Source organism: Schistocerca serialis, chromosome 12 (genome assembly GCF_023864345.2).
Source record: "Schistocerca serialis cubense isolate TAMUIC-IGC-003099 chromosome 12, iqSchSeri2.2, whole genome shotgun sequence".
Lineage (NCBI taxonomy): Eukaryota > Metazoa > Arthropoda > Insecta > Orthoptera > Acrididae > Schistocerca > Schistocerca serialis.
In genome coordinates, this window is record NC_064649.1 from 6,758,923 (window position 1) to 6,831,011 (window position 72,089).

The 72,089-nt window shown below is 46.3% G+C and overlaps 1 protein-coding gene and 1 non-coding gene across 2 annotated transcripts; both read right to left on the minus strand.

Annotated features, from left to right (window-relative positions):
- Positions 1–7,160: 7,160 nt before the first annotated feature.
- Positions 7,161–7,235, minus strand: Trnat-ugu (transfer RNA threonine (anticodon UGU)). The gene has a single exon. It is a non-coding gene; the product is annotated as a tRNA-Thr (tRNA).
- Positions 7,236–12,035: 4,800 nt separating this feature from the next.
- On the minus strand, positions 12,036–50,040 carry LOC126428473 (uncharacterized). The gene is made up of 2 exons (XM_050090411.1): positions 49,911–50,040; positions 12,036–14,572 (listed from the first exon to the last, which is right to left on the minus strand). The coding sequence occupies exons 1-2, from the start codon at positions 49,923–49,925 to the stop codon at positions 12,722–12,724; spliced, it is 1,866 nt and encodes a 621-aa protein (XP_049946368.1). The 5' UTR covers positions 49,926–50,040; the 3' UTR covers positions 12,036–12,721.
- Positions 50,041–72,089: the final 22,049 nt, after the last annotated feature.

A 72,089-nucleotide genomic window follows, 5' to 3' on the forward strand; every position in this document is an offset into this window, starting at 1 on the left:
CTATGGACTTTTAGCTCTGCAAACTCTTCAAAATTTCGTGCAATGGTTTACTATATTTAATGCTGCATAATAACTGCGTTGAACATCAAAAAATGGTTCAAATGGCTCTGAGTGCTATGGGACTCAACTTCTGAGGTCATTAGTCCCCTAGAACTTAGAACTAGTTAAACCTAACTAACCTAAGGACATCACAAACATCCATGCCCGAGGCAGGATTCGAACCTGCGACCATAGCGGTCTTGCGGTTCCAGACTGCAGCGCCTTTAACCGCACGGCTACTTCTGCCGGCCGTTGAACATCGAAACAAAATTAAATCATTCATGGGGGCAAGGTATCAGTCAAGAAGACGTGTAAAAATCAAATTTTTGGGCCAAATAGTTTTTGTGAAATCGAATGATAAGTGTGTCAAAGCAGTGGGAACACCATGTGTCTGCACAGGCGAGCAGTGCAGTGATGACAAAATCGCGCACAGCGCGGAATGCGGGGAGCACGTGTCTGCAGCAGCGAAAGGGTTAATGAAGAGACAAAGCACTAGAAATTTCAAAAAATTGCATTCAAACGAATATAATTGGTGAAGTAAGGCACTTCGATATTGTTTTTAAATAATGAAAATATTAAGCACCACCCAAGGTTTTAACTCATAACCTTCCATGTAGCAGCCCAACACCTTCACCGTTACGCTAACGCACCTCGTCTGACTACATAACGCCATGAGGACTATAACACGTCAAGCAAAATACTGACAAACACTGTTGGTATGACTATGAATTACTCATGCTTCGTCGAAGTGCAATAGGAAATAAACAATTACCGCTGTTCTTTATTGCGAAAAAGCGGTTCGTGAGATTGAAACAAACACCTTTCCTTGCTATCGCCTGAATTAGGAGTCTTATTGCTTGTTTGGTTTAATTAATTAATAGAATATGAAGCAATTGGTATAAAGAATGCTTTTTCCAAACTTTCTATAAAAGAATGTCTGCTATCAAGACATTGCTTTTGTTCTATTACTTTATTTATGACTGAACGTTTCTAAAACTGAACACACTCGTCCATGCTCTGCACTGCAGTCGAGATGTGGCAACGTCGTTCTCTGTTCATTGGCTGACTGTGTTTTGTGACGTCAGATGCGCAGAACGAAGCTAAACTCGGCCGCCAACCTAAATGACGCGCACTTTAGGTCACTGTCACGCACGTCCCGTAGATTGTATCGAGCATCCGTGAAACGCACAGACACCTGTTTCTGTAAGAAGTGCGTCCCTTCTATGTCCGTAGTTTTTCTTATTCACAGCACGGTCATACTGCTGCGGGCGTGTTATAAATTTGTTTTTTTACTATGCTGCCGATGCTCTTCCATGTACGTAATTGTGTTTAGTGCCCACCCCTTGGACAACGATTGTCCTCTACTACGTTTCAATGGAGACGAGATTTGTGGCTCCCTGTCCGACAACGATGGTGAACTACATGATTCGACACCTGTTGCAGTATCAGTTTCGCTTGTTAATAACGTATCGTCGTCATTGTAGTCCTCATGTACATTATACACAGAGTCGAGCGTATACGACACCTCACATTCCATTGACTCATCTTGCGGAAACGCTAATATTTCATCTGCCACTTCTTTCTCATTCTGCAAAATTTCTCGGGTTCCTTTCTGACGAAGTGTTAACTTCGGCAACTGTTATCGTACATATATGGCAGCATTTGCTTTGTTTGTCGTTGCCATTGCTCTGATTCTATCCGTACTTCTTTCTGCGTGGTGGGTTACTCTTCGACTGAGCAGCTCAACATTCCTCCGTAAGGCTGTGCTCACCACTGGATACCTACAGTCCCGCCCCTGTTGCTATTAGCAGCGAGTATTATGGTTGCGTTGTAGATAATACGTGGGGGCGTCGAGTGCCGTAAATATCGTTAGCCTTTCGCGACCTCGCACTGAAGGGATTCCTTGTGAGAATGCTGAATGATTAAGTTAAACCGAGTCAAGTACTTCAGATTCAGCCGTTATCCTACGCCTTTGTTCTACGCGTACCACACTGTCTCCCTTATCTTGCTGATCCATTTGCTTTTGTTGTGACTTGGCAAGACAGCCAAGCCACTACGAGGTGAAGCCGAAAGGCACGCGTTTAAGCTCACGCAGGCTGGCGTGAGGTCTGGAACAGTTAAGGGAATTTATAGTAGCAAAGAACGTAAGTAACTACGGGAATACTTAACTTTAATTCATAATTGGTGAACATCGGTCTGACGGTACATGCATCACAAGATAAATAACAAATGATAACGGCGCCTTGCTAGGTCGTAGCAAATGACGTAGCTGAAGGCTATGCTAACTATCGTCTCGGCAAATGAGAGCGTAATTTGTCAGTGAACCTTTCCTAGCAAAGTCGGCTGTACAACTGGGGCGAGTGCTAGGAAGTCTCTCTAGACCTGCCGTGTGACGGCGCTCGGTCTGCAATCACTGATAGTGGCGACACGCGGGTCCGACGTATACTAACGGACCGCGGCCGATTTAAAGGCTACCACCTAGCAAGTGTGGTGTCTGGCGGTGACACCACAGCTTTCGTATTATTTATTGTACACGAATTTCAGTAGGTTCTAAACTGCGACTCCATAATCCGAGCTTGTCATCTCCTTTTCCGCCACATGCCCATCTTCTACATTGTGTGTATCATGATCCATATTTATTTGAATGAACTGATGTAGTGTTTGAAACTGTGTGGGGAATTCCGCAGTCACAAATTTCGATTTTGTTGTAAGATAATTTTAAACAATAATTTAATGTGGCTTGTCGCTTCTACCACACCTCCTTGTTCCGTGTTCATTTATTCGCCACTAACTGTTTATTTTGCGTCCCTGTTACTTACTTATCTCAAACTTGTATTACGAAGTACCAAATTTCGTGGCAGTTGCTCCTGGACTTCTCTTGTTGTCGCTCTGTCTATTCCGACCCTCATCCCCACCCTTTCGTGGTCCTTGGGACACATATGTGACACTAAAGTAATGCACAGTTTTGAGTGTTGGGGTGTCTATATCTCGTATCTGTCTAGTGCTACCATGTTGCGAGAATCTTTCCAAATTTGGAGAAAAATGCTACGAATCATGGGGCGGATGTGTAGAAGGCTGTGAGCGAGCAAATGAGGCGGCATGTATTTATATGTGGCACTGTGCTTGGTTTCATGAAAATCAGAGCTAATCACCATATTCTCAGTTCCAAGAATGTCTGAAGTAACTAACTGTGTTTTCTTACACATCATAGACATTTGAAACATGACTACACACCTCAGCGGGTCTACTGGTTTGTACATATTTTGTATATAGTGGCACATATAAGTCCCTGAGAACTTCATACGACGAAGAAAACGTTGGTTTATGATAAGTCAAAGCCATCATCAAGCGTTATGTTAAGAACTTGTGTAAGATATTTTATGTTTTTCATTGTCTGCAGGATTAATAATTTGATACTGGCTCTGTCAAACATTTTTCCATATTTTCCATGCTGATGAAATCATTCTAAAATTAAAAATTAATTCTGAAAATCCAAGGAACATTGATCTAGTTTCGTTCTGGGATACATGGGTCCCACTTCACCTATTTTCAAAATCAGTCAGCTTAAGATTTTCTTGACAGTAAAAGTGTATTATTTATCACAAAGGAAAAAAGTTTTGACCTATTATTTTTCAAATATATGCAAAATAAATTTTTACCATGATAGGATTAAGTGTCATAACTGCTATCACTAGCTCGCTATCGTGTTCTAAAACTGTTAAGATCTTAATGTACTTTGTTCACTATCATTTCTGAATGACATCCCGTTCACAACCAAACTCTATCCCTAAAGGTGGTAGGGCTCCTTTACCACAACAGTATAATTTTCCTTATAGTAAGCCGTATATAGTATGGTGAGAAACGGTCTGAAATGATTGAAAGGGTGTTGCAGCGTAAGTTGTACTAAGAAACAATTGTTACGAAGAAATTCTATATGTCGCACCTTTAGCGAATTAATTATCGTTGAATTAGCCATTTGAGGTGGCGCGACAGACACAATTAGCATCTGTTGGTTCTCGTAACGTAGGTGATGGCGCACGAGGTTGCTCAGCCTTTGGCTCGGGTTCGATCCTTACTACTGTCCCGTGTACAATTTTCGTATCACAGACTTGTTCAGTTTTGGGAAACCAAATCCAGGACACTTATGGCGATACCGTTTCTGGCGGGCTGCTTGAAATTGGTTGCACAACGGACTGACTGGCTAACTTCACTGCTAATTAACTCGGAAACAGCGAAAGTATCGAACTTTTTTCTTAACAATTATTTCTCAACACAACCTCCTTTGCAAAACCTTTAGAACCTTTTTAGACTGTTTGCCGGTTGAAATTGTTGCAGACTTTCCGAAGCGTAGTCTCTCTCTCTCTCTCTCTCTCTCTCTCTCTCTCTCTCTCTCTCTCTCTCTCTCTCTCTCTCTCTCACACACACACACACACACACAAACACACACACACACACACACACACAGTTTAGTTTAAAGTTGCGTGCTTTGTTTCCATTTCAGTCCAAGACAGCTTAGCTAGAAACTTTTCTGGCTTCAAGGGTTCGAAATCTCCACGATCTGCTCTTCTGCCGGAAGTCCAGCTCAGGACGGTATTGTTGCCGCTGGTGGACAAGTGTTGCGCACGTGCGACTTATGTTGCACATTTGGCTTGGAAAAAATGTCGATGTACGTTGCAAGTTAGAAAACCATTAATATACATTATATTTTTTGCGCCAGTCCTGCCCTGGCGTGGCTGTCGAATGTGAGGGTCAGATGTCTTGATGACTGCTCACTCGTTAGGCTTCTCACCAGGAGGGGGCCGGCCATTTTGCCACTGCAGTGGAGAATGTCCCACGCTACAGGCAAACTCTTGTACTGGATGACCTGAACGAAGTGTCTGCTTCTCACTTACTCCGAACAGAGCATTTTCCACGACGGTCTAAATAGATTTTAGGCAACGTGGTCTAGTACCATTGTATTGTATTGTATTGTATTGTATTGTATTGTATGTTAACCGGGGGGCTAGAAACGACGGAGAGGCTCCGTCCCCGCCGCAGCCGCAGTGTTCCACAACCCCACGACGACTACCGCAGTCCACTTCACCCCTCCGCCGCCCCACACCGAACCCAGGGTTATTGTGCGGTTCGGCCCCCGGTGGACCCCCAGGGAACGTCTCACGCCAGACGACTGTAACCCCTATGTTTACGTGGTAGAGTAATGGTGGTGTACGCGTACGTGGAGAACTTGTTTGCGCAGCAATCACCGGCATAGTGTAGCTGAGGCAGAATAAGGGGAACCAGCCCGCATTTGCCGAGGCAGATGGAAAACCGCCTAAAAACCATCCACAGACTGGCCGGCTCACCGGACCTCGACACAAATCCGCCGGGCGGATTCGTGCCGGGGACCAGGCGCTCCTTCCTGCCCGGAAGGTCTATTACCATATAGTGTGTATTCACGTACGAACCGTAATGAAGACGTACAAAGACAAGAAGCCCGTAGTGTCTACACTTTCTCACTTTGGTGAAGCGTAGCACCAGTTGAGAAAGTCTACTGTTTTTAAGTGCGAACACTTTACTTAAGTCTTGACCCCGACCGCCGTGGTTCCCAGTAGAAACAAGAAATTACTATCACAAAGAAATTTTCGCTCTGCAGCGGTGTGTGCGCTGATATGAAACTTCCTGGCAGATTAAAACTGTGTACCGGACTGGGACTCGAACTCGGGACCTTTGCCTTTCGCGGGCAAGTGCTTTTACCGACTTAGCTGCCCCGGCACCACTCTCGACCCGTCTCCGCCGTTTTACTTCCGCCGGTACCTCGTCTGTTACCCTCCAAACTTCGCAGAAGCTCTCCTACGAAACTTACAAGACAAGCCCTTCTGAATGAAAGAACATTCCGGTGGGTATAGGAGACGAGGTAACGGCAGAAGTAAAGCTCTGAGGAGGGTTCGTGAGTCGTGGTTCGGTAGCTCAGTCGGTAGAGGACTTGCCCACGAAAGGCAAAGATCCCGAGTTTGAGTCTCGGTCCAGCATTCAGTTTTAATCTGCCACAAAGTTTCAAGAAATTACTATAACCAACCTTGATTCTAGTCCCAACAACGCGTTTTGGAAGTTCATACCACAGTCCTCAGATGGATGTACATCAGCTGAGGGAGGATGTTCAATGAAAAATGAACATAATTTAAAAGATGCAGCAAATCCACTATTTTGAAGATACAGCAATGAAATTTTGTGTAGTTCTTTAAGTGCAATTAACACATTTATTTTTAAATTCCTTGGATTGCATATATTTAACTCTTATATGGACCTTAAAAATTTTATCTTCAAAAAATATGTGTATCTTTTTCCCGGATACTGTTAAAGAGATTTCTACAAAATTTTCACTCATTAGTCTCTTTGCATGTCGTAAACTTCTCGCATACGTTTTTTTTTCAATATATCGAATAGGACAGTTTTAACAATTTTTAATTGTAATTCAGTATGTATAATATAAAAATCACGCAAAATATCAAGCACTTTGCTCCATATTTCAGATTACACTCATCATTTCAAAACGTTCTCTTTAGACGACATTTATTGGGTTTATAGAATTAAGTATTCAAAATTTCATAATTCTAGCCTTCATAAATCCTGAGAAAGAGGTACATAAACTTTAAAAAATATAGTTCTGAGGAAATGCAATTTAAAATTCAACTCAACCTTTCTCCTTATGTCGTCTCATAAGAAGGTCCCAGGTTTGTAGTCATGGTCCTCTTTCCTTTCAGGGCTTCTCTTCTGGTCTCTGGTTTTTCGCCTTCTTTCCTTTATCATGTGTTCAACTGACTTTTAAGCTGCAGAGAGGCACTGTAAATACATTTTGCTCAAGATGTCTTGAGTGAAATTTACCATCTCAAAGCCAGTTCAGCCCCTATCCTCCATAGGTTCCCACCATTAAATACAAGAACTACAATCGGTTGCACGTGTGAAAACTGCAGTAAATGAAACTGTAGTTTTAGGACATCCTTTCCATAAGAGTGAATTCAGACTGCTCTGGATCCTGAGTTTTACCGTGGAGTTACGTTTTTAGTGTAAATGATAGTTAATTGAAACCCTCAGCTGCCGAGAGGTGGTGTTGATATACCTCGATGGGAACAGCGGACAATGTGTGCCCCGACCGGGATTCGAACCTGGGATCTCCTGCTTACATGGCAGACGCTCTATCCATCTGAGCCACCGAGGGCACAGATGAATAGTGCGACTACAGGGACTCATCAATGGTATCTGTTCATTCGAGAACAGTTACTATCTTCATATATACTTTTTTAGTTGTTCAGGATGTGCCAGAAGCCTGTAACTGGGTCCAACAGTATCCACGATATAATTTGGAAGCCTATCTTTATGAGTGTTGGGACTGTCATCCCTCCGATCCTATCGATATGAAGCTCAGCAACTGTGGCACAAATGATGAATGGGATCTTCATCTGTTGACACCATGTGGAAATATGTAGCTCATACTGCACTTCCTATAACTCTTTCTGACAGTGGCATTCTTGTGTGATGAAAGAAGCGAACATTTGCGTAAACCTCCGCCGGCAGCACAAGGCAAAACAAGAATTACTACTTCACAAACAAATCAGCTGGTTTGTTATTGTTTCTAAAATCAAAAATGGCTCTGAGCACTATGGGACTTAACTTCCGAGGTCATCAGTTCCCTAGAACTTAGAGCTACTTAAACCTAACTAAGTTAAGGACATCACACACATCCATGCCCGAGGCAGGATTCGAACCTGCGACCGTAGCGGTCGCGCAGTTCCAGACTATAGCGCCTAGAACCGCTCGGCCACTCCGGCCGTCATTGTTTCTAAGATACGAAACACTCATTTGATCTGTAATACCAAAGAGTAGATATTGCAGCTTCTGATGTATCCCGTAAAAGTTTAGGTCGTGGGATCGTCGTTCATCAAGTTAGTATTGAAGTGTTGCTTCAAAAAGTGTGGTGGGAAGGTCGCGTCACGAACTTAATTATTTTGCAGGCACTTAGGATGCGATTACATCACTGAAACTTTGGCAACTTATTATGCGTGAGTTGTACTAATAAATTAAAAAATTGGCATTGTCAGTCAATTTGATGAACGTCCTCCCTTAATAAGGAATGGACGTGTTGTTTGTACGACTTCTGGTACCATGTGTCCCTATCACCCAGTAGTCACGGACAACTTTTCCAGCCATACTTACATCAGATGAACTTCCTACACTTTGATTCGCAGTTCAGGTCGTAAAGTGCGTGTACTGCACTCAGGGCTGGAAAAGCAGTCTCTGCCCACAGAAAGACAGAGTCTGACCTAGTAGATAGTGTCGGAAGTTCCATGCGGCTTTTCGCGGATGATGCTGTAGTATACAGAGAATCTGCAGCATTAGAAAATTGCAGCGAAATGCAGGAAGATCTGCAGCGGATAGGCACTTGGTGCAGGGAGTAGCAACTGACCCTTCACATAGACAAATGTAATGCATTGCGAATACACAGAAAGAGGGATCCTTTATTATATGATAGCGGAAAAAAGACTGGTAGCAGTTACTTCTGTAAAACATCTGGGAGTATGCGTGCGGAACGATTTGAAGTGGAATGATCATATAAAATTAATTGTTGGCAAGGCGGGTGCCAGGCTGAGATTCATTGGGAAAGTTCTTAGAAAATGTAGTCCATCAACAAAGGAGGTGTCTTACAAAACACTCGTTGAACCTACACTTGAGTGTTGCTCATCAGTGTGGGATCCGTACCAGGTCGGGTGGACGGAGTAGATAGAGAAGATCCAACGAAGAGCGGCGCGTTTCGTCACAGGGTTATTTGGTAAGCGTGATAGCGTTACGGAGATGTTTAGCAAACTCAAGTGGCAGACTCTGCAAGAGAGGCGCTCTGCATCGCGGTGTAGCTTGCTGGCCAGGTTTCGAGAGGGTGCGTAATGTAGATGTAGATGTAGAACTCATACTGGCTGACGGTAATGCTAGCCGTCAAGACTCAGACGCCGCACTGCTGTGTTCCTCAGAAATCCGTTTTTAGACAACTCTTACTTCAAAAACGCGTGAACGATCTGAGCTTCGGGGGCCACATTTTACCGTTTCTACAAGGGTTGCCCAGAAAGTAATGCATCGCATTTTTTCCTTCAACAAATTTTTATTTAACATAGTGGGGTTCACATACGGAAGAATGGTGTTTCATCTACACACCCTATTTTCCACGTAATCTCCATCCCGTTCCATGGCCTTCCTCCAGCGCGAAACAAGGGCGTGTATTCCCTGTCAGTACCAATCCTTGTCCTGGTGGCAGAGCAAGTGCTTCACTGTGTGAATCACTTCCACATCGTCCTCAAAATATTTTCCACGAGTGACATCCTTTAGTGGCCCAAATAAATGGAAGTCTGAGGGGGCTGGGTCACGCCTCTAGGGTGTGACAGCCGTGGATGGTCTCCCCGACCGCTGCAAATCGTGGAGCTCCGCCGAACCGCCTACTGATGACCTCACCCTTCGTGCCCGGCGACAACTCAACTGCTGTCGACATCATATGCTCCAGAGACTTCGCACAAGCGTTTGTGTATATTCCCCACAGTTTCTTTCTCTGCAGCGAGAAATTCAGTGACGGCACATTGCTTGTAACGTACATCACCTACAAAACGCCATTTTGAAACTGTCCTGCAGCTACTCTACTGTCGGAAGTGACGGAAACCTGGCGCGCTCACTCGGGAGACTTCAGATAATACATGCGTAACGTTTCGCATTCCTAGAATTGATTTCGCCTAAGAAGAAAAATGCGGTGCATTACTTTCTGGGTAACCCTCGCTCATTATTATCAAGTCGTTCTGTTCGTATTTGATCAATACGGGAAGCACACCCGCTAATCAACGTGGTCGACATTGGTTCACCGTAAAAAGGATTAATATAAATACAAATGAAACACTCAGCAACTACTGTGGTGGTAGGCGTAGGGCAATGTCTAGATTTCATGACTGACAAAGAGCTCACCTAGCGGAAACGCAATCGTGGAAAACTTTCGTGTACCACATAGTAGCTCAGAAAATAAAAATCCATAACAAGAAAACAGGGATGTGACCTACCAGGTAGTCTCAGACCAGCGTACACTCTTGTGCACTGTGAAAGCTTAATTCTGGAGACAATCCCTCAGGTTGTGGCTGAGTCTGTTCTCCGCAGTAACTGTTCTTCCAGGAGTCCTACTCCCGCAAGGCATACAGGGGAACTTCTCTGAAGTCTGGATGGCGGTAGATGAGGTACTGGCGGAAGTAAGACTGTGAGGGCGGGTCGTCGGGACAGTTTATTGCTCACTCTTTCACAGCTAAATGCTGGGTATGATGTGCAAGCTGCAGGCTCGTCGTGCTAGTCCAAGACAGTGCAAGAGCAGTTACGAAATCAAGTAAGAATCTGGTCCACTGCATACCCTGTCTTCGTCCAGCAGTAAAAATTAGCTTAAGACAAAAATCCCACAGTTTGAAGTTCTCAAAAAAAAAAAAAAAAAAAAAAAAAAAAAAAAGGCAGAGAGGACATTACGAGCTGTCGATTGTCCAAAATATGGAACCATTTTCCAATTTTCCAGTAGCTCCACTGAATATGTGCATTATGATGTCAACCAGTACTATGCTACAAATCCTGCAGCAGTAAATATTCAGAGGAAAAATTTGGGATAAACCTAAGACGGCAGTTTCGCTGTTCAGCAAGCTACTATCCTTTTTGATGCTGCAGAATGGGTGTGCTTAGCTGACAAGACATATAAGTCAGATAGCTAATGAACATCTAGTTATTACTGTTGTAACCATTTTCAAGTACCTACAGCTTTCACATGGCCAGGAATCTTAAGCTTATGCCATACATTATTATTGTTGTATTTCCATTCTATTCTCTGTATATTTGTAGTCGTGTATGTTCATAATAGTGTAAGGTTGACACAGCTGTTGCATTTTTGACCGGCGCAGTTCGTCTCTTTATGCATCAGGGTATAGTTGATGTCTGACGCTCAGCTATTACAATTTACGAGATGCTTGTAGAGTCCAGCATAGCCTACCGATTTCGGTGCTGATTAGGAAATGGCGTTTCTGTTTTACGGGCGCGGTTCCTGCTAGCTTTTCTCTGACATTTTAAGTATCGTAAAAAAACCTGAGTTTATGAACTACCTGGTCATTGTCACTAGAGCGCCCAATACGTGTTGGAAGTTATATTAACTAGATCCTTTTTTTTCTGCAATGTTAATGTTAATGTTACTGCTAGAGACTCATGACTCCCAAAGCACGATTTGTATTTCGAATTCCGCAGTGTGTTTAAGCATATACAAGTTAGAGCATCTAAGGTTTCCACATCAGACTCCTTTTTATATATTGATGATCCACTGTAGCCCAAGCGAATAGCAAAGTGACGGCCACGATATCTTGATTGTTTTTGAACTAAGGCGTTTTTGTTTCGACAATTCCGTGAGACCAAGCTGTGGTATTAATGTTTGCAGTAGTAGGTCTAGCAAGAAGCAAGACAAAGTAGAAATGGATTTAATATTTAGATTTTCTGCCGCTATAACCTTGAACTGACCTATGGCCCATGTAAAATTTCATACCTATACCAACAGCAAAATGCTTCGCCAAGATGGCAGATGAGTATGACACAAAGAGAATTTATGGTTTCATGGTACCTTCCTTGAAGTTCATGATTGTGGTGATTGTGGTGATGGTGGGGGTGGTGGTGGTGGTGGTGGTGGTGGTGGTGGTGGTGGTGGTGGTGGTAGTGGTAAAGACATAGAACATTATGATGCTGACATACCACAATGCTTAACTCCCCTGACATTTATGTTGGATTAACTGTGCATGGTAACAACGACATCAGCTCCAGCTTTATCACAGTACCATACTTCTTAAGAGGTATTTGATAAACAGCAAATGATTCTGCATACTCTGTTGAATACATGTGCTATGCACTTCTCTGCTCTTGGAGAGGATTATAAAGGAATGTTGGGAAGTGTAGCAACTGGTAGAATGAATTTAACACCAGAGTTTACTTTTACAAAAATGACTTCACTATATTTCAGTATAAAAAAGGAAAAATGAGACATGACGCGAAAGACACGTATAAAACACACACATATGGAAGTGATGGCTGTTACGATGCAATGGCTATACATACTTACAAATAAACAGAAAACAGAAGTAAAAAAAGGAGAAGAAGGCGCATCTATGAGGCGTGTCGTCGGCGACGAGGAGGACGTGATGGGTGAGATGTGCTGTACAACGTTTCGGCGCGCCGGAGCGCCGCAGTCTTCAGGGCGAAGAAGACTACCGCGCGACGCTGAAGCTGCGCCCGTCCACACTGGAGGACGGGAAGGGACGGGGTCCCGAGCGGCCGGCACCGCTCTGCCGCCTCCTGGAAGACGCGGAAGAACCTGTGTTGTCCAGGCACTTCCATGTCAGACAGCAACACTCGAGGGTGTGGTGGGCAACACTAGAAGCGTCAGCCAGAGGGTGGTGTGTCTCCGGCCGTGGAGCTCTTCCGTGCTTCTTTCCTAGGCGAACGCTGCATTGTGCCGTCGTCTTCCAGGACTGCAGAGAGCGGAGTGGCAGCTCTTCTGGTCGGCGTGTCCCCGGTGGTCTTCGGACGTCCCTCCGTGCGAAGGTGGCGCTCCAGTGTCGCACTGTTTATGTCCAGATACCTGCCCCGGTTAGCTGCGCCTAGCCGCCGATGTTTACTTCTTCCAGCCGGCGTTCACCCCGTATCCGTAGCTAGGGTGAGGCTGGTGTACCGGCACGGGGAAGGGCACTTTGACGGGATAGGGGCGGTCGACGGGCACCTTCACGGGGTACGGGTGGGGCACGGGGACGGGACGGTCCACGGGGACTTTGACGTGGACGGGGTAGGGCTGCGGCACCGGCACCTGCACGGGGACCTTCACTTCGACTGGGTACGGCTGGGGCACGGGGACCTTCACCGGAACTTCGACCCTCTTCTCGACTGGGTACGGCTGTGGGACCGGCACTTGAACTGGCACCTCGACGCGCTTCTCTACTGGGTAGGGCACCTTGACTTCTACGGGATAAGGCCTGTCGACAGGTACTTTGACCTCCACTGGGTACGGCTGAGGCACCGGCACCTTAACCGGAACTTCGACGCGCTTCTCGACGGGGTACGGTTGTGGGACGGGCACCTTGACGGGCACCGGGTAGGGCCTGTCGACGGGAACCTTGACGTGAACCGGGTAGGGCTGAGGCACCGGGTAGGGCCTGTCGACGGGAACCTTGACGTGGACCGGGTAGGGCTGAGGCACGGGGACCGGCCTGTCGACGGGGACTTGGACGGGGACGGGGTGCGGTACGGGAACCTCGACACGCTTCTCCACTGGGTAGGGCTGCGGTACCGGCACCTTCACTTCGACAGGGTACGGCTGAGGCACGGGCACCTTCACGTGGACGGGGTACGGCCTGTCGACAGGTACTTCGACACGCTTCTCCACTGGGTACGGCTGAGGAACCGGTACTTTGACGTGGACGGGGTAGGGTTGAGGTACTGGGACGGGTACTGGCTTCTCGACGGGGTATGGCTGAGGTACTGGTACTTTGACGTGAACTGGGTAGGGTCTGTCTACGGGTACCTTGACTTCGACTGGGTAGGGCTGTGGGACCGGGACCTTGATGTGAACGGGAACGGGCACCTCGACACGCTTCTCCACCGGAACGTGAACTGGGTAAGGACGGTCGACGGGCACCTTGACTTCTACAGGGTAGGGCTGCGGCACCGGGACTTCGACTCTCTTCTCCACTGGGTACGGCTGCGGCACTGGGACCTTGACGTGGACGGGGTAGGGCTGAGGTACGGGGACTTTCACGTGGACAGGGTAAGGTCTGTCGACCGGAACGTGTACGGGAACCTTGACTTCAACTGGAACTGGCACCTCTACGCGCTTCTCCACGGGGTAGGGCTGCGGGACGGGGACCTTGACCTCGACGGGGTAGGGCTGCGGCACTGGGACTTTGACGTGGACGGGGTAGGGCCTGTCGACGGGCACCTGGACCGGGTAGGGCACTCGCACCTCGACCCGCTTCTCCACCGGGTAGGGCACCTTGACGTGCACGGGCACCGGGTGCGGCACGGCCACTTCGACGCGCTTCTCCACGGGGTAGGGCTGCGGCACGGGCACTTTCACGTGGACCGGGTACGGCCGGTCGACGGGCACCGGCACCTTCACCACGGTCTTGACGTGCTCGCCGTAGCGGGCGTAGCCGCCGCCACCACCGCCGCCGCCGTAGCCGCCGCCGTAGCCGCCGCCGTAGCCGCCCCCGATCAGACCGCCGCCGATGGCGCCGCCCCCGAAGCCGCCGCCGAGGCCGCCCCCGAAGGCGGGCAGCGACTGTCCGCCCAGGACGAGGGCGTCGGCCACCTGCGAGCCGTAGCCGCCGAGGCCGTAGCCCAGCCCCAGGAGGCCGCGCTTCACCGGCTGCGCCTTGGCGTCCTTCTGCTCCTCCGACGACGACGACGCCGCCTTCTTCTCCTCTGCGGCTGCCACCAGCACCGCTAGTGACACCGCGAGGACGTATAGCACCTGCAACAGCCGGAACGGTGCGGTGGTTAAAGAAGAGCAGCAAGGTTACCGCGCTGTTTACGAGAATTGGGAAGGAAACAAAAAAGGACAGGAAGTCGGGAAAGGTTATAAGAACTAATACCGATATGAATATGTTGCTAACACGTTAGTGCGGCCCAAAAACCCGCACACACCAACAAGTGACATCTTAACCGACTTTCGACATCTGTACGTGGCACACAGTAGCATGTCTGAGAAAACGGTAGAGAGAGAGAGAGAGAGAGAGAGAGAGAGAGAGAGAGAGAGAGAGAGAGATATATATATAAGAGATCTGCCACTGACATGTCACCCACCATCTGTTGACGACGAATGTTAAGGTGAAGTGCCATTTCTAGGATCGAGGCACGCCAAACTGCTGTCACTCCTTCAGTATTTTCTCCTGTATTGTTCACTAGCTGCCTGCGGAACGCAATAGTGCGGCGTCTGATCCCTTGCCGTCTAACATTACCTTCAGCCAGTATGAGTTACGGTTACACGTGGGTCTGTCTTTCGGTGGGCAGAGACTGCTTTTCCACCCATATTCATGGACATCAATTTAAGAGCTGAACTGCGAACGAAGTTTGGCTTATTTCAGTACGTAGAAAGTTCGTCTGAGGTAAGTTTGCCTGGAAACGTTGCCCGTGACTACTGGATGACGGACGCACATGTTACCAGAAGTCGTACATACAACACATCCAGTGCCTGGCATGTTAATATCTGCCGCACAAAGTGGTTGGCCCTGTGCCTTGTTGGTACTCATAGCGAATGCAAGGCGTATGGGAAACTGCAGTCTCTTGTCGAAGGGCTTATTTGAATGACTGGGTTTCAACAGAACGCGACGAACGAATACGTCTTCACCTTGCGGCATACCCCGTGCTGATGGTTGTTTTTACTGCGTTCAGCAGTAGGTTTTTTAACGGCCAGCCTCTTTCCGCTGCAAGTGTAACAACGGCAACTGATCAATAAGCACCAGTTAGCAATCATGTTCCTGTCAAATTCAGGAGTTTTCGCACTATGTAGTGACGTCTGGTTGTACTATCTCCAAGACGGATATTGGCCCTGTAACTTAGTCTTGCAATAGGAATAACAGTTTATCACAATATATTTTGTTTTTTAGCCATATAATTTTCCATTTATTTTTTCATTGTTTCATCTGAATGTAGAAGTTTGGAGTAAACCGTCCAGGAACTTTGAAGTAGGCCTAAATTGGCAAGTACTTTTCGACATGTTTGGTAACTGCTCATCCTTAATATATTAAGTACATATTTCAAGTCAGATTACGAAACTTTACGTAGACAGTGATCTTCCTCTTGTCTTGAAAGTAAAGTGTGCAAAATTTCATCAATTTCGGAGTAAAACTGTACATTTTTATGAAAAGACAAACGAACAGTCTATAGATGTGCTACGACTATAATTTCAAGTGCAGCTTTTAAACCCTCATCCGGAAGACACGGTCGAGGATGTTACAACGGAAGACGCATGTGGATGAAACTTATCTGCTGTTTCGCACTCAGACATTAGGTGAACATCCCGCCGTAACTATAATAGTCCGCTGATTCATCCACCAGGTGATACCGAGGGGTACCTTGCCAAGAGCAACTGATGGTGGCGTCAGTGTGAAGCAACTACCTGGGAGGGGGGAGAGTCCTTAACATTGGCCGGATGGTCTGCAGCGTTCCAATCACTTCGCGAATGGTAAGCAGTTTGGCTCGGGAAGTGGCGGCAAGTATTGTTCGACTGGGCAAGACTCCAGATCCTGCCACCATCTACGGAATATCTGTTAGTGAGATGCTTTGGCGCCAGGCGGCCCGTTGTGTAGGCTGGTACATCTTCGTATGGCCTTACAGAGCTGAGTTTGCTTTCCCGTGGGATTGCCTATGCTAAGCTGCACGTCTATGATGCTTATGTTCGTCCTTGCGCCGTTGCATTGAGTGACCGTTTCACCCTGCACGACAAAAGCGCTTCGTTCAGCAAGCACGAGAGCGTTCCGCACTTGCTCAGCAATCTCCAGTGGCAGGCGCTACACGAGAGGGGGGTGTGCATCACGGATAGGTTCACCACCCAACCACCCAACTTCCGAATGAGTACTTCCCATGAAGTCGAACAAGGTATCTCTCTCTCCCATCGCCGTCCCCCACCACGTTAGACGAGAAAATCAGAGTAGCAGGAAGCCACGCGTAGTCTCACCGACACTCGTTCTTCCCACGGATCGTTCTGTGATAGCAGTGTCAGAAGTACCCTCCACCACACAGTGCAAGGCGGCCTGCGGAACAGAGCACAGAGGGCGCGTCTCCTCATCCGCCGGCGATTCAGAGTATGCAGTGAAGAGCGCGACCTCTCATGTTGAACCTCACACAAAACATAAACAGTAACAATTGTTTGGCTGGTGGACATCTATCCAGGCTTAGCTCAGACACGAAAGTCGTCCTTAAGTTTGTATTTCGTTCACTAGACGATGGTGTAGAACGGTAGGAAATGTGGTTCCCAGACAAAAATTAGATCGAGTGACTAATTAGGAGGTACTGGATGGAACTGGAAAGAAAGAGCTTTACGGTGAAACCCGACTGAAAGAAGGAATCGGTTGGTTGGTTTGGATAGAAAGGGATCAAACTACAGGGTCATCAGTCCCATAATCGGTTCGTAGGACACAGCCTGAGACAGCAATAAGCAGTACGTTTCGTAATAGAGAGAAATGTGGGGGGGAGTTAGAAATTGTAGATGGATATTGAGGACGAAGAGCCTTCCACTGGCTAGAGCAGCGTGGAGAGGCGCATGAAAACATTCTTTGGACTGAAGACCACAGGAAGAAAGCGAAACTGATTGTTTGCAACTGAGTTACATTCGTAAGGTGTGTAGCGAAGACAACCAGGGAAGCTAACTAAATACCGTGGACAGAAAATGACAATTCTATTGCAAAACCGAAAAATCTGCAAACGGCACGGAACTTGTCCCGGCGGTCGAGGAACTGGGCGTCAATCTGGGCGGTGCTATCCAGTCTTCTGCGTCTCAAGTACGAACAGTTCAGTGCCACACGGTATTCACTTCTTTCAGTCTCCGGAAAGCTCCCTAGTCGATGTAGTGAGCCTCCGCCCTAGGGAGGAAGCCCTTTGATTCACGCATCAACTTCCGGGCTGCCTCCGGGCCGCCAAAACCGATCGCGTGCCGCAGCAATTGGCCCCGCCTACGACGCGAGAGGAATACGAGTGAGTGTAACGGCTTGTAAAGCACCCGTGACGGCCAACGTTTGTGAGGACTAATGGCGTTAACGAACTTCGGCGCGGGCTATTCTTTTCGATTACGCGCGGTTCCAGTTAGGATTTGCATAAAGATGGAGTGAGGTGTCCGAGATGCAAAGCGCAGGGGGCCGGCGACGGTACGTCAGCGGCTAAGTGGCCATTAGCGTCCCCGCCGGAGCGGTCCTTAACTCCCCAGTCCGGCGCGGTCGTTAATTCCGTTCGGTGCTCGTTCACTCTGCGGCCGATAACGGAATGAAGCCAATTACAGCGTGGGTGGGGACACGGATACATCAACATTTTCGAAATATTTTCAGTTGCTGCTACCTCACAGCTTGCAGGTATTTATCGAGAATCGTGTTGTGCCACCGACAGCTGCTAAGAAAATCTCTGTTATTGCTACCAGTTTTGAATATTATTAATGACTATGATGCACAAGTTTTTCCATTACGATGCCTGTGTAAAAGTCGTGAATGGTTGGAACGCCATATATGTATCCACGCGGATACTGTCATTGAAAAACTACATGTTCCTGATGATGACTGGTGACATTCGAAACTGGCACCAAAAGTCAAAAGTGTTGTTAGCGGCTGTCGCTGGTATAATATGATCTTTGCAACTACATTCTTGTAACTGCACAGACGGATTTAAAATGCCTTCAATAATTATAAAGCAACTACGGAAAATATGGGCACAGAAATGAGGGGAAATATGATTTTCTATTAGTATTGTAATTAGCGTTTCAAGCGATCGGTTCCTATATTTGTTACGTCATCAGGAACGTCAAGCGTTTCCCGGATGATACATTTGTCTGTAGTGATGTATTTTCCAGACAAAACTGTATAAATATCAAGTCGAAGTTTGGAGAGTTTGCAAAGTGGTTTCAAAGACTGGGAACTTAGTTTAAACGAGCAGAAATGTAAAACCGTGCAGTTGACGATGGGATGAGCGGCAACAGCTGAGGAGCGGACACTGTAGATATAGAAAGTGATTGTGATATGCTAGACAGACTTCCGTGGTCCAGAATCTATTTGGTTGCCAGTGCTGACGTCGCGTGCGAATTGCCTGTTTACCACTACGTTTACATGGGATTCGCGATTCTGGATTTCTTAAACAGATTCTCTGTTATAGCTTGTGGTTGGTCATAGTAGTATTGATCCTCGAAATGGGGTTCTAGCTGTCACATTTCCTGTGACACACAAACTTTGAAACGTGCTTAGGTTGTCAGGTTCCTATTTAATTTTAATAATGTCTGTTGTCCTGGACGGAGTTACTTTTTGAACGGCATAGAAGAAGAAGAAGAAGAAGAAGAAGAAGAGAAGTTATGAGCGTCCTGTGTTTAACTGAAGAGAATCAGACACCGTGATGACTAAATCCGAAACGGAACCACTCCTTAGCAAATTACGAGAGTAAAAAGAAGTAAGATCTTGGGAAACCAATACTAGCACGGGTCCGCAAAATCATTCAGGCCTTAGCACGTGAACTTGTATGCGAAAATCGGTTTGCGACATGCAGTTTTCGTAAACCTGTGTCCCATGGAAATGCAGCAGCTGGGAAGGCGCGCGCTTGTGTGTGTGTGTGTGTGTGTGTGTGTGTGTGTGTGTGTGTGTGTGTGCTGATGCAAGAGGTGTGGCCAGTCTAGCCGGCCAGGCGAGCGGAGAGCTGCCAACCGGTCTGGTCTAGGAGCTTCAGCCGCGAGTGTGTGTGTGTGTGTGTGTGTGTGTGTGTGTGTGTGTGTGTGTGTGTGGTTGTCCGCAGGGAGAAAGTGAGACGTCGTGTCGCGTCGCGCAGGACGAGTTACGGCCGGGGTCACTCGCTGGCTGCTCTGTATGGCTGTGGGCGCCTCCATCCACATCTCATCGCCGCATTCCTTGTGTGACAGCCTCACTTGTTTTCCCTTTAGGGTTTAACGTGCTGGGGACGCGGACCTGAGTCACCTCACTTCCGCAGTGGTCTTCGTTAAGACCAATCAACGTACTCCCTTTTTGTTATATTATTTCATAAACATGTAACCTCCGTAGTTAGGTTAAGTAACCTTTCACTACTCACTCAATATATGCATGTAATCTGCAGAATTCTTCTATAACATCTCATTACAAAAAGGAGCACTAGTTTCTTGTCTGCAGTCTATCGTCCCCGTTTCACTTGCATGTAAGGTTGCACTCCAAACAAATACTTTCACAAAAGACTTCATAAAATATCATAATATTTTTCCCCTTTACATCAACGCATTACTTGCTACTGTCGGTCTAAATTGTGTCTTCCTTACGTCTGCTCTCGCCAGTTCTTTTGCTGCCCACATGGCGAACCTACTTGTCCACCTTTTGCATCTCATTTCTTAATCTGAATGCGCCGTCATTGCCTGATTTAAAATTCAATTACACTCCATTACTCTTGTTTTACCTTTCTTGATATTCTGCTACGGTCGCAGGTTCGAATTCTGCCTCGGGTATGGATGTGTGTGATGTCCCTAGGTTACTTAGGTTTATGTAGTTCTGTTCTAGGGGACTGATGACCACAGATGTTAAGTCCCATAGAGCTCAGAGCCATTTGAACCATTTTAGCTCTTTTCAAGACACAATTCATTCCATTTAACTGCTCTTTTAACTGCTTTGTTCACTGCGACAGACTTTCAACGTCTTCGGCAAAATTCAGAGTTCTTGTTTCTTGCCCCTGAATTTGCAAATCTGTTTTTGGTTTGATTACTGCTTGCTGGATGTACAGATTCAATAACATGCGGGATAGGCTCTGTCCACGTCTAACTCCATTCTCAACCACAGCTTGCCTGGCATGTCCTTCGACACTTAGAATTGAAGTTTAGTTTCTGTTCAAGTTGTTACTAAGCTTTCGTTCACTGTATTTTACACTTGCTGTCTTCAAAACTTCAAGCACTATAGTTCGGTGGATATTGTCAAAGTTTTCTCCAAATCTGCAAATGGTACAAGTGCGGGTTCGTTTGCGTGGTCTTACTTTTGTACAGGAGACAAACATATCTTCCCCGAGTTGGGCTTCTACTTGTCGTTCCCTCAATCTGTAGAAATTTCGAGTTTGAAATTTCCGACTTCCGAAAGCCGTATTTTGGCGGTGCTCACACCTCACAGGTCCTGCCTTTTTTGGTACTGAGGTTATTACAAGCATCTCCCTCATGTATCCATCATGCCAGGTGGAACTGTTCTGTCACGGTTGGTTCTCCCAGGGGCCTTAATCAAAACGTATTTGAGGTGACTAACCCTGCTGAGTGCAGTCAGTGTCAGCACACACAACTGCCGCAGCCACGTCCCGTGCGAGAATCGACCTCGCGAAACCTGCTGTGTAGCCCTGCAGTGTCACGTGAGGACCGTAATATTAGGATGGGACGGACTCTGCATCGGGAGATGCCTGCCGCGCGCACTTGGCACGGGTGCCACGCCCTCGCGGTTCGGTGAGCGGTCCTTGGCAAGTGGCGCGTCAGCCGGCACTGCTGCGACCTGCCCGCGTCACGTCGGCTGCCTGCCGGACTTCAGAGGCGCCGCCGCCGCCGCCGCCGCCGCCGCCAGCAGCATCCGCGAGGCCCCTCACGTCGCTGCGACCCGCTCTCGCGCATCACTCACGCAAATCGCCGGCAGCGCGTTTGCTCCGGAATGCAACGCGAGGGAAAGCCGGCACCGACCCGGCCGTCTGCATGACGGTCAGACGGACGGAAACAGCGGCCACGATTTACGGCGGAGAAAGTGGCCGTCCGGTCAGATTCGCTCCCACCTCTCCTACCCGACACGCCACGTGTAAAGATCGGCTATTACATCGGTGCTCCGGAAGACGAGGAAAGTGCAGCCCACAGCGACGTTCTCCTGCGTCTCCAGACTGAGTAGCGGACGAAGGGTATCGTCAGGAGTGTCTCATGGATGCATGACTGGACCACTGTTACCTTCTACGTACTGAATAATGTGGTGGACAAGTGGGCAGCAGCCTTTACAGATGATGCTGTGGTGTACAGGCAGGTGTCGAAGTTGAGTGAGTGTAGGATGATACAAGATAAGCTAAACAAACTTTGTAGTTGGTGTGGTGTATGGTAGGTAGCTATGAATATAGCGTCTGAGTAGGAAAAACAATACCGTAATGTCCGCTTACAGCATTAGTAGTGTCCTCTTTGACACAGTCACGTTGATTAAATATCGGAGTTTAACGTTGCAAAGCGATATTAAATGGAAGGAGAATGTGAGGTGTGTGGTAGGAATGGCGAATGTTCGACTTCGGTTTATAGGAAGAGTTTGGGAAAGTGTGATTCATTTGTAAAGGAGGCTGAAAAAGAAAACTAGAGGGACCCATTCTTGAGTACCGTTCGTGTGTTTGGGACCTGTACCGGGTCGGAATAAAGGAAGATATCGAAGCAATTCAGAGGTGGGCTGCCCGCGTTACCGGCAGGTTCCAACAAAACGCAAGTGTTAGCGGGCTTTGCTTCGAGGACTCAAATTGCAATCCTTGGAGGGAACGCGACTTCCTTTTCGAGGAACAAAACTGAGAAAATTTAGAGAACCGGCATTTGAAGCAGCCTGCAGAACGACCGTACTGCTGCCAACAAATGTTGCGCGTGAGGACTTTGTTACTGATATAACTGCAGCGTACCACATCTCAACGAGTACTGTGAGAGCGCGGGACAGTTGTTTTGTAAACATGCTGTGTATCTTTTGTAGACAATTACGGTTCTCCAGTAAGGGTCTCTACATCTCCCTGGAGAGCTGTAGAGGGTAAGGTCTGCAGCGGGAGGCATTGCAATACATCCAACAAATAAATAACGGCGTAGGCTGCTAGTGCTACTGTGCAATGTAGAGATGGGCTCACAGAGGAGTCGTCATAGGCCGCATCAGACAAGTGAGAACGCTGATGACTCGAAAAAGATTGAGTCTTATTAGATGTTGACTTACAGCTTGTTGCGTTGGAGCCAACGGCCAAGAATTGTTTGTGGGTTAGCGATAGTAACTAGACAGCGGAAACAGGTATATACATTATCGATGTAGCATGAGCATTTGAGTAAAATAAACATTATTGTTAGGCGGGCTACGCTTCACTCCGTTCAATAAAAACACACACACACACACACACACACACACACACACACACACAAACACATTCATTTTAATTCTTGCCTGAGTGGACATTTTTATCGAAGGACGTTTTCCCAGGAATAAATTAATACGGTTCCAATCCCCCAATTCTTCGGGAGGTTTCCAGTGGTTGTAAGCTGTATACCGCAAATGGTAACAGCCTAATATTTGTTCGCACTTGGGATCCCCCATCTACGCCGCTGTCAGCTCGTTTTATACTCAAATATCTTCAACATTTCGCGGCCCTGCCAGCAACTGTGTAAATATTAATTTTAATAATTAACAGCCTCAGTTGCACCGTTTACCTAGAATTTACTTAGGTTTCAGTCGGGATAACCCAACCTTATTCAGAATAACAGTAACTACCGTCTTTCCATAGGGTACATCGTCAAGCTAAAACTAAAAATTCATAAATTATCGTCAGACTACAAAACTTATCTGGAACTGCCTCGGCCCCACTTCGCTACCGCGATGCGGCAGCCACGAGTGCTGTACTGGAACTCAACTCTGAAGAAGCTTGGGTTATCCCGACTGAAACCTAGGTAAATTCTAGGCAAACAGTGCAACTGAGGCTGTTAATTATAAAAATTAAAATTAACGTGTGATACTTGGCTGAACAGAAGAGCAACTCTCCATTGGGCCGGATCTCGAACATTCCACACCACTCCTAGCTGTGGAGAATGGAAAGAGTAAGAAGTAAAACAAAGCAGAGGCAGGATACCACCCCCAAGTAAACTGCAGCGATATAATTCGATAACTGCTGAACGTGGTCAGGTTTTTTACTCGTTTTCACGGAGAGGAATATTCCTGCCCCCTCCAAAAGCAATGGCATTTTCAGCAGCCATGCCAAACGGGCGTTCACTTTGCGAACTCTGCAGCTACTTCTCACCCGACAGGGGAGGGAGGACAGTGGTGGACTCGCCGACGTGATCTGCCCGCCGTCCGCGAACCGGCGGCGGCAGAGTGAAAGTGCGGGTTCCTGAAGAGGTGCCCGGCAGGACGGAACGAGTTCGCACCCCGCAGGAATCACGGCGCGCCGCATCCTGGTCCCGCTTCCTGGCCCGGCGAAAGCTGGCGGGCCGCCCTGGCGGACCGGTCGCTCTGCTAGCGCGCCACACCTCGCGGGTCCGGGCGCCCCACACAAAGAGGCGAGCCGAGGCGAGCCGCTTTCCCTGCCGCGACATCTGCCGACTCGCACTCCGTAATTAACGAGCCGGCCGTCTCTGACACGGTTCCCGCACTCTCTCGCTCCTTACTGCCCCGCCGCTCCTTTTGGTCAGCCCGAGCTGCGACGGGTCTGAGGTCTCCAGTAACCAAAGCCTATCTTATGTCGAAACCTACTCGTACATTTACATACTGGAATCCACAGTCTCAAGTCCCCCGCAAGATAACATCCCGTACTGTTTACAAGTTCAGGCTTCCGACGTCGTGCTACGACATTTGCAGGCATATTGCCGTATGTGAAGCTTTCACGCGCCCAATTTTCTGTTACCCCAGGCCTTTGTGTATTCATGAAACTTGACATTCTCACTTAGATCACGCGATCCAACTTATTCAAACAACTTTTTATTAAAACTATCTTGATAGCACTAAATACAGGTGTAACACCAAAGTTCACGATTTCGGCATCCAAACAGTCAGGATCAAAACTAAGAAAAGAACTAAAGTGAAAATTTTGTTAAATATGTAATTAAAAAAAGGCATAAATGCGAAAATATACTCATCCGATTTGTTAGAAAATAACCTGTCATTACATTTAATAGTTCTCTTTTTTCAGTTCTGATGATGACTGTTTAGTATTCGAAACTTCTCAAATGCGTCATTATTTTAGTACGACCAATACAGTTCTAATGGAAACACGTTTCCTTGTGTGTTATTCTGTGCTTTACCTGAGGTATTCATTTCAGGCACATATATCCTTCATTCTCAAAAAAATTTAAGTGCGCACGCAGCTGTAGATTTATCCTTACAACGGGCTGTCCTGTTTGCATCTACATACCTAGCTGGCAACCCACTGTGCGGGGAACCAGTCTCGTTTTGATAGTATTCGCACAGGTGTCTCGAAATCTTCCACAGTGCGATGTGTTTTCCCCAGTCAGCACTGTACTTGTTCACTGTAATGTCATAGCGTGTTTCCGATAACGGCCTTAAGACGCCAAGTCCAGTGATATCGTGGTCGAGTAGTAATATGTACTGATGAGCGAAAACATTATGACCACCTGCTTGATAGCTTGTTTGTCCGTCTCTGGAAGGAAATACATCACTAATTCTGCCTATCAGAGTCCGAAAGTTTGTTGGTAGCTCTGGCATGTAATTCGCGTAAATACAGGGCCGCTGATTTGAGTACGCGGTGATGGCACCTCTAGCGACCCAGATGGGTTCCATAGGATTTACATGATGCGAATTTTGTCGCCGAGACATCAACGTGAGATCATGATAATGCTGCTCAAATCACTGTGGCAAGGTTCTGGCTCCGAGACACGGACAATTATACTGCCGCAAGATGACATCGCCGTCGGGAAAGAAATCGAGCATGAAAGGATGTAGGTGGTTCGCAGCTGTCAGAATATCTTCCATTAGCACACAGATCCCATGCAAACGCAGGAGAACCTCTCCCATAGTATTATACTGCTCCAACCAGCCTGCGTCCGTGGTGTTCTGCACGTTTCGAGCCGCCGATCACCTCGATGACGGCATTTGTAGAGACGACCACCGACCTGGTGTAGCGAAACTGTGATTCACCCGAACAGCCGACACGTTTCCATTGATGGACGGTAGAATCCAGATAGTTCCGTGCCCTCTGCAATCGTAATTGACGATGCCGTCGGGTCAACATGTAAACAAGTGTCCGTGGTCTACTGCGGAGCTCCGTGTTCAGCGATGCACGCTGTGGTCCGGAACACTGGTCCGTGTGCCAGCACTGTGCTCTTTCCGGTAGATCACCATCTATCCCACTTTACAGAGCAGCCAAGGCGCCGAACCCCACGTTCTGTGAAGAGTCGAGGACGTCCTGTCATTTAGCACCTACTGGTAGTTTCACTGTCCTACCTCTTTCTGTAGGTGCTCACGACAGTAGTTGGTGACCATTCGACCACCTTCGCCGTTTCCGAGATCCTCTTTCAGAGGCTCTGCATAATAGTAATCCGGCCTTTGTCAGGGTCGTTTGTCTCACTAGATTTCCCCGCTTGCAGCCCATATCTTCGTTAGGGTAATTCCCCTCCGTGTTTTGTTTTAACACGTCACGTGACCGCAGTGCCACCAGGCGGTATTCAACGTCGCGGTGGACAGTGGACAGTGGTCAGCAGTGGTCATAATGGCACAAATGGCTCTGAGCACTATGGGACTCAACTGCCGTGGTCATCAGTCCCCTAGAACTTAGAACTACTTAAACCTAACTAGCCTAAGGACATCACACACATCCATGCCCCAGGCAGGATTCGAACCTGCGGCCGTAGCGGTCGGGCGGTTCCAGACTGAAGCGCCTAGAACCGCTTTGCCACCCCGGCCGGCAGTTGTCATAATGCTCTGGCTCATCAGTGTAAGTTACGTACCGTGTTTTGCGACTGTAATGACTCCGGCACAAAGGAAGATACAATGTTCATGGAATGCGCTCTAAGATGTCAAGAAACACTACGTCAACCCAAGCTCCGTTTTCTGCTGCCATCTGGATCTTTGCAACGAATAGATCAAGCTCTGTTTGACTTGACTAGTGCTTTCGGACACCGTACCGATTCCTCTTTAGGAGTTGCTCAATGCTCCATAAAGTGTCTGTAACGAGCGCAGGACATGTTCCGTAATCTGCGCCGTATGTCAGAGAGAGAGAGAGAGAGAGAGGTGCGTCCGCTTTCCCCCGGCAGCGGTTTCCGCCGCCACCTACGTGCAGCTGGGCAACTAAACTGGCTGCCAAACCAGCCCTGCAGCCGGCGGGGAAAGCTGCGGTGGGCGGCGGCCACGCCCTCTGTATTAAGCCCTGCTCTGATCTGCACGCCGCGCGCACACGCCCACAGCGCCGGAGTTTTCTCCCGGGATCTCGCTACGTCACTGCCGCGCTCCGGGCTGGAAAACAGTGCTGCCCCCCACACGAGCCCTTCCACGCAGTCCAGCCTTTACGCGTATGTTTGACGACAGCACACGGGAGCGATCCGCGGGATAAATGTGTCAGTTTTCGTAATTGCAAGACGTGCGTCAAAGCCCCATACCTTCCTGTGGTTGGCGGTAACGTGTTAATAATATTTGTGTATATTTGCTGTATTCCACTCAGCTGTGTTTTTTTTATGACATTCATCTTTACATGATGCTACTGAGTTGACAGTTATGTAACTCCTCTCACGGACTCCCGTACGGCTGTCCAAATCAATCGACCATAGAGTACACCGAGCAACTGAAACAGCGCATTGTTAGAAATCCACTGTGCATACGAACTTTATAAACAGTTGACTGAACGAGACATTAGCAACTATTGCACTCACGTTGAGACACAACTTACTTTTTCGTTTGGCTGAGGGAAGGGAACCCCGCGACAGGATAGTCTGTTCTTGCTACGGAGGAGCAAACTCGAGAGGCGTAAATTTTCTGGTTCAAAAAATGGCTGAGAGCGCTATGGGACTTAACATCTTAGATCATCAGCCCCCTAGAACTTAGAACTACTTAAATCTAACTAACCTAATGACACCACACACATCGATGCCCGAGGCAGGATTCGAACCTGCGACCGTAGCAGTCCCGCGGTTCTGGACTGTAGCGCCTAGAACCGCACGGCCACCGCGGCCGGCTAAATTTTCTAAATCATATGTTCGAAAGTAGTCTTGTCATTATCTGACCCTTACTAAGTGCCCGTATTATGTTTTACGGCTGCGACGCGGGGGAAACCGAGAGACTTCGACGCCGGGTAAAGAAAGGAACTCACGTACCCAGAGAGCAAGGTTATCTAAGCCGACGGCGGACAATAGGGCTGCGGCTACCGTTAGCTGCAAATACCAGCCCCGGGGAAGTCCTTGCACTCTGTGCTAAAGGTCGCGGGGCTTTTTGTCGCAGCACTCCGGCCAGCACGCCGCACGACAGCGTAACTAGCAGCTGTGTGTGCGCCCCGGTGCGGCCCACTCCCGCGTCTTGTCCCCACAGTAATTGCAGTCATCAGCACGAAGGCTGCCTCGTACAATTATCCCTGCAACTCTGTCACGTGCACATCTCGTCATCTGAGTGTAAATGCTCAATTTTATATCCATTGTAACCTACGTTTCCTGGATGTGTCACATCAATCGATACTTTCACTTAGTCAGGTAGTGCTATAAATATCCTTTGTTATTCAATTCCTTTCAGTCCCACTCCATTAATTACTCGATCTACGTGTCTAATCTTGTGCGTTGTCTTGTATCACTGCATTCATAAAGCTGCTATTCTCTTCTTGTCTTTACTGTTCATTGTATATGTTTCACTTCCATATGAAACTATACAACGAATACGTCCAGAAAATACTTTCTAACACTTAAGTCGACAATCGATGTTAACACATTACTCTCCCCTCTTGGGGAAACATTTCCATGCTATTGTCTGTCTACGTTTTTTATAATCCTTTCTTCCCTTATTGTAGTGCCCGAACAGCAAAACTCGTCTATTCACAAATGGAGACTGACGTAATGCGGTAGTAGCTGCTCTGATAGCGTCTCTGGGAGTGTGTATGCAGGTTTGGATTGCTTCCACGATTTGACTTAGGGGGCGTGCCACAGCTGGGCAGTTCTCGGAGCGTGCATTGGAGGTTGCGAAAAGCGTAGCGGCGACGCAGAGTGCCGGAAGCTAAGCGCGACGAGAAAAGCCCGCTAGCGTCGCACACTGGTTGAGTGCACAGGCGGCTGGCTACCGGAGAGCGCTACCCCTATCGGGTCGTTGCGTAAGGTCAGCGCCGTGTTTACACGCGCGCGGGTACTCTGCACAGCAGTGAGGTCGGGCGAAACTTACTTTACATTCCGCCTCTGACGACGCGTATCAGCATTCACTTCGAGAAACAAAACATGTTAAACGTGATAAGTGATAGGCCGACACTGTGGGATGGCAGAGCAGGCAAAGTCAGGCATACATATTCAGTGCATTTTCCATCTCTCTACCGTGAAAAGTGTTATTGAAAACCACCGCAAATGTCACTAGTATTCTGATTTTGGCAGTACACGAATGGCGGTAAAATTAAGGAGAAACTGAAAACTTGTGCATATCCGAGAACAACTCTTGCCGACCTAGTCTCGAGTGCTGCCACGCGAGCCGGTCTGCAGCGTGAAACAAGAGGTCTGTCTTCTCGGATTTGGTATTCAAAGTTCTCGAAAATGCCGAAGAATACACGTTCCAATCGAAGGCGGCGTTTCTTGGTTCGCCAGACAATGGTTCGAACGCCAAAAGTTTTGCCTGGGTTGTGCGCAGCAAGAATCAGATACGTAGATGACTCCGGCAAAGCTGCATTTTCTTTCCCTCGCTATTCAATATTTACTCGGAACTGATTTTTGAGGATGCCCTAGGAGACACTGAAAGAGGTGTCAACAAAATCGATCGTAATAACAATAGGCACTGAAACATAGTTTTGTCCATTGTAGACAGTGTTGTCGACGTGACTGTATTACTTCCGTAAAAAATTATGAGATAACAAACCGCCTTGAGACACTAATCACGATTTTTTAATTTCAATGCACGATGCGTTTCGAACTCTCGGAGCCCATCTTCAGGAGCTTGGCATCAGTTCTACATCTGTGTTTGAGACATATTAGCATTTTTACTTTCAACAACGCCACGTTGCGCTTTAACAGTCTGCTAGCCGAACGAGTAAGGAAGTTTAAATACCTTGCCATATCGCTTTCTGAAGATCCGAAATGTCGAATAAATTATGCTCGCGATACTCTCATCAAATTTCAACAAGTTTTTAATAACGTAAACTGCAACCTAAATCGCACAGGTCTGTTCATAAAATTCCACGTTTGCGCTGTGGTGCTGTACGGCATGGAATGTTGGACGTTAAAACAACGAATAATATAAAGGCATTTTAAATAGGGGAAGAGCAGTAGTCGCGTCATGGTTCCATGGACAGTAGGAGGGGCGCATGAGGAAGTTCTACAGTGTATAAGCAAAAATCGTGATTTGTTAACTTACTTGTTTCATCTAAAGCGAAATTCAGTGTCTAGCTTATTGAAGGGAGAACAGAAGGCAGACGTGGAAGAGGTCGCAAGATGATTTCGCGGCTGCGAAATGTCTGTCAGTGGGCAGGCTTGCCAACAGTTGCACACATAATCCACACGGCAGTGGACAGGCTGAAGACGAGTCATCGGGTCAGACACCCAGCGGTGGATACGCGTCTAAAGCGGAACTGTTGTGACCCTAAACGTCGCGACGCCGTCTGTTTGACGTTCCGGAACTCGGTCGTGGCCAGTCAGTGGAGTGTTACTCAACGTGGCCCGGAGGGCCATGGTAACCGCGGCGCCGGTGAGAGGCTCGGCGCCGCCCCTTCACGCCCTCTTCCTGCGCTCCACTTCCTCTCGCTCCGGACTCGGAGGGTCAGAGGGGCGGCCGCCGCGATAAAGGATCGGGCGGCCGCTCAGCTTGCGCAACGTCTTGTCTGTTCCCTTCTGCGTCCCTGACACCTGTTAGACGTGCCGCGCTCAATGCGCCGCCTTGTACTCCTAGCTCGCTGTGCTGTACACTACTGCCTGCCCCGTACTCGCAAGTATCTGCGCGCGATCTTCGGGCCCCTAAAAGTCCGCCGACCCGCACTACATGCGCCCAACGACTGCTGTGTAGCAAGTCTGCCATTGCAGTCTGCGAATCCCATCTTGGAGCATGACGTGTTGGTTATAAATGCGTACTCAGTATGGGTCAGAAGGCGTCCCTACACGATCAGAATGTAAATGACACAAATGATAATGCTGATTAATTTGATTCTTTTCGACCCTTCACGATAATGAGTGATTTGTTCAGCACGCGTCCACCGTTCTACGACGGCTAGTCAGAGAGTAAGATCCGATCGGTCGCGAAACGGAAACTACAGTGACAATCAAAAATTTTTTATTTGCAACAGTTAGCTGCACTTACTGTACAGAGTCGCCGCTCTGAACTAGACATTTGTCGTTGCGTTGTACCGACTTTCCAATACCCTCATCGTAGAAGCCAGCCGGCTATGCTTTCCACCATTTCTATGCACTCGTCGGCAGTTCGTTGTCTGTACCAAAATGATGTCTTCATAGCGAGTGGTTCATGTGAGCAGAGATGAACGTCAGAGGCAGCCAATTACGTGCTGTATGGTGGTTACTGAAACAGTTCTCATCGAAGACGCTGCAGGACCGTCCACATTGACCCTGGAGTGTGCGGCCGAGAATTGTCGTGAGGAAGGAAATGCATGACAGGCACGTGATGTGGGGTTGCATGAAAACAGGCGAAACGTCGAATGGACACCCATACTTGGCAGGAGACATTACTGTTATAGGTATCTCGATGCCCTCACTGTGCGCTCACAGCTGAAAAGAGCGACGCGACACGATCGACAGGCATACTACAGATACTGCCCTGTCGTTTCCATTTCGCGACGTGTCAGTACTTACTTACCGGACAGCCCTCGTACGTCCACATACACACTGCGCAGGACGTTGTCCAGTATGTGGCGAAAAACACTACGATTTTCTGTTCCATTAAAGCCGTGGAACTGGGTCGTTTTGACGTTTTTTTTGGGGGGAGGGGGAGGGGGGAGGGAGCGGGGACCGTGACGAAGAAAGGTAAATAAACTTTAGAATTAGAAAATTATGTCACGTCTTATTTCATTCTATCAGATAAGTGGCTTCGGCATTACGGCCATTATCAGATCTACAACAGAGAATTAAAAATGAAAGTATTTTCAAAATTTCTCAACCATGAACATCAACGAATGAAATGTAAATGGAGAACAAGTAAGCTGGGTACATCATGAAGACAGACCACACACGGGTCGCTTAGTCCTTCACTGAACTGATTACCAGTATTAGGTAGCTAGCTAGCTCACTTGTTCTTCACCTGTATTTAACATGTAAGTCTGCTGATGGCCATAAAGCTGGAACTGCGAGTTCTAGGGTTTATTCTGTTCGCATATACAGTGAGGGAACAATGGCTGTGTAAACGTTTGCAAACAAATTCCAATCTCTGACATTATTCTTATGAGCCTTACGCGAGATATACAATGGTGGTTGCAGTACGGAATGACAGCCATGTTCGCATGTCGTTTTTTGACATTTACCCAACGTGTTTTCGCGAGGGCACCACGGCCTTTCCTCCTGAGGTTCCCATTTAAGTTACCAGAGGTTCTCAGCTACTCGTTTGGTATGGACTACGCCGTCCTGTTATGACGTTAGCAGCGTTTCCCTTCACTATTCGACATCTGCTGCCACGCATACTTGATACGGATTCCAAGCACTGCAGCAATAATCTAGAGTTGCTCGCACTATACGACTTCCTGGTGAAATGCACTAAACTTTACCAGAACCCTCCCAACAAATATATGTATTCCATTCGCCTTTCCTAATACGAATTTTACATGCGGGTCCCGTTTAGTATTTCCCCTAAATATTTATATGACGCAACGCGTCATATAACCTTGTAACCCAACACTATCCGATTATTTCTCTTTCGTACAGGTGCAATCTCGTTTTCATTTCCTCGCAGTAGCTCTTTAATGTCTCTGTCTTCCTGCGTGTTTCCGCTTTTAAGATATCAATTTTGCCTCTCGTTTGCGTGGGGTTTCTTAACCTTCGTCTCGACTACTATTTCAATCCTACCTGACGTATACCACCCAGTTCCCCCTCGTTTAGCGTTGCGTATATGCTTGCTCCACATACTGCCGTCCAACCTCATATTTAAATCTTCTGCTACGAATTATACTTGAAACTGGTTCCACACATCCATACAACTCTCGTATTGATCTACGTGTGTACCTTGTTCTTCCATTCCATATTCGTGATGGATATCAACCAAAAGCCGGTTAAATGAAAGACAGAAGTTCTGTCCAAACAATCCTAAACCCCCAACAACCAGTCGCTGTCTCGTAGACAAATGCGTCGTCAACAAAGCAGCGGCAAATGGCTATCTACCCTGTGTATCTGAGGAATAGGGGCGGTCCTGTCACTTCGCTCTCATTGGATACATTTGCCTCTGATCAAGACCCGCCGTTCAGGTCCTGTCGCGGGGAGGTCTTCGAACCGGTCACACGCTTTTAGAACATATTCCGTATGCTCGCAGTAAGAGCTATCGGCTACTTCGAGAGCAACTCCTCCTCGCTTGAAATCTGCCTCCCTTGCAATGGTACTGAGACTGGCGAGCTGTGGGCGATTGCGTCGCCCTCGTAGCAACGTTGTCAATATCAAGGCGCTTGACGGCGACGCTTTTGTTTCGTAATGACGGCCGCGTGTGGGTAGGTACACTGTCACCGCACGAGGCGGGCGTGTCTCCAGATAACATCACGCGCTCTCGCCGATCTGCGAGAAGATACGCAGACCTGGGCTCGCCCACATTTCTCAAGCTCTGCCCCGGGTACCCATCCGTGCTGACAACGGGGCGAAACGACCCCCGGACGCAATCATAAACCATTGTGTTCCCTGTCGCCGAACCGTTTCAGTGGCCTTAATGACGCAGCTGTGAAAGACCGGAAAAGCAATTGCCAACACCAGTTTTAATGCGGTGCACAAAATTTTGACTTGAGATATAATTGAATGCAGTATACGTGTTTAACAGATTACGAAAAAAAGAAAAACCGAAGTCCCTTTTCAATTTTATCATGTGTTATGGTTAAAAATACGTATTTTTAGTTGGAAACACACACAACTTCAAACGAAAAGCGTTGTAGCCACATGAGAACAAATTGTATATTAAGTCTGAGCTACGCGATATGCGCTTATGAAACCAGCGAACTGAGTATAGACAATTCTGTGTCAGCAAAACGCCAGGCGGTGGTGCGTCGCACTTCTACTGACGACATTTACAGGCAGTGCTGTAAAATAGCACTGCAGTGTCGCTGTGTCATATCTGCATAACCAGTTTAAGCTGCCCCACTACAGACAAGAGCAGCAACGGCAAACGCACCCAGACAGTAGGCTAAGTCACGATGGGCATTATTTCCTTTTGTGGCGTATCCGAGTGTTTTCAGTCCCACTTAGGCACATCAGCGAACCAGATGAAGGGCTACAGTCCGAAATGCGAAGTGCTATACCAGAATGAGCAGTGGAAACGCGCGAATTAATAATGTAATGCGACTCGTTGCGACGTAAAGAAATGTATCGAGTCATGAGCAGAGTAATACCTATTTTTACATACTCCATACTCTGCGAACCACAGCAATTGCGCGACAGAGGATACTTCCATTGTATCGCTAAATGGGGCTTTCGGTTCCATTCTGATATGCAACGTCGGAAGAATGACTGTCTTACATGTCTCCGTGTTTGCTGTATTAGTATGTTCATTTCTTCATAGTCACTTTGCGATCGATTTGTTGAGGGTTGTGGCAGATTGCTAGATTCTTCACTGATTCTTGAAACTTTCTAAGTATGCTTTCCAAGGATACTTTACGTCTATCCTGAAGTGTCTGGTATTTCAGGTTCCTTTTTTCTTTTTATTTCCCCGACGGTCGCTTGTGGTTCAAACAAATCTATGATCTAAGTTTGTAAACTTCCGGTGCCAGGATCATTGTAAGTAAAATAATGTTGAGTATTAGACCGCATCATTATAAAACACTAAAGCAACTGCATTGCCGACTTTTCGACCGACTTTGCAGCAGTGCTATTCAGGAGGGTTGACTATCCTGAAGAGGATCACTGCAAGGTCTGTCGAAACGTTGGCAATTTAGCTGTTTTTATAACGGCACAATCTAACACCCAATATTATTTTAATCGAAATCTGTGACCAGTCGGTCTGCCTTTCTCTGCATAGGTTCAATATCCCCTGTTACTACTCTTTGTCGTGTGGGTCCCACCTTCTTGAGCAACATTCTACAAAAAGACCCGGGACGATGTTTTTTAATTTTATTTTTTTAAACAATCTCGTTCGTAGACTGCATTTTCTGTTTATCCTACGAGTGAATTGAGGCCTGCCGCCTGCTTCACGCACGGCCGAATCTGGGTGACCATTCAGATTTCAAATAACTGCGGGACAAGACCCGCCGGGCGATTGCGACAATCGGTTTGCCGAGGTTGTCGTGTCCAGTCGAGTTTCCAGAACCAGTCGCACCGCCGCGCTGGAGACAACCAGTTTGTCTGCGTCCCCGGAGAAATGTCCCGAGTTCGCCGGTTCAGCTGACCCAGTGCCTGGAGCGGTTACGAATATCACCAAAAAACAGCTGGGAGCGGAGGGCAGAATGTGAACGGCGAGGCGATTCCGCAACGCAGTGTCCTGGGCTGACGGTTTCGCGCGGCGTGACCCAGATCCGTGAAAGGGGATCGTTTTACGACCGCCTGCGGGCGCTGCGCCTGAAATTACCAGCGCGACGCACGGTGGAGGGCAAAGAGTTTTTGCGACTCCTCCACATCCGTCCCGTTCACCGCGCCGCTACCGTAAAAGAAACGCCGAAGGTCCGGCTGCCGACACTGTGCGCTATTACGTCGCCACGCAATACGCGGCAGAGAGTGGAGCAGCAGCCTTTCCTCCGGGCGGTACTTAGAACGTCCAATGACGGTGACGCGAGAGTTGCGTAGAACAGTCAGTAGCGTACTCTCACTGACCGTATCTGCAGGAAGATTAAAGCTTCACTTAAGACCGTACTGTGACCCAGGGAATAGTTCAGGCAGGTGAGGTTGGTGAACACTTTGAGTGGCGACATACCTCTAGAAATTCGCCTGAAGTAATTTGCATCTAGATATGCTCTCCTGAGTCCGTCGTACAGTGCTTGGCGGAGAGTACTTTGTGCCATTAATAGTTATTCTCTTTCCTGTTCCACTCGCAAACGGAGCGAAGGAAAACAATACTTCCTTTATGCCTCTCCACGAGCCCTAACCTCCATTATCTTATTCGTATGATCGTTACGCGAGATGAACGTCGGTTGCGGTACAGTCGTTCTGCAGTCCGTCACAAGTGCTGCTTCTTTAAAATACGTGAGCAGATTGTGGAGCCGGCCGAAGTGGCCGTGCGGTTAAAGGCGCTGCAGTCTGGAACCGCAAGACCGCTAAGGTCGCAGGTTCGAATCCTGCCTCGGGCATGGATGTTTGTGATGTCCTTAGGTTAGTTAGGTTTAACTGGTTCTAAGTTATAGGGGACTAATGACCTCAGCAGTTGAGTCCCATAGTGCTTAGAGCCAACCAGATTGTGGCAGAGGGAACTACGTCTTACCTCCGAGGATTCCCATCGAAGCACATTCTGCTACTGATTAGACCGACCGGTGGCAAATCCATCATCGCGCCTCAGAACTGCTTCTATGTTTGCCTTTGATCCAACTTGGTGTGGATCCCAAGTACTGAAGAATTGGTCAGACAAGTATTCTGTAACAGTCTGTCATTCATCGCACCAGACAGATATTCTGTCCAACTGACATTGAATCTCTCTATACTCAGTGGTCTCTCTCGCACACAACAGCTTCATCCGCAAAGTTTCAGACTGGTGTCCAACCTGTTCCACACACATGATAGCCGCATACACGGTATTTGGCCAGCCGTTAGCGCCACTCTCAAGGCTACTTCAGTATGTACCAGGATTTTAGTCGAGTGACGAACCATTTAGTAGCATAACTAAACGTGATAACGGGATGCGTGCGTTCGCACGTGGTTTAACCGGCGGTCAGTTGCCGATCATCTGGAGGGCGAGGGCGAATCAGACAATAAGTCTTGCGTCAGAGCTTATCCTGCGAGATGTGGAAGAGATTAAAAACATGAAGAGGAGAAAATACGTTCAAAAATGAACGAAGAGTTTTGTTTGGAGCATCCAAAGTACTCCTTCGAGAACTCGCGGTTGCAGATCCAAAAGATTTATTTCCACACTCAATTTCCTATTGCAAAACGTAGGACGTAAAGTGCAACGTACATCTATCACGTAAGAGAAGGAAAACCTGCAGCAATAAAACCAGTTCTGTGGTCCCTCCCCCTCTGGCTACAGACGAAAGATGACAACGTGCTTGTTTCTACTTGGCAAGTCGACCACTTCCGTATGCCTAGCCAGATGCTTTCACTTTTCCGAATAATATCCGTCTCTGTAAAGCTCCGTATCCTGATCGCCTTTTCCACTCACAGCGATGACGAGTGTTTCTGTTGCTCTATGTAGCTGTGCGACACATTCGACTTTTCAGTTTTCTTTTTATATGCAAATCTGACTTCTTCTGATGCACTTACAGTTCGCCTCTAATTTGAATGATAACCGAAGCTATATAACCGGCAGGATCATAAACATTGCACTACACTCCTGTAAGTACAGACTGAAAAGTAGAAAGAAAAGAGACCTCCACTTCTGCTTAACCTTCATGGACGTATCATTCCTACAACAAACTATGTTGCCGAATTGCAAGGAGGAGACGACCGTAAAAATAGAAAAAAGATGGCGTAACGAAGACGGACTTGTAGTGTCTTTTACAAAAAAAGACACTTGCCCGGTGACGAGTGATCAGTAGAGGCGAAGCCATTTCACAGGTCGCTGTCTAACTTGCTGGAACGGGTTCTCTAAGGCATTCTGTTAAGCCACTTGCGTAAACGGTGCTGTCCATGCACACGTTTACCGAGCGAGGTGGCGCAGTGGTTAGCAATCTGGACTCGCATTCGGGAGGACGACGGTTCAATCCCGCGTCCGGCCATCCTGATTTAGGTTTTGCGTGATTTCCCCAAATCGCTTCAGGCAAATGCCGGGATGGTTTCTTAGAAAGGGCACTGCCGATTTCCTTCCCCATCCTTCCCTAATCCGAGCTTGTGCTCCGTCTCTAATGACCTCGTTGTCGACGGGACGTTAAACAGTAATCTCCTCCTCTTCCTCCATACACACGCTTAGCTACTAACACGCTCGCCACTTGGACTTGAGGAAAGAAACGCCTGTCACTGAGAGCGAGTGGTGAGCGACCCTTCACCCACCGCAGCTCGACTCGGCTCCAGTTCTCCAGCAGTCCAGTGTTTTTGTGCGGCCGTCCTCTTGCGCCACGGAGCATCCGCCCAGGGAAGCCGCGGCCTCGGGCGTCCGTACAAGGCCGCCTCTGACCAGCAGGGGGTGGGGGGGGGGTCCTTTTTGTCGCCTCCGCAGGCCTTTCACTGTTGCCTAACAGGCGGTCGCGCGGTCGCGCGCTCGCGCCTCCAGGCCCGTCGCTCCAGTTGCGGCGGCTGGAACGTCACGCCTGCGCACGTGGACCGTCCCCGTCCCGTCCCGTGCTGTTCCGCCGCGCCGCCTCCCACAAGTGGGTCGCTCGACCCACCTGTCGCGTTCGCTTTCCGCCCCACACACCGCCGCTCCTTCTGCAGACGCCTTGCACACCACCTCCACCGGCACTTGACCACACACACACACACACACTTGGAAAATGGATTAAAAACACTACTGACCGCAATAAAATACAGTATTCATTTATGGGGTCACCAGTTTCGGTCAGAATGTGGCATCCTCAGAACATATATACCGTGATGGTAACGAACGTCAACTGCTCCACCAGTTCTGACCAAAACTGTTGACCATTATAAACAAGTATTTTATTGCAATCAGTATTCATTTTAACCCATTTTGCAAGTATTTTAGGCAGACCGCTGCCTTTCTCCACAACAAATATTCTCAGTAATTACCGACCAACTTTCCTAATTTCCCGATGTAAGCCTCTCCGTGTATCTCGACGGCGACGTATTTCCACTCAGACTGTAACTCAAGATCTCTGTATGTCCACCTTTTCAAAGACGGTTGCGGGACTCGGTTGTTCTAGACAGGATATCCAATGAAACACCTTCCAGCCGTCTAGTTTCCAAACCAGATCATGGTTGAAGTGACCGCTATAGCTAAGCAGAAATCTACTAATACCAGTACTGCTGGCCCCTGTTTCGACCGAAACCGAGGTGGAATCTTTCACGTCGGTCAGGAGCCCGAAGATGGTGTAGTAAATCGCCGAAACTGGAAGCGAAATAAAATAAGTTTGGAAACGAGACGGCTGAAAGGTGTTTCATCGGACATCCTGTAACGCAAGAGATGTCCCGCGTACGATGCAAGCGATATGTCGGGTGTTTCGCGGAGAGGCAGACGACCCGTTGCTCAGACTGCGAGAGGTGGCGATTTCGTTTTACTGGAATTAGACGAGTTAGGATCGGCCTTGGAAAGCAGTCTCAAAAAAACGTTGGCTCATTTACGACTTGAGACCGTTGTCAGTAAAATCTGCGCCCATAGCTGTCCACAAATTGAAACTGGAGCCTTACGAAGTAAGCTGCACTGCACCGTCTGACCAGTTCAGACACCGTCGCCTGACGTCAGTACTGCAGCTGGCTATTGTGGTCTGTGCACGATGCCGAGACCGACATTGAAGTCTGTTTTTTTTTTTTTTTTCCTCTGCTGGAGCGCGCCTGCATTCATCCGGGTACGACAGGTGGTAGGAAATCCGCAACAGTTACTACAGCAGTGTCTGCATGGTGTGGAAACAGCAGTATGGCGTGCAGTTGCTGCAAGACGAAACATCTGACCCGTCTTCTCCCGTAAAACCATAACTGCTGACAGCTATGTCAACAGTATACTGCAGCCTTTTTCGATCGCACTGACAGCTAAAGAAAAGACACACTGTTGTAAGATACACAGCCAATACGTCTGTGAACGTATTACGAGAGGTTTATGATGATGGCAACTACGCTATACTTTCATGATACTGCGAGATAGTTTCAGGACCAACCTCTACACCGTGCACACACTGCAGCAGCCAATTATACTACTGACCTCGAACAACGGTATCTGAATAGTTGAGCCGACGCATTGCCTATACTTTAGTAAAGTTTCAGTTAGACTTCCTGCTCACATTACGCCAGTCACAAGTGCTGATTTACCCAGCGAGTTTCTCGGACTTTGTTCCAATGCCGGTCTTAACTCGTTCGAGGGTGGGTAAAACCGATACGTCACCAGCTGGAATGGATGCAGTAATCAGAGCCTGCGTGCATTAGCCGTACGTGTGTTCATGGAGAGCTCGGCTCGCTGACGCCATACACGCAACTAGTTTGGTCTCGTGTAGCCGGTTTGAAGTCTACGATGTCAACAAGCGCACAGTAAACAACGGGTTCCACATTCGCTACGGCCTGTTTCTCGACGTCGTAGGTAAACGCTTCAGAACAGCTGTGTGGGCCAAAACTAGTTGCAAATGTAAACGGAGAGCAAGGAGAGGTCTCAGTAAATATTAACCCTGTGGTCCAGTTATCGACTGCAGTGGACAACTGTTAAATGTCGCTTTTCTGCCGTTTTTAATCGGCCTCGAGGCTGAAAATGCACGCAGCCCATTCCACTGGACGCTCTCTACTTGTGGTGTGCGCTGCGTGCATTTGCAACCTCGAGGCCGATTAAAAACGCCAAATAAGCCACATTGACAGCTGTCCACTAGACCAGAAGCTTAAAGCTGCAGTGGAAGAAATGGTGCCTTCATTCGACAAATTTATGACTGTTGCGGCCATTATGACGAAGGTACTGCAGCGTATTCTGAGCCGTTACCGTACACTGGCCAATAGTTAGAGTGTGACCGTCTTTTTTTGTAATTTTTGTGGTTCGTACGCGTCACATTCCAGAGACAGACGGCCGCATAGTAGTCTTGAAACTTATTTTTGTTAGTGTCCGCTTTTCCAATCGAAAGCAAAGAATTCAGTCTTGTCGGAATGTTGTTTGTAAGACTGCACCTCTCTCGTCCTTTGACGAACGGATAACCGTGAATCTGCAATGTTGAGGTATTAGCAACCAAATACTAGAAGCCGATTCGTCTGCATCCGTGTCCGCAGACAAAACGCTACACGTGTCTCACAGACCAAAATTTCTCAGCTACAAGTCATCCTGCTGCGAAGACTAGCAACTGTCCGTTGTAATAATGAGATGGAATGTTCTGCGTTTCACTAAAAGCCAAAGCGTGGTGTCCGTCGAAGATGACGAGTACCGTATCCGCTACTGACGTGGGCTGTGGCGCAGTGGACTCCCATTCTGGAGGACGACGGTTCAAACCCGTGTCCGCCCATCCTGATTTAGGTTTTCCGTGATTTTCGTGAACCACTTCAGGCAAATTCCGGGATGGTTCCTTTGAAAGGATCCTTCCGTAATCCGTCGGGACCGCTGACAACACTGTTTGATCCACTCCCCCCAAATCAACCAACCAACCAACCAACTGACGTGGGTGGTGAGCACGATTTTAGTTTCGTGAGTTTTTATCCTATCCGTCCCATAACTATGGAGTACCTGACAGAGGTTGCCATCAACCGTGAAAGCTAACATCATTTTTATACTTCTCATTAATGGTGACTACTGCTGTTTTCAGCAGCTGAAAATGATCAGCGGGTGAAAATGGCGGTAGTGGATATTGCAATAAATGTACAATTACTATTGCCATCAATCGTGAAAGCTAACATCATTTTTATACTTCTCATTAATGGTGACTACTGCTGTTTTCAGCAGCTGAAAATGATCAGCGGGTGAAAATGGCGGTACTGGATATTGCAATAAATGTACAATCAGTATTGGATATGAAGTCATTTAAAAATGCTACACAACTGTTTCGGAGTAACTATTGATATATAATTCAAACGAACACATTGGCTTAGTTCTTAGTCCAGGAAATAGAAGACTATGCTTCATTGCAAGGACACTTGGATAGTGCATTTTGTCTACAAGAAAGGTTACACAAAAAGACTAGGAAGACCCGTACTTTGGTAACAGAAACGTTGGACATGCTTAATTGTCTGACACGCCACAAGGATGAGCCATATCTCGTGGGAAACTACTTAGAAAACTTAGAGCCGTCTTTCAGGGCAGAAAATACGAATAGTCTCCTTATGTGCGTCGGCCGGGGTGGTTGAGCGGTTCTAGGCGCTACAGTCTGGAACCGCGCGACCGCTACGGTCGCAGGTTCGAATCCTGCCTCGGGCATGTATGTGTGTGATCTACTTGGGTTAGTTAAGTTTAAGTAGTTCTAAGTTCTAGGGGACTGATGACCTCAGATGTTAAGTCCCATAGTGCTCAGAGCCATTTGAACCATTCCTTACGTGCTTCTCCCCTATAAATCGAGGAGATAACGCGCTTGTCTATTCAGCCGGGTGCACAAAATATTCAATGTGTGTTATGTTACGAAGCGCCCCCTGGCATAGCCTCCAAGGTGTGTGACCGATTCCAGTGACTGGTCGCAGATCGCACAGACTAACGACATCGGATCTTTTCGCCTATTCACGGGCACTACGTTAAGTTTGTGTTCAGGCTGAGCTGTCAGTCTCTGTACTCGGCGCTGATCGTGTGAAAGTCTCTCCTCATCTCGTAGCAAAAGTCTTTAGCAAGGTAACAGCTCCGTAGAGAACTTAGTCACACTAGCCTCACAGCACTACAGTAACCCCCCCCCCCCCCTTCGGCCATTTATACACTTGCTGTGCGCACACCGTCAACAACAGCGGACCTAGCACAGAGCCCTGAGGTAGGCTTCCTAGTCAGAGCTACTTGCTGACCACTGTCTGCTACGAAGACTTCAGTCGAGTCGCATATGTATTACGCTCTTCTGTATCCACATATTTTGTGTACTAAAAACGGTCTGCACTACTCTGGCCCTGGGCTTTCGCGCACGCAGCGGCTGGGCCGCCACGTCGCCGCCGCCAGGTTTTCTCCTACGCGGAAACGACGCCAGGGGGGACCCGCATGTGTCGTCCGCTTCCTGCCGCACCACACGTGTTCCGTGCGCCGGCCTCGGCGCAGCACGCGAGGTCGACCGGTCCCCGTACACGCCGCCGCATCTCTCTGCCGTCGTAAATTGATAACCCTCCTCCCACTCCAGGGGAGTGTCCATGGCTGGACGTCCCAGCGAGCGCTGGAGATGCCGCGCACCTGGACGGCGCGGTGTTCGGCAGTCGCGCCCTTCGGTCGGTCCGCTCTCCCCCCCTTACGCTTCCTCGCTTTATCGCCGCTCCACTTCCGTTGCGTAACTGTCGCGCCTGCAGCTGACGTCCGCTTAGCGAAGTACTCACTGTAACTACTGTGCCCTGCTCGTCGTAACTGCCAACACGGAAGTCAGCGTTGCGCTGCGGATTACCTCGCGTCTGTTGTCGCGTTATGGCGCTCTCACCGAGCGAGGTGGCGCACTGGTTAGCGCACTGGACTCGCATGCGGGAGGACGACGGTTCGAACCCGCGTCCGGCCATCCTGATTTAGATTTTCCGCGATATCCCTGAATCTCTTCAGGCAAATGCCGGGATGGTTCCTTTGAAAGAGCACGGCCGACTTCTTTCCTCCATCCTTTCCTAATCCAATGGGACCGATGACCTCGATTTTTGGTCCCCTCCCTCAAATCTACCAACCGACCTATGGCGTTCTGCTTTCCCCTGAACGTAAACAAACGCCTCGCTGCAAAACTTCATCGGTAGCTTATCGTAGCAGCCCAATAGCACATCAGATTTCGCGTGCATGTGTGAGTCCCAAAATAAAAACAAAACCTTGAAACTACATTTAGCATAATTTCCAAAATCTCCGATGTATTCTGACTTCGAATATAATAAATTTCCCAGGGCCCGAAAAGCTTATGTCCACAAATCAGCACTGTTTTGGAAAGTGTGTCTCGTGTGAAACTCAGCTTGCCTATGAAACTTCCTGGCAGATTAAAACTGCGTGCCGGACCGAGACTCGAGCTCGGGACCTTTCCTTTCCACGGGCAAGTGCTCTACCAACTGAGCTACCCAAGCACGACTCAAGGCCGTCCTCACAGCTTCAATTCTGCCAGTACCTCGTCTCCTACCTTCCAAACTTCACAGAAGTTCTTCTGCGAACCTTGCATAACTAGCACTCCTGGAAGAAAGGATATTGCGGAGACATGGCTTAGCCACATCCTAGGGGGTGTTTCCAGCTTGCCTATTTCTCGCGTGGTGTTCAAAAATGGCTCTGAGCACTATGGGACTTAACATCTATGGTCACCAGTCCCAGAACTACTTAAACCTAACTAACCTAAGGACATCAAACAACACCCATCTCACGTGATGTCCTGCGACCTACAGATGAACGAAGACAGGCAGATGCCATTTGTGTAGATTTACGAAAATCATTTGACACGCTACTCCACTGCTGACTGTTAACGAAGGTATGAGCGTGTGGAACAGATTCCCAGTTGTGTGAGTGGCTCGAACACGTCTTAAGTAACAGAGCCCAGTACGTTGTCCTCGGCGAGTGTTCGTCAGAGAGAAGGGTATCGTCAGGAGTGCCCCAGCGCAGTGTGACGGGACCGCTGTTATTGTCCGCATACACAAATGATCCGGCAGGCAGGCAGGGTGGGCATCAGTCAGGCGTTCTTTGCTGATAATGCTGTGGTGTACGGGAAGCTAACCCAGCTGCCACCACATCGCATTTCAGTAAAATTTCAATAATGCACCAGAAAATAAAGGCAACCTGCCGAAATTCTCGAGCTCGATACGATAAATGACGGCTTAGACAAAATCTCTTGTTGGTGTTATTAGTAGCTCTAAATGCAGAAAAACGGGAGTTAATGCATGTGAGTGAGAAAAAAGCCGTAATGTTCGGATACAGTATTAGTACCGTCCTGTCTTTCAAATACCGGGGCATAAAGTTGCAAGGCTGTGTGAGATGGAAGGAGCGTGTGTGGACTGTGGTAGGGAAGGTGAATGATCGACTGCGGTTTGTTTGGAGAAGGTTGGGAAAATGAGGCCTACCTGGAAAGGAGGCCGCTTACAGGACGCTAGTACGACCCATTCTTGACTACTGTTCAAGTGGCTGGGACCCGCACCAGGTTGGACTGAAAGAAGACATCGACGCAGTTCAGCGGCGGGCTGCTGTTTTCGCTATTGGTAGCTTCGGTCAACACGCAAGTGTTCCGGGGATTCTTCGGAAACTCTAATGGGAATGCCTGGAGGGAAGAAGACATTGGTTTGGGGAAAAACTACTGAGAAAATTTAGAGAACACACATTTCAAGCTGACCGCAGAACGATGCTATTGCATCCAACGTTCATTTCGCGTAAGGACCGCGAAGATAAGATACGAAAAGTTAGGGCTCCTACGGACACGTATAGACAGTCGTTTTTCGCTCGCTCTGTCTGCGACGGAACAGGAAAGGAAACGACGTGTTGTGGTACAGGCTACCCTCCGCCATGCAGTATACGATGGTTTGCCGTGTAAGGCTTCTCTGGTAATTATTACTCTCCTGTAATGAATGTGTGTGATGAAAGAGTTCAGTATGTGGCGTTGGAAAAGAATACTGAAGATTTCCTTGGCAACTTGAGCAACTAACGAAGAGGTACTGAATTGAATCGGGGAGGAAAAGTTTTGCGTGACAACATGACTAAAAGAAGGTACAGATTGATAGCAGGAATCCTGACACACGAGGGGCGTATACGTACTTGTGTGTGTGTGTGTGTGTGTGTGTGTGTGTGTGTGTGTGTGTGTGTGTGTGTGTGTGTGCTTGATGACTTAAGGAAAAATTTAAGAAACTGATGACAGTGGTCAGAAGTCAGCATTTAAAGTTATGCTCTGTTCTTCCTATCCAGACAGAGAAACTTTTGAAAATTCCGGTGTTACTTTTGCAGTTCAGCCGTATCCGTTACGGCAGATCTTTTTTCTAAAAATTTCTTCGTACCATTACGTAAAAATAATTTGGCATGTATGAGACCTATACTGCTACCTTTGCCTCCTATACACCTGTGTGAAAGAAAGCGCAATGGGAGAGGCAAGTGTATTGGACGTAGTATTAGTATTTGTTCACTAGAAGCGGCAGATATTCCCGTGTAACCAAACTCCTCAAAGATATTTGTATAATGCAGCAGAAAATACGGCACCCTGCCTAAATTCGCGATGTCAAGTGTTTTGCATAATGAACCCAACAGAGTCACGAAACGTGTCCTGTTTGACAAACAGTTCAACGCAGCGTGTTTCACAACCACGGTGTTGCAATTACCGGCGCGAGTGTGAGCACTGGTCGCCGTGATACACTGGGCTGTACTGATGTGAAATGAGACAAGACCTCGGCACAAGTGAGTTTGTTAAGGTGGTAGCTGTCTAATTCATGTTTTTCATCTAACTACATCTCGGCAGGGCACTGCACAGCGCGTAGCGCGACGATATTTGTGCGAGTAGTACTGATTCACTGCCGTATTCCATTCTGCGTCTCAGACTATGGAACACTGGCTGCTTGTATGCCTCTGTATGCGAGCTGTTGTCTCTCGTCTTATTCCCGTTATCCCTAAGCGACGTATGTAACAGGGACAGCATAAACTGTCGCACAACTTTCGTAGAAAACCAATTCTCGAAATTTACCCTATCGTGTTTTCGGAGGAACAAAGGTATTTTTCCGCTAAGATTCCGATTTAATTTCCGCGATAATCCCTGTTACAATGTCATGTGGCTCTTCCGACGTGTTAGGGATGTAGCTGCGTACCACAGAAGTCGTTAGATGTCTCTTCTGACGCCTACTTAACAAGGACTGCAAACAACGGAAGAGTACTCTAGAAGTGGTCGAACTAACGAGATTATTTCAGAGATGCACTGCATTTTGTCAGAATTCATGCAGCATATCTCGGTCTTCCATTCGATTATTGATTTTTCGCGTTCGTCCCATTCCATACCGCTTCTTTGCATTAGCTGCGGATATTTAAGCCATTTTTGACACTTATCTTTTAATGGGATATTTCAAACTGTTTTATATGACAGCCCTTCAAGTATCGAAATTTAAAAAGAACTGGCTGTTATTACACAAATCGGACATTTCGCCCAAGTGTTTCAGCATTTTGTTACGATCGTTCAGCAATGATCTACATCTACCTACATCTACATTGATACTCCGCAAGCCACCCAACGGTGTGTGGCGGAGGGCACTTTACGTGCCACTGTCATTACCTCCCTTTCCTGTTCCAGTCGCGTATGGTTCGCGGGAAGAACGACTGTCTGAAAGCCTCCGTGCGCGCTCTAATCTCTCTAATTTTACATTCGTGATCTCCTCGGGAAGTATAAGTAGGGGGAAGCAATATATCCGATACCTCATCCAGAAACGCACCCTCTCGAAACCTGGCGAGCAAGCTACACCGCGATGCAGAGCGCCTCTCTTGCAGAGTCTGCCACTTGAGTTTATTAAACATCTCCGTAACGCTATCACGGTTACCAAATAACCCAGTGACGAAACGCGCCGCTCTTCTTTGGATCTTCTCTATCTCCTCCGTCAACCCGACCTGGTACGGATCCCACACTGATGAGCAATACTCAAGTATAGGTCGAACGAGTGTTTTGTAAGCCACCTCCTTTGTTGATGGACTACATTTTTTAAGCACTCTCCCAATGAATCTCAACCTGGTACCCGCCTTACCAACAATTAGTTTTATATGATCATTCCACTTCAAATCGTTCCGTACGCATACTCCCAGATATTTTACAGAAGTAACTGCTACCAGTGTTTGTTCCGCTATCATATAATCATACAATAAAGGATCTTTCTTTCTATGTATTCGCAATACATTACATTTGTCTATGTTAAGGGTCAGTTGCCACTCCCTGCACCAAGTGCCTATCCGCTGCAGATCTTCCTGTATTTCGCTACAATTTTCTAATGCAGCAACTTCTCTGTATACTACAGCATCATCCGCGAAAAGCCGCATGGAACTTCCGACACTATCTACTAAGTCAGATGCTCCATGTAAATTTCAGCATCGTCAGCGAACAATGGTAACAGAACGATATGAAAAAAAGATGTGTCCTTGACACCCCATAGTTGCGTGTTATTACTCCAAACGACAAATGCGTTTCACTCATAGATTTGTTGAATAATTTCGAATGTAAGTGGAGACGCACAAATTTTTCGCGAACATTATTTTGCGACCAAGTGAAGACGGTGGAATGAGTTACATATAACGTCCAAAATGTAGTTTAGTTGTTGAAAATGAAGTTGCAGTTGCGAAACGCGTCGGACTTGGAAGGAAAATATAAAAAAATTACCTGATGACGCCGTATTACTAACAAAGAATCCGGAACGTAAAAGCTACGGTGACCGACAGCCCAAGACGAAATCTGTTTTTATCTTCAGGGCTTCATTTGATTAATGAGGGACCTCTATCGCCATGTCAAGGTGTTGCAGTGGCGCACCTCCTGGAGACTACGTTGAACTCCAATGCAGAAATGACTGGGATAAATAGGAGGAGTAGTTTTGTGTCGCATACCTCTGAATGATTAAGTTTCATTTAACTGTGCCTGCCCAATGCAGTAGGCCTGTTTTCTTGTGCCTATTTACGCTAAAGACTAACTGATTTTCTACACCGTCTTGCGCGTTTTAGGTACTCTATAATATCTCTCGTATATGCATTTTCATTGCGTCGGTTTTGCAGTAAAGGTCCCGAAATAGTCAACTGAACCGTTAAACATGAAGCTCTCTTATAACACAGGTCTAAAAGTGTTCAAGTTTCCATCGATTTCTCAGTATCGCGCAACAACTTCATCTTCACTCCGCGGGCCACCCTAAGGTATGTGGTGGAGGGTACATAATAAACCACGACCATTCCCCCTACCCCCCTTTCTTCTTCCATCTGCCGAGTTTACGCGAGACGGAAGACTGTCGCTATCGTTCTGTATCGGTCAGACTTTCTCTAATTTCACTATCTTGGTCAGTACGCGAGATGTATATTGGAGCAAGTGGTACGTCTCTTGGCTTGTTTTGGAGCGGGTATTTTAGGATTTTTGCGAGTAAGGTCAGCGGAATGTATTTAAAGCGTGTCTGCACGTGAGGTCGGTGACGCACGTCCGTTTTTGACTCGGAGGTACGCCAGTTCGAATCCTGGTGTAAGAAATAGCCATTGTTAATAGTTAGACACAAAGGGGCAAGCTGAAAATTCGTGCCGGACTAGGATTCGAACCCAGGTCTACTGGTTATTAGGCAGATGCAATGACCACTGCGCCACCCGGACACGGTGGTCACCACAACTGCTCGGACCACTCCAGCACGTCTCCCATCAGACACAAATTCTCAGCTTACACCACACACTACTGATACAGCGTATTGAACATTAGCCTCGTTACTCGTGGCATGTTGCCGATTCCCATGAGAGTTCGAGCTTTGTGGGCACCTGCACTGAAGAGATCATTGGTTGTCGACACCTTAATTAATTACACATGTAGTGTCTGTTCTTGCAGACACGTCGAAAAGAACAGACACCACATATATAAATAGCTAGTATTTGGCCGTCAAGGGAAAGAGAGGTGATGACGTCAAGTTGTCATCAGACTTTACGCCAAATCTTGGCTGAAACTCAAAACCTCTCCGCCGTGGCGCCTGGAGCTATGGCACGGGACTCACTGTTGAATGTTATCCTTTTGTCTGACAGGGACGTTAGGTCTGGCGTCACTTCGGTTCTCCCGGAGAGGGGTAGGCTGTGTGTCGGACTGACTCTCTGCCTCCTTGCTATACGACACAGACATGGCATCGTTTTATAGACATGCTCGTTAAACTCACTTGCACTGAACAGATATAGGCGTTGTGCTCTCACAGTTCGACCGTCAAAGGAAGAGAACCTTTCTCCAGCCAGTCACGCCGTACGACTTTACTGTCTCAGCGTCTCAACACTGCAGATTGTTGAGCATTTCTGTGACACCCCCGTGCTGACCAAAAGAGCCAGTGTCGAAATTTTGAAGCTCCTTTCGAAATTTATCCGTTTCGGAGGAAAATGACTAGTAATACAAGTGGACTATGGAAGCACCCCTCCCCGTACTTTTGCCAACCGTAGCAGAAATTACTGCGAAAGATGCTGCTGGGGTGACTAAGATGTTACCGTGAGCTGAAGAACTGATTCGTGCTGTGTGGTGTTGAGGTGAGTGAATGAGTGTCGTGATGTTAGTGCGAGTAGATGCGGAATGGAGTTGGTTAGACGCGAGCGCGACTGCGTGACGTGACTCACCTGCAACCTCGCCATCTCCGACCCTTGAGCTGTGTGTGTGGTTGGCGAGTGTTGCCGTCCCAGAGCACCGCGGCGCTTTTATACCGGCGCAGGCCCCGCCACAGCGCAGCGCCGCCGCGGCGGATCACTTTCACTGGCGAGTGGCGCCGCGAGCGAGCGGCCCAGCAGCTGGAGAGGGGGGCAGGTGGACGTCCCGCGATCGCACCCCGCGGCCGTCACCGCGCGCTCCCAGAGGCCCGCAGTGTTTACGCCCATTGTTGTCCTGTTGCGGCGCAACACCTGTACGGGGCAGACCGCAACAATAGGTCGCCAGGGCGAGAGATCTGTCTGCAGATGGCACCGTCGTCTTAATTAGTATCCTATCGATCTTATTCAACAACAGTCATATGGACCGTCTTACAAGGGAACCTCCCAATCGCACCCCTCCTCAGATTTAGTTATAAGTTGGCACAGTGGCTAGGCCTTGAAAAACTGAAAAACTGAACCCAGATCAATCGAGAAAACAGGAAGTTCTGTGGAACTATGAAAAAAATAAGCAAAATACGCAAACTGAGTAGTTCATGCGCAAGATAGGCACCATCAAGGATAGTGTGAGCTCAGGAGCGCCGTAGTCCCGTGAGCAGCTGCGGATCGAGAGGTCCTCGGCTCAAGTCTTCCCTCGAGTGAAAAGTTTAATTTTTAATTTTCAGTTTGTGACAAACTCTTATGTTTTCATCACTTTTTTGGGAGTGATTATCACATCCGCAAGCAAATCTAAATCGGAAAAGGTGGAAGAATGTTTTTACCCATTCGCCAAGTGTACAAGTTAGGTGGGTCGACAACATATTCCTGCCAAGTGACGCACATGCCGTCACCAGTGTCGTATAGAATATATCGGACGTGTTTTCCTGTGGAGGAATCGGTTGACCTATGACCTTGCGATCAAATGTTTTCGGTTCCCATTGGAGAGGCATGTCCTTTCGTCTACAAATCGCACGGTTTTGCGATGCGGTCGCAAAACACAGACACTAAACTAATTACAGTGAACAGAGACGTCAATGAACGAACGGACAGATCACAACTTTGCAAAAATAGAGAAAATAATCTTCTCACTCGAGGAAAGACTTGAACCGAGGACCTCTCGTTCCGTAGCTGCTCACGCTAACCACGGGACCACGGCGCTCCTGAGCTCACATCCTCCTTGATATTTCTTATCTTGCGCATGGACTACTCAGTTTGTGTATTTTGCTTATTTTTTTCATAGTTCGACACAACTTTTTCCTGTTTTCTCGATTGATCTGTGTTCAGTTTTTCAAGAGCTATCCACTGTGCCAACTTATAACTAAATCTGAGGGGGCTGCGACGGGGGGATTCCCTTGTTAGTTAACATGTTGTTGTTGTTGTGATCTTCAGTCCAAAGACTGGTTTGGTGCACTTCTCTATGCTGCTGTATCCATTGCAAGCCTCATCATCTCCGAGTAACAATTGCAACCTACATCCTTCTGAATCTCCTTAGCGTATTCATCTCTTGGTCTTCCTCTACGATTTTAACGCTCCACGCTTCCCTCTAGTACCAAATTGGTGATCTCTTGATGCCTTACAAAGCGTCCTACCAACCGATCCCTTCTTTTGGTCATGCTGTACCACAAATTTCTCTTCTCCCCAATTATATTCAGTACCTCCTCATTAGTTACGTTATCTACCCACCTAATCTTCGGCATTCTTTTGTAGCACCACATTTCGAAAGCTTCTATTCTCTTCATGTCTAGACTATGTATCGTTCATGTTTAACTCCCATACGTGGCTACACTCCATACAAATATTTTCAGAAAAGACTTCCTGACATTTAAATGGTTGGTTGGTTGTTTTGGGGAAGGAGACCAGACAGCGAGGTCATCGGTCTCATCGGATTAGGAAAGGACGGGGAAGTAAGTCGGCCGTGCCCTTTGAAAGGAGCCATCCCGGAATTTGCCTGGAGCGATTTAGGGAAATCACGGAAAACCTAAATCAGGATGGCCGGACGCGGGATTGAACCGTCGTCCTCCCGAATGCGAGTCCAGTGTCTAACCACTGCGCCACCTCGCTCGGTGACATTTAAATCTACACTCGATGTTACTAAATATCGCTTCTTCAGAAACAATTTTCTTGCCATTGCCAGTCTACACTTTATATACTCTCTACTTGGCCATCCTCAGTTATTTTGCTGCCCAAACAGAGCAACTCATCTACTACTTGAAGTGTCTCATTTCCTAATCTAATTCCGTGAGCAACACCTGATTTAATTCGACTACATTCCATTTTCGCCGGCCGCGGTTTCCGAGCGGTTCTAGGCGTTCAGTCCGGAACAGCGTGACTGCTACGGTCGCAGGTTCGAATCCTGCCTCGAGCAGGGGTGTGTGTGTTTGTCTTTAGGATAATTTAGGTTAAGTAGTGTGAGTAGTGTGTAAGCTTAGGGACTGATGACCTTAGCAGTTAAGTCCCATAAGATTTCACACCCACCCACCCACCCACACACACACACACACACACACACACACACACACACACATTCCATTATCCTCGTTTTGCTTTCGCTGATGTTCATCTTATATCCAACTTTCAAGACACTGTCCATTCCGTTCAACTGTCCTTCCAACTCCTTTATTGTCTCTGACAGAATTACAATGTCACCGCCAAACCTCACGGTTTTTCTTTCTTCTCCCTAGATATTAACTCCTACTCCAAATTTTTCTTTGGTTTTATTTACTGCTTGTTCAGTGTACAGATTGAATAACATCGGGGATAAGCTACAACCCTGTCTCACTCCCTTCTCAATCTTGCTTCCCTTTGGTGTCCGTTGACTCTTACAACTCCCATCTGGTCTCTGTACAAACTGTACATAGCCTGTCGCTACCTGTATTTTACCCCTGTCACCTTAGAAAGGTAGTATACATGCATACAATGGTATGCATTCGACATATGAGTACCTCATGTTTCTGGATGCCGCACGTGGAAACGGTATTTTCCGGTGCTCATAACTCGTACTCTATTGAAAATAAAAATGTAGGTTCAAGTGTTCTGGATAGCCCTTGAGCTAGGCTCCATTTGTATATCCAACAGAAGGGTCGCCTTTATATCACTATCCTAAAGTACAGCCTGAAGGTATAAATATTACACCCCCCCCCCCCCCCCCCCCTGCTTAGGTAAATGGAGCTAATCGGTTGGTTGTCTTTGCATTTAATGTAGTCTACGGTGGACCTGATCCGACTTACGGGGGCACCATTACTTTTCGGGCGGTTCCTCGGAAAATCCCAAAAATGCGTTTTTCATTATATTTTCGCCGTCACCAACGGACGAAAACCCAGCTGAGGATTCCAAGAGGCTATGTACAGAAAATTGCTGAAACTTTTACCATAAATGTCCTAAGATTCCGATCTCGAACAATTCTGAAAATTTCCTTGATATCTTTGTTCATTTCCAAAACGCACAGTTTCGAAGTTACCTTACTTCTGTACGTGAAAACGGTATAGGCGGAATGTAAGTAATAAATAACAGCTGCAAATTGATCAATTTTTAAAGATATATTCTCCACGTATTTCCCAACTTTGAAAAATCTTCATCCGTTATCGAGAAACACCCCAAAAATCTTACTTTTTGGGTACGAAAATCCAACCGCGGATTTCGAAATGGGTATCCACAGAAAATTTCTGTTATCTTTGCGGTGTATTCTTAAGATCCAGAGCTCTCAGAACCTTAAAAATCTTATTTATATCTCTATCCGTTCCCTGGATATTGAGGTTCAGAGTTATGCTAGTTATATAGGTAAAATCAGGTGTGAGGCGGAAACGTAATTTATAAGAAATATGCAGTTAAGTGCCTCCGTCATCATGTGGGAATCCCATGTTGTAGTACTGAAACACATACAAAAATTTTTTGCACGTTACATCCGGTCTGAGGTTGAAAATTAATTTTGCTTTATTTCAGTTTCATATAAATAAACTGTCAAAATTTTTCTGACCCGTTAAGTTCCTTTCGTGTGAATAACATGTCCTGCTACAGCAGGGAAAAGTAGGGAACCAGCGGAAAAGTGCTCCTATTGGGTAACAAAAAGGCGAAGATGCTTCTGTTTCAAAGACTGTGTCTGAAAAATAGGGTACCAGCTGCCTCATTCTATCTTAAAAATTACCCCAAAAATTCTGAGATGCGAGGACATTCGCGCTCTTTTTATGGTGAGAGAGGAAAAGACAGTGGCAATGGTAAAGAGAGGGAAAAGTAATAAATACTGGAAGATAGTAGGCAGTCGTTGTGTTATAGAAAGAGCGAAGGAGACAATAGCAGAGTGAGAGAAACACGGGGACACAGTGGTAGTGGAACGTAGTGACAGAACAGTGCTAGGGAAAGAGTGAAGGAGACAGTGCCAAGGGGGAGGGGGAGATAAAGAGGAAGTTGAAGTGGTTAAGAGGCTGTGATACCGAGAGACAGACCAAATGATAACGAGGAAGAGAGAGAGAGAGAGAGAGAGAGAGAGAGAGAGAGAGAGAGAGAGCAGCAGTGCGAAGGAGCGAAGGAAGGAATGGAGAGTAACAGTAGGAGAGAGCAAAAGGGAGACAGTGGCAGTGACAGGAGACTGTGGTAGTAGGAGAGAACGAAGGGCACTGTGGCTGTGACACAGGAGACAGTAACAGAGAGGTAAGGATAATGTGTTGGACTGAATGAATGAGAAAGGCCGACTGGGAGTGCATAGGTATCAGCGACTTACTGCGAGGGACTGGTGAATGTGAATGAGTTACAGTGAGGGGAGCTTGTGGCAGTTTGAGGTGAGTTGCATGTTGAAAAAAGCAAGAATATGTTCGCATGCCAAAAGTTTTCGGAAAATTTTTTAAAGTCGCTGAGGAAGGTAGAATGAGGCAGCAAGTACCACAGTTTTCAGTCAGAGTCTGTTAAATAAGGGGGAGCGTATTCGTTTTTTTTATGCTCAATAGGAGCATTTTTCAGCTGGTACACACGTCATGCATATACAGGCTGTTTAGAAAAAGTTTAGCATATTGCTACACCTCGTAATGTTGATCAAAACTAGAGGAAACGTTCCTCTAATGAAATGCGTGGAAAGCAAATGACTTATTTGTTAAGATAAGGGTCGTTGAAGATCTGCAGTTCACAGCCTGCATTTTATTTACAAATGAGGCAGAATTCAGGCGGATGGCATAATAAACCACACAAATCCTCGAGCAGTGATGTAGGTGAGACTTCAGTATCGGTGTAAGGGCAGGAATTGTCGGTCACGGACAGTCGGCGGCGGACATGAAGGGCCATACACTTTACCAATCAGATATACGGGTAGGAGAAGGTAGGGTAAAATAGCCATTCTAAGTAAAATCAAATGTGCATCAAGCCATGGTTATACCGCTTACACATTTTTAATCTAAATATGATAAGGTATAACACCAAATATTATTGTGTGAAAAGGGAAGTAACATGTCAGAACTGTGTGCAATTTTTCTGAAGGCGTACATAGTGATCATATTTCCCTACCTATAGGGAGGAGGGGGCGGGGGCTGTAACGTGGCCAGTGACATCACAACAGCATACCACATTTGTTGTTGCGAATTTCGGATAATAATATCAAATAATTTCAAATAATACAAAGCGGCTGGAGCAGACCTTCAATCGGATTTTTGTATTAAGCCAAACGTAATAGATTAGAGACGCTTTTAACTAATATAATTCAAAGTCGTCATAAAGAGATATAAAGACGGATGATAGCTTTGCACATAAATAGGCTTAGAAGTAGATCTGATCTGTGGTATGCGTGACACATGGAAGTAGCTACCTCTTGTTGAGATGTAGACCTTGGCAACTTTCCCCTTTGGGACACCATGTCGGCTTTAGTTTAGGTATAGGCTGCATGAAATACCGAACTGAGATTAAATCTGCTCGTAAATAGAGACAACTGCAACCAGTCATCCACGAGAATATTTATTTCCTAGTAACTAGTTTTCGATGTTTTTTAGACTCGTCGGTAGATGGGGCATTCAGGACTTAGACATTTGTGTTTGTAGCTTAATGCTGAGTACTGTCACAAACGCATAACTTCTGCACGCCTAATGAGTGAAAACTATCCTAAAACGGCTGAAAAATTAGGTTGGTGGCAAGAAAAAAATATCTTAAAAAATGACTGGTCGCAGTTATCCGTGTTTGTATTCAGTTAATGTGCAGTCACTGTCTTTTGCGGCATCGATAATTGATGATCTTAAGTCATGAAGTAGCGTGACGCTTTGTTAAACGTCTAAAAAGACTCGAGTAATATTGAGTGGAGGTATTAATGTGCGTTTTTAAAACGTTTTTTTCTAGGACTACTGTATATCTGCGTCCGTTGCCATTTCATGTAATCCATCTCCACTTCATTCAATGTACAAGAGTTGTGAAAACAAGCTGCAGTGCTATTGATAACATCTTTGTAGGCGCATCGTCAAGATGTAAACACCAGTAGCTAAAGTGCAAGAGTAATAAATTGACGACTTGAATACCTTTTTGGAAGTACACACTTAGCCTCAATGAAAAATGTAATTTATTTTGTAATATAGCCAGCATTTCCCATGGAAAGTATTCCAAAACCAGTTGAATAAATTTCAACTTGTGTTTTTTTCTTATTTTACGAGCATCAGTCGACATACGAAGATAAATTGCCACTGTTATTAAATACAGCAGTTCACTTTTCATAGCTGAACTTCACGATACTGGCTGAGATTACACAGTACATCGCTCGTGTGTAGCAGAGTCAAAGGTCTGACACTTAAGTTGAGTAGCAGACTGCGAGTGTTTGCTGACAAAAGTTGCAGCGTAAGGGAAGGTGTAGTCGTTGCCTGAGAGAGAATTTCTCTTTGCTGTGATGAATTGTGGCTTACTCTAAATGTGGGCAAGGTAATTAAGGTGAGGAGGGAAAACAATCCTGACATGTTTGAAAACAGTATTAGTGGCCTGCAGATACACACTGTCATGACGATTAAAATATCTAGGCGTAATGTTGAAAAGCGACTTGAAATGGAACGAGCACGTAAGTTCGGTTGTAGGAAAAGCGACTGGTTGACTTTGGTTTATTAGGAGAATATTGTAGGTAGATGTAGCTCATAGTAGTTAGTTACATGTTCCATAGATAATTTGAATAATTCATTTATCGAAACGATTTGGAACGAGTCAGTTTACGGAATATGTATAAGTCGTTAGTGCCAACATTAGTGAACGCGTTGTTATTTTTAGCCCTACTCGCGTGACAACACTTATTTTTTTTATTTTTACGTTTTTTACTAGTTACTTGCTTTTAAATAGAAATTCGGCAATAGAGTAGAAGCCAGGAGAAATTATGTTAAATTAGATTTATCACTTGCTTTGCTAGCTGTCAGACATTTTATGTTATTGGCAAATGATCAAAAAATATTTGTTGCTGGATATTGAAATGCTTTATGGGCTACTGACAGTTCTGACAATGGATAATGAAGCCTCTGTTGATCCATTGTGGACGTGGGACAGTGGCTAGTCAAGTATTTAAGAAAGCAATTCGCCGAACAGCCGTATAAATTGGAAACTTATTTTATTTTATGTTCGCTGCAAGTTTCGGTAATTCATTGTGCCATCTTCAGGCCCCATACAATATAATCGATTCTGGCATATGGAGACCGTATGTTTCTGGATGTCGTCAATTCTCAGCTGCTTCCTTCGAAGACTTGATTACTTGCAGCTCTAGAGAATTCTCGACATGCTGAAACATATGGCCCCCATTAGGGCAATATAGATTATTTTTGTAACGGGTATATGGGTCCTGAAGATGGCATAATGAGTTGCCAAAACTGATAGCGAAAATAAAATAACTTCTCAATTTGCACGGCTGTTTGTCGAATTTATTTCTTAAATAAAATGGACAATAAAGGTCATTTTTCTCTTTAGTGTTGTTATGGCTTATTTATGAGGAAATTTCATGAGCACATATATGTATTGTGACGTTGAAATTAAAATTCCAGCTCCCTGAAGACGCCACCTACATGACGTCTGTGTGTGAACACACATTATTCCTGCTGCTCGCCTGAATGCAGTCAGTACTTTCTTTCTAAGTGATAAGTTAAAAAAGAAAAAATCCGTACGACATTACTGAGTGGAAATACGCAAAATATGTCAGGAGGTTGATACTTTGTTTCAAAGATCAGCAAGTACAAGAAGAGCACAACTAGTTGAACTTAATTGAGATGCTCAGTAACACGTTGCTTCTAATTCATGTTATCATCAGTTAGTACACTCAAAGATTTGGAGCGTGCTGCGCTATTTACTGACTCCTGCTCATGTGCTACATCGATTGTTGGTATGACTGTTTGTTGTAAAGTGTGTTTTCTTTTTTAATTTAGGAAGAGTCCATTTTCAACGAATATCATTTACCATCTCTTCCGTTACTTCCCCTCTAATTGGATTTATTATAACACTACTATTGTCTGCAAAAAGTACCAATTATTATGCTTGTTGAACGTTACGTGGAAGGCCATTTGCGTACATATGTAATAGGTGTGGACGCGAAACTGAACCGTATCGTACTCTCTTTGTGTTTTATGCCTAGTCAGTGAAATTTTCTATCCTCTCGACGTTGACTGAGTTACTGGACACAAGCGTTAGCACTCTTTTTGTTAACTACACTACTGCCCATTAAAATTGCTGCACCAAGCAGAAATGCAGATGATAAACGGGTATTCATTGGACAAATATCACTGACAACTAGAACTGACATGTGATTACATTTTCACGTAATTTGGGTGCATAGATCCTGAGACATCAGTACCCAGAACAACCACCTCTGGCCGTAATAACGGCCTTGATACGCCTGGGCATTCAGTCAAACAGAGCTTGGATGGCGTGTACAGGTACAGCTGCCCATGCAGCTTCAACACGATACCACAGTTCCTCAACGGTAGTGACTGGCGTATTGTGACGAGCCAGTTGCTCGGCCACCATTGACCACACATTTTCAATTGGTGAGAGATCTGGAGAATGTGCTGGCCAGGGCAGCAGTCGAACATCAGTCGTGCATTATCCTGCTGAAATGTAGGATTTCGCAGGGATCGAATGAAGGGTAAAGCCACGGGTCTTAACACATCTGAAATGTAACGTCCACTGCGAACAAGAGGTGACCGAGACGTGGCACCCCATACCATCACGCCCGGTGATACGCCAGTATGGCGATGACGAATACACACTTCCAATGTGCGTTCACCCCGATGTCGGCAAACACGGATGCGACCGCCATGATGCTGTAAACACAACCTGGATTCATCCGAAAAAATGACGTTTTGCCATTCGTGCACCCAGGTTCATCGTTGAGTACAGCATCGCAGGCGCTCCTGTCTGTGATGCAGCGTCAAGGTTAACCGCAGCCATGGTCTCCGAGCTGATAGTCCATGCTGCTGCAAACGTCGTCGAACTGTTCGTGCAGATGGTTGTTGTCTTGCAAACGTCCCCATCTGTTGACTCAGGGATCGAGACGTTGCCTCACGATCCGTTACAGCCATGCGTATAAGATGCCTGTCATCTCGACTGCTAGTGATACGAGGCCGTTGGGATCCAGCACGGCGTTCCGCATTACCCTCCTGAACCCACAGATTCCATATTTTGCTAACAATCATTGGATCTTCACCAACGCGAGCAGCAATGTCGCGATACGATAAACCGCAATCGTGATGGGCCACAATCCGACCTATATCAAAGTCGGAAACGTGATGGTACGCATTTCTCCTCCTTACACGAGGCATCACAACAACGTTTCACCAGGCAACGCCGGTCAACTGCTGTTTGTGTATGAGAAATCGGTTGGAAACTTTCCTCATGTCAGCACGTCGTAGGTGACGCCACCGGCGCCAACCTTGTTTGAATGCTTTGAAAAGCTAATCATTGCATATCACAGCATCTTCTTCCTGTCCGTTAAATTTCGCGTCTGTAGCGCGTCATCTTCGTGGTGTAGCAATTTTAATGGCCAGTAGTGTACGTTACGCACAGAGCGAACGATAACGGCGGTTACCTCATAATACCACAACAACGTGTAGTACGCTATCCACGTTTCTGTTACCTGTTCTCCCAATACGCTACAGCATGTCTGCCTAATATATTCCCTGGCAGACTGTGAATGCAGAATGGTAGTTGGAGCTGGACGAGATCGTTACGGAATTCAGTATTCCGAGACCCCGAGTGTCAAAGTGTGGCGAGTATACAGAATTTCAGGCGTCACCTCTTACCATGGACAACGCAGTGGCCGACGGCCTTCTACGTCTACATCTACATACATACTCGGCAATCCCCCATACCGTGCGTGGCGGAGGGTACCACAACTAGCATCTTCTCTCCCTGTTCCAATCCCAAACAGAACGAGGGAAAAATGACTGCCTATATGCCTCTGTACGAGCCCTAATCTCTCTTATCTTATCTTTGTGGTCTTTCCGCGAAATATAAGTTGGCGGCAGTAAAATTGTACTGCAGTCAGTCTCAAATGCTGGTCCTCTACATTTCCTCAGTAGCGATTCACGAAAAGAACGCCTCATTTTCCTCCAGAGACTCCCACCCGAGTTCCTGAAGCATTTCCGTAACACTCGCGTGATGATCAAACCTACCAGTAACAAATCTAGCAGCCCGCCTCTGAATTGCTTCTATGCCCTCCCTCAATCCGACCTGATAGGGATCCCAAACGCTCGAGCAGTACTCAAGAATAGGTGACACCAGCGTTCTATAAGCGGTCTCCTTTCTACCAATGAACCGAAGACGACCATTTCATGCTTGTCCCACTTCATATCGGTCTGCAATGTTACGCCCAAATATTTAATCGACGTGACTATGTCAAGCGCTACACTACTAATGGGGTATTCAAAAATTACAGGATTATCTTTCCTATTCATCTGCATTAATTTACATTTGTCTATATTTAGAGTTAGCTGCCATTCTTTACACCAGTCACAAATCCTGTCTAAGGCATCTTGTATCCTCCTACAGTCACTCAACGACGACGCCTTCCCGGCTAAACGAGAGGTTTTGCTGATTCGTGGATATTAGTTCGAGAAGAATATGAGAATTCTTTAGCAAATAAGAACTCTGTACGCCAGATGCAAGGTGGGGGAGGTGCTCCCTCTATCAGCTTCCCCCCCCCCCCTCCTACACACAGCCTCCTTGCGGGCGTCCATGTTCATATTGCAATGGAACAGTAAGAAAGTACTTTCAGCTTCACGATCTCACATAACTGTACGCTTATTTTTACACAATTCAATTTTATTTTGACTCATATTTTACAGTGACTGTCCACAAATGTCCTGTTCACGCTTCGTTGTTGTTCTTCTTGTAGTAGTGGTGGTGGTGGTGGTGGTCTTGAGTCCGAAGGCTTCTCTCCACGTTAGTCTGTGCTGTGCAAGGGCCTTCATCCCTACAAACACCCGTTTGAATCTCCGTCCGTAACTGTAGTCAAACCTAGTCTCCCTCTCAGTTTTCACGTCCCACATTTCACTCAACCAGCAAATTCACTATTCCTTGATGCCAAAGGGTGTGTCCTATCAACCGATCCCTCCTTTTTCCAGTTTTTTCCCCAGTACTTTGCAGTACCTCCCCAACAATCATCGGATCTACCCAACTGATCGTCGGCATACTTCTGTAGCACCAGATTTCGAAAGCTTCTATTCTCTTCTTGTCTGAACTCAATATCTTACACTTTCACATCCGCATAGAAGGCTACCCACCAAACAAATATCCTTACAAAAAACTTCCTAAGTCTTAAACTTATATTCAATGTTGACGGATTCCGATTTCTCAGAAACTTTTTTTTTTTTTGTTAGTGCCAGTGCGCATTTTAAACCGTTCCTAACTCGGTCAACATCGATACTGCCCTAGTAGCAAAACTCATCTATTAACTGTTAGTACCTCATTTCCTAATCTAATTCCCTCTGGAATGCCTGAATTAATTAGACTACATTCCATTGCCCTTTTTTAAACTCTACTTGATATTCATGTTATAAGCACATTTGAGGATACTATTCATTCTGTTCAACTGCTCTTCCGAGCTCTTTGCCGTCTCTGACACGGCTATAGAGTTACGTAATTATACCTACGTAATTATGGCCTTTCCCCAGAAAAGACGACCTATTCTGTCGGACAGAGGTGAGCCAGCTCCGATGGAGAGCCGCGCCTGTCGCATCTGTCAGTGTGACAAGCTGTCACGGCAGCTGACACCTGACCTCAGGTACAGGAGGGGGTCCAAGCCGGCCGGCTTCATAGGGCCTGACGCGCTACAAGGTAATGAAGACTCTCTTTTTTGCGGCGTGCTGTCACGAAATGAAAGGTAGGGGTATCGCTACGATCTGGACTGACGAGTCGCATCATGGACCTCCCTCACAGCTTTTCTCCGAGCTAACGGCTGACCATTCTGTGGGAAAACGGGGCGTCATTGCATTCGATCGACTTGGAGCGGTAGAAAGAAAACCTCCATAAGCTTAGAGGAGCCACTAGGAGCAAGATCCACACAGCCATCTGAATGCGGTCCGGATTTGTGACCACACCTCTTTGGTAATAATCAGCACGATCGCCAGGTAGCACCCTCCAGTACGCGACAAAGGTCCACAAGTTGAACCTTCCGACTTTTGCCTGTTTGGTAGAACCAAAAATCGGCTCTGGAGACAACGAAGGAGAAAGAAAGGAACTAGGCCCATGGCGGTTCGTGCTGACCTTCTTTCGTATACATTCAATCTCAGTCAGTTCTAGTTGGTATGGATCTCAAACACTTGAAAAGTGTTCTAGGATGAGTCATACAAAGGTTTTGTAAGAAGTCTTCTGTGTAATCTAACTGGAATGTCACAGTGTCCTTCAAATTAAACGAAATCTGCAACGTCCTTTACCTCCAACGTCCTTTACCTCCAACTGAGTAGATGTGATCGTTCCACTTCACATCTGCAAGAATTGTTACTATCAAATATTTGTATGAGATCACTGGTTCCAACTGTCATTCACTGATGGTCTAATTATAGGACACTACGGCATTTTTATTATCGTTATTATTTCTTACCGCCGTCTCATGGAAAACGAGTCCAGTTTCTTACCACCACGCCAGTTGGTTCGGTCTGGGGACCACGAATTCATGTCACCAGCGAGGTGAAACTGGCTGCAAGGCAATTCATACGATAGTGGCAAGTGTACTTCTTACAACGGACATCCAAGATCTGGGTTGAACGATGGCGCAAATGCTTCACTCTTAACAGCTGTTGCACTGAAGAGCACCTCTGTATAGAGAAGCAGTCAGTTCCAAATCGTTCCCGGGTTCGATTCCCGGCGGGGTCAGGGATTTTCTCTGCCTCGTGATGACTGGGTGTTGTGTGCTGTCCTTAGGTTTTAAGTAGTTCTAAGTTCTAGGGGACTGATGACCATAGATGTCAAGTCCCATAGTGCTCAGAGCCAGTTCCAAATGTACAAATGTACTCCGGAACACACTATGCAGTACGTGGCATGTGGTGGGGTAGAGCTGTAACTAGAGCTCACTGTCCCATGGTTAAAAAATGTTCAAATGTGTGTGAAATCTGCTAAGGTCATCATCAGTCCCTAAGCTTACACACTACTTAACCTAAATTATCCTAAGGACAAACACCCACACACACCCATGCCCGAGGGAGGACTCGAACCTCCGCCGGGACCGGGCGTGTCCCATGTTTCTTGGTCAGCAGTTCAGTCTAGTGACCGTGACTGTAGGGGCGCGCACTTGAAGCGGTCGCAAGCAGTTTCCGTCATTTTCTACAGTTCTGGGTGTTACCACGCATCAGTTTCCGTTTTTCTGTCCAGTACTTACAAATATTTCAAGTTCTACACATTTAAGTGCTGTGTTGTTTATGAAAACTATTCGAAATATACTCATAATTCCTCAGTTACAGAATTTTATGGCAAGTTACAGAATTTTAAGGTAAGTGAAATCCTATATGTTGCTAAAATTAGTTATACTACGTGTGGACAGTAAACCCATACTTTGTCAGTCGTGAAGAGTCTTGTACACTGAAGCAGAAAGGAGTGTTGCGCCAAGGAGCATGGGATATTTCAATATTAAATGAGTGTCGTTAATGTCTTAACAATTTATGTTGATTTGCATTAGCTTCATTTTCAAAATACGTCTTACTTGTAACTGATTTTTGACAATAGTTCTGATTAATTTGATTTCAGTTACTGATTATTGGTGTGTAGTACAGTGATAATGTAACTGATAGACGCTTATATAGAGTACTTAAGAGATTTTCTCGATTGGAATGCCTTTAAATTTGAATAAAATATCGGTGCCTAGGTGCGTGGCCGTGTTGTGCCTTCGAATATGCTGTTACATTTGGATAAACTTTAATTTTCCGGAGTAATTTTTGTAATTTCAGAAAAAGACTACAGTACACGAGAAGTGGATGTCATTTAATAATGGAATAACGAAATATAAGGGGCGTTCAAAAAGAAACGAGCCGGAGGCATAACTACAGAAACCAGTACCTGTATGTCGGAACTGCTGCCTCTGACTGTTGAGACACCGGTCCCACTGTGACACAAGGCGGTGAATGGCTGTCTCATAAAATTCCGAGGCTGCGATGTTAACCAGTTCCGCACGAAGAGCTTAGGTGAATCGTTTGCCCCGCAGAGCCTTTTTTGGGGGAGGGTGGCCGAGAACCTCGCATCTGAATTTCTGCACGAGTGCCGCGATTGTATTGGCCGTATGAGGCTTTGCACTGTCGTAGAGCAGAATGACCCCACGGGCAAGATTGCCCGGTCGTTTTGATTTGATCGCTTGGCGAAGGGTGGTCGAGGTTTGCGAGTAACGCTGGGCATTCACTGTTGCCCCGTGCTGCAGGAAGTGAATTAGAAGGGGGCCATTTTGGTCAACGAAGAACGTCAGGATAACTTTTCCTGCAATCGTGTGGACGACAACGTCCAGCTGTACGTGCGGAACTGGTTAACATCGCAGCCCCGGGAATTTTATGAGACAGTCATCCACCGCCTTGTGCCACAGTGGGACAAGTGTCTCAGCCAGGGTCAATACTTTTAACATACAGGTACTTTTTGAAGACCCCTTATACATTACACTTCTGCTACAGGGTTGGCCAGAGGCAAAAGTGTGAAACGTTTAGCCCTATTCACTTGTTAGTACCAGTTTCATAATTTTCTTGACCTATTCTATTAGCGAGTAGGAGATGACTGTCTACTTGCTATTACACGCACCCTAATCTCTCCTATCTTATTCTCCCGGTGTCATCGCGAGATTTATCGTGGTGGAAGCAGAACTCCCGCACCGTTTCTTCCAAAGCGATCTTGGTAGCGACTCCAAACGCTGGAGCACTTCTCCAGAACAGATCACACTAGCGTTTTGTATACGACCTCCCTACCAGCCGCACTGCACTTCCAACAAATCTCTGATACTGCCTATACACATTCATGCCATTTCATATCGCGTCTTAGTGTCAACCCTAAATATTTAAACGATGTGGCGTGCTGTAGACGCCGACTACAAATCTCGTAATCGGATGCTATGCAGATTCACTTCTTGTTACGGCTTTTACCCACACTGAAGAGAGCTGCTGCTCATTACACCAACGTTTTTGCATTTTCTTATCAGGCAGGAAATATTCGGTGGGACTGTAAACAGGTAGTCCTCCTTCACGATTGTTATTGATCGTAGCTACTTGTCCGTAATCAGCAGGACAGCATGGATAGGATTCTGCATATTCTGTCTCATGATGCGTTGCTCTATAACCTGTCGCATAGTGGCCTGCATCCAGAAAAAACGTGGCGAAAACTGGAAAAAAAAGTCCTAGCAGAGAAATGTCAGCTTAGTAGTTTGGCCATAGTAATGTTCGGACTGTGAGTTCCCAGCAGCTTACCCTTAACGATGAATTTCAGGCCACACTTACTGCCCTGTCCTGAGCAACCTGTCACACTAGGTAGGGCGAAGAAACCGTCGTGCCTTGCACCTGTAATACTTTTGTTCCGTGAACTCGAACCACGAAATCTAGGAGGTGTAGTACTTACTACATAAATTCGTATTCAGTTGTTTAATCGGACATAATCTAATGTTTCTCTTTTCCAAAGGAGCTAACGTTCTTACCTAAAACTGAATGAAAGAATTATAAAGCACAATGAAAACGGAGATCAGTTAACTATCCCATGACATTCTGCTAAATTTCGAATTTTTCTATTAACTGTGTACTAGTTCTTCGTGATCAATCTATAAAATTTAACTGATCGTCATAAGTCCAGTAATAAGGCACATTTGAAACGACAGTCTCAACACGCTGTCATTCAAGAATTTATTGAAAGTCGTTTAAAAAGTGAGTAATTTAGTTCAGATTTTTACAAAGAGCGCAGTAATCACTATCCGCGGCACAATTACGCCATGACGAACACTTTTTCGCTGTACTTTGTTACGTATGAATAATAAAGTAACAGAAGCCAGTACGTCGTCCTCGACGGCGAGTGTTCGTCAGCGACAAAGGTATCGTCAGGAGGGGTGACACGAGCGCTGTTTATTTTTTGTGCACGTAAATGATTTGACGGACAGGGTAGGCAGCAATCTGCGGCTGTTTGCTGATGATGCTGTGGTGTACGGCAAGGAAAAGAAAATTGAGAATGCGCTAGGTGCGCTAGTTGACGATCAGTTTGGCTTTAGGAAAAGTAAAGGGACGAGAGAGGCAATTCTGACGTTACGACTAATAATGGAAGCAAGGCTAAAGAAAAATCAAGACACTTTCATAGGATTTGTCGACCTGGAAAAAGCGTTCGACAATATAAAATGGTGCAAGCTGTTCGAGATTCTGAAAAAAGTAGGGGTAAGCTATAGGGAGAGACGGGTCATATACAATACGTACAACAACCAAGAGGGAATAATAGGAGTGGACGATCAAGAACGAAGTACTCGTATTAAGAAGGGTGTAAGACAAGGCTGTAGCCTTTCGCCCCTAGTCTTCAATCTGTGCATCGAGGAAGCAATGATGGAAACAAAAGAAAAGTTCAGGAGTGGAATTAAAATACAAGGTGAAAGGATATCAATGGTACGATTCGCTGATGACATTGCTATCCTGAGTGAAAGTGAAGAAGAAGTAAATGATCTGCTGAACGGAATGAACAGTCTAATGAGTACACAGTATGGTTTGAGAGTAAATCGGAGAAAGACGAAGGTAATGAGAAGTAGTAGAAATGAGAGCAGCGAGATTCTTAACATCAGGATTGGTGGTCACGAAGTCAATGAAGTTAAGGAGTTCTGCTACCTAGGCAGTAAAATAACCAATGACGGACGGAGCAAAGAGGACATCAAAAGCAGACTCGCTATGGCAAAAAAGGCATTTCTGACAGAGAGAAGTCTACTAATATCAAATACCGGCCTTAATTTGAGGAAGAAATTTCTGAGAATGTACGTCTGGAGTACAGCATTGTATGGTAGTGAAACATTGACTGTGGGAGAACCGGAACAGAAGAGAATCGAAGCATTTGAGATGTGGTGCTATAGACGAATGTTGAAAATTAGGTGGACTGATAAGGTAAGGAATGAGGAGGTTCTACGCAGAATCGGAGAGGAAAGGAATATGTGGAAAACACTGATAAGGAGAATGGACAGGATTAGAGAATGACTTCCATGGTACTAGAGGGAGCTGTAGAGGGCAAAAACTGTAGGGGAAGACAGAGATTGGAATACGTCAAGCAAATAATTGAGGACGTAGGTTGCAAGTGCTACTCTGAGATGAAGAGGTTAGCACAGGAAAGGAATTCGTGGCGGGCCGCATGAAACCAGTCAGTAGACTGATGACCAAAAAAAAAAAAAAGCAAGGTGTCGACTGCAGGATGATACAAGATGACTGAGACAGAATTTGTAGTTGGTGGGATGAATGGCTGCTGGCTCTAAATGTAGAAAAATTTAAGTCAATGCGGATGAGTAGGATAAACAAACCCGTAATGTTCGGGTACGGTATTACTAGTGTCGTGCTTCACGCAGCCACGTCATTTAAATGTAGAGGCGCAACGTCGCATAGCGATGCGAAATGGAACGAGCCATGTGAGCATTGTGGTAGGGAAAGTGTGGTACGTGTGTAAAGGAGACCGCATACAGGACGCTGGTGCGACCTATTCTTGAGTACTGCTCGAGTGTCTGGGGTACGCACCCGCAAGCATTAAAGGAAGACATCGAAGTGTTGCCAGAATTGTTACAGCCAGGTTACATTTTGCGTTATGGACCACGGAGATAAGATACGAGAAGTTAGGAGTCATACGGAGACAGATAGACAGCCGTTTTTCCCTCGCTATATTTGCGAGTGGAACAGGGGAGGAAACGATTGTTAGTGGTATAAGGGACCATCCTCCACGCACCGTACAGTGGCGTGTGGAGTATGTATGTAGATATTCATGTAAATAAAATAAGTAATTTAATAATGACATGGCATAAATACCGGACACACTGTGTATCATAATTAAAGTCGTAAATGCATACGGTTCAAAGTACACTATACCAGAAGCAAATAAGTCTCGGAAAACATGGGCTCCAAAACTCGTACTTTAACGGCTATGTGCACTTGTTCAGTAAAAGAGATGTGTTTCATAGTATAGAAGACGAATAAAGTGCCCAGAGCTCTGAAGGTAGGCGTTTCAGAGCCCATGTCAAACAGACGTGTTTGCTTCTAGAATCGTGTACTTTCAACTTACACATTTACGCCGTTAATTATGGTATTGCTTGTGTTAATGTTAATCTAAACTTGGTGTCACACTTGAAGTTGCAATGAGAGAGACTTTCGTGTATATGAAAAATCACATGTCAAGTAAATTGTAATTGACTGTTAACAACCTGGACTTTCAAGAGCAGACAATGTGAGGCACATTATTTGAAATTTATTTAGCAAAGTCCGCAGCTCGTGGCCTTGCGCTAGCGTTCTCGCTTCCCGTGCACGGGGTCCCCGGTTCGATCCCCGGCGGGGTCAGGGATTTTCCCTGCCTCGTGATGACTGGGTGTTATGTGTTCTTCATCATCATTTCATCAGCACTGACTCGCAAGTGGCCGAAGTGGCGTCAACTAAAAAGGACTTGCAATACGGCGGCCGAACTTCCTCGCATGGGGCCTCGCGGCCGACAGTGCCGTACGATCATTTCATTTCATATTTAGCAAACTGACGGCCAAATACCAAGAAGTAGGGAATCGAAATGATTTCGTTGTAGGAAGTTCGACAGCTAGTGTGGTATCCTTCTCTGTTGTGAAAACCACAAGAAAACATCAGCTTGCTCTCAAAAAGAATTTGAAGGGGAAGGAAGGAGAGCGGAGCATTTTCCTCGAATTACAGCCCAGCGCGAATGAGACTCCTTGCTTCACTCAAAATGGGAAACGGACGCTTGAGAGTTTGTAAGAGACAACCATGCACCACAACGTCCAAAGCAAAAAATAAATAAATAAAATAATAAAAAATAGGAAAGATTAACATCGAAAATTTTCAGACTAACTTAATTGCAATGAAGCTGCCGCTCTTATTTATCCCTTTGTTGCCTGACGGTGCTTAAAAGTACCAGTAAGTTTTGACTCTCATTATTTTCTCGTGGTGCAGTTTCGTGATCTGAGAGCCTCTCGGTACGTAACAGTAACTCTGCTCTACTGTTTCATAGATGTTATTGTGCACTACATAGACCTCTCTGGCGGTCAGAGCTTGAAATTGTTTTTCGCGCGCTGCTGTGAAAACAGAAGATTGTATGTGCTTGTTTCCATGGTGTTGCCAGAATTTGTGTGCAATTTATTGAAACTTCCGTTGAGTTTTCCATTGTACGTACTTACCTTCTTTGTTTTTTATAATAGTTTGAAGCATTACGTTACAAGTGAATGAGATAAAGTGGAAAATATAAGGCGGACTTACTAGTACCGTCAGGTTGTGCGAACACTTTGTTGTAGCAGCAATGCGTTACCTCTCACTAGTTGTTCTGTCCACTTTTTCTCACTCAGATATCCGTAAATACATTTGGCTGTGGAACAATTAGAACAAACAGGAAAGGTTTTCCAGGGAATTTACCTAAAGAAAAATGTCTAAACCGTGGGGAATCAAATCACAGAAAGTCATCTTTAGACCTAACAGTATTTCAATGGAGGGAAAATAAAGTAGTGTATTTTGCGTCAAACTTCCATGGCACTGAACAGAGCGTAGTGACAAGAAAACAGAAAGATGGAACTAGTATGACTATACCATGTCCAGTTATTGTATGTGATTACAATAAACACATGGGTGGTGTGTATCATGCAGACAGATTACGTTTAACTTATGATCTTGACAGGCGGTCAAAGAAATGGTGGCACCGTCTCTTCTGCGGAGCAATAGAAATTGCTTTTGTCAATGCTTACGTCATTTGCAGTGATCTACATGGGGCACTGCCACTGCTGGAATCCAGAAGTGCTGTCGCACTAGGGCTAATGAATGAACAGCAAGTGCCAAATCTCAAAAAGAGAAACTCTGGTAAAGATGAAATAACTCCCCCAAAGAGAAGGAAGGATAAGTTTTCTGTTCCGAAGAATGTACGTCTTGGCAACCGAGAAAACCATTTTGTGGTGGTCAGTTGTAAAAGAGGACGATACGAAATGTGTGCGAAAAATAAAATTCAATCGAGACCACATTCACAATGTAGTACATGTAAAGTGTATTTGTGTTACAATGAGAAAAAGAACTGTTTCCTACAATTTCATGAGGTATCACTAACACTAGATACGTGATATGTGATATGTATATACTGTCAAAAATGTATAGCTAAGCTACTATGTATTGTGAAGTTGCTCTAGAATAAATTTATGCGAAATTTAAAAAAAAATCAGAAATATCATATTTCTGTTGATTAATTTTCTAATGTAAAAATATTTAATATTTATGTGGAATAAAGTACAAGTTATAAAAATTGGAGCACTTTTCTGCGCATATTGTGATTCTGTCCATGGAGTCTGACGGTACTTCTGAGTACCAGCAGAGAAAAAAGTTGTGAAAAATAAAATAAAATTTTATAAAAAATCCTACCGTCATTTGAGGCCACAATAGCGTAAATTCTGCAGAGAAAATGTTAAAAAGTAAATTTTTTCTTATGTCAGGAAACAAAGGGTTATACGAGTCGTGTTTTCTTAAGTAAGATACAATGCGCAATAAAAATAAAACAAGCGGACTGTCCTTAGCAATGTTTTTTTTATATGGACACCTGTACTTGTAATTTTCTTCGTAACTGCCACCAATATTAAGCGGTTATCGTATCGTACAGACAGCTCTGAATACCATCCTCACAGAAATCTGCCGCTTTAGCGTCAAACGTTCCGCAACAGTTTCATAAAGCACACGTCTGGACACTTACGAGGAAAGGGATGTCACGGTAATGGCCGTGCAGGTGTGCACGGTGAGGAAGGAAGTGGGCGACCTTCAGTCATTACTGGCGATCTGGCGCAGAAAGTCCACGAAAAAGTGAAGCGGGCCAGGCGCTTTACGATTTCGACGTTACGTGATGCGTTTCGTCCAGTGCCAAGAAGTGAGCGTTATGCAGTCTTAATAGAACGTTTAAATTACCGGAAGTTACGATCAGGCGGCAGTTTCTTTACGAGGATGGTATTCAAAGCTGGTCGTACGATACGATAGATGCCCTAATATTGGTTGGAACTATGCAGAACAGTAGACTGAAGTAGAGTCTTTCACGTAAAAGTAAATTTCTAAGAAAACTTTACTTGTTTTATTTTTCTTTTCCAAAGCGGCACTTACCCAAAAAAACGCGCCTCGCATAACACTAGGTTACAAAAAGAAAAATATCAGCGATACAAAAGGGACCAGTTTCGTAATTTTTGGAATTTTATCCGTAACGTTGGTACCATTATTTGGACTTTTATAATTTTTATATTACATTCGTAACTGGCACTGTCAAAAAAAAATTCCTTAGATACCACCAGTTTTCACAAAAAGAACAGTATTTCTTTCAGATTTTATCCGTCGTACTGGATCCCTCATTTTCAGTTTCGGTGCCAGGTTAGTTATCAGCAAGGCCAACAAAGCCTTTATACAAATTTCTTTCCAGGAATGGTAGCGCGTATTTGACGCATTGAGCGTCTTGATCATACAGCTCTACGTTAAAAAGCTGCAAGGAAAAGGCAGTGTAGGCAGCCGGACTGAGGCATCACGCTGTGGTTGCGTTGTCTGTCCAACTAGGCAGACGTGACAGCGCCCTAAC